At 43.5% G+C, this 59,241-nt stretch overlaps 1 protein-coding gene across 1 annotated transcript; it reads right to left on the bottom strand.

Moving 5' to 3' along the window:
* Nucleotides 1-8,295: 8,295 nt before the first annotated feature.
* On the bottom strand, nucleotides 8,296-29,226 carry PPP1CC (protein phosphatase 1 catalytic subunit gamma). The gene is made up of 8 exons (XM_045534833.1): nucleotides 28,901-29,226; nucleotides 18,028-18,159; nucleotides 16,802-17,032; nucleotides 12,567-12,671; nucleotides 11,429-11,652; nucleotides 11,085-11,219; nucleotides 9,590-9,650; nucleotides 8,296-8,689 (listed from the first exon to the last, which is right to left on the bottom strand). Exons 1-8 carry the CDS (start codon nucleotides 28,953-28,955, stop codon nucleotides 8,619-8,621), a joined length of 1,014 nt encoding a protein of 337 aa, XP_045390789.1. The 5' UTR covers nucleotides 28,956-29,226; the 3' UTR covers nucleotides 8,296-8,618.
* Nucleotides 29,227-59,241: the final 30,015 nt, after the last annotated feature.

Genomic DNA, 59,241 nt, shown 5'->3' with positions numbered 1-59,241 from the left:
GGCCTCTAGATTCTTAAGTGCGCCCAGTCCTTTTACATTTGGGTTCAGTCAAAAGGCCGCAGGTTCCCCACCCCTGGATCAGGGCTCCTGCCCTCACGTGCGCCTCTGCTGGGTTTGGGCTGCTGCTGGGCGCCCATTTCACGCGCTCTCTTCCTGTCTGGGGGACGCCCGTGGTGGGGGCCAAGCCTGGGTCTGCGCCTGCCCCCGTCCCACGGTCCTCCCTGCTGTCCAGCCGGTGCCCCGTCTGCCCGCCAGCCTCGGCTGGTCTGTGTCGTTTGCACCCAGGAAGCCCAGGCCAGGAGCTGGGGCAGAGGGACAGAGAAGACAGGTCCCTGCTGGTCAGGGGCCACCCGCACTGCAGGAGGCAGCTCCCTCTCTCGGCCTGTGACACGCCAGCTCCACCTGCTCCTCTGTCGCCTTCCGCCTTGACTGGAAGCTCCCTGAGGCCCTCCCAGCAGATGCCGTGTGGCGCTTCCTGCACAGCCCGCAGAACTGTGTGATTAGGGATCTTGAGAAGGAAGATTATTCTAGATTATCTGAGTGGGCCCTGGAGGGTCAGAGCCAGAGAAGATGTGACGATGGGAGCAGACGTCACGGAGAGACTGGCTGGCTGCCCGGTGGGCTTAGCTGCACCATGTCCTCCAGCCTGTCCCACAATTGTCTGCAGCCACGTGACTGAACTGTGGTGACACTATCTCTGACCAGAAAGTGAACCAAGAAAGAGGAACGCATACAATTCGGAAATCAGGGAATTCAAAACAAGAAAAATGAAGGGAGTTCCTGAGATTGTGGTGAGAGGAAATCCTAGGATAGCCATGGCACGGAGGGCCAGCCGTGGCCACCAGTCCAGAGTAAGACTAGGTTTTGTCAAGAGCGATTTTATTGACATGTGGATGAAGCTTGTTATTAGGTTTAATAAGTATTTTTTAAAAAAAGACTAGATAAATTAAAAAGAAAAAAATAAGAAATATAGAAGAAATAAAAAGTTTGTTTAGAAGAAAGTATTAATAGTAAATGACTGCCAGGCGCCGGTGGCTCACGCCTGTTATCCTAGCACTCTGGGAGGCCGAGGCAGGAGGATTGTTTGAGCTCAGGAGTTCGAGACCAGCCTGAGCAAGAGCGAGACCCCGTTTCTACTAAAAATAAAAATTAGCCGGGCGCAGTGGCACAAGCCTGAGCCCAGGAGTTTGAGACCAGCCTGGGCAACATAGTGAAACTCCCTCTCTACAAAAAATAAAAAACTTAGCTGGCCATGGGCATGGTGCCACACAGCTGTAGTCCCAGCTACTCAGGAAGCTGAGGTGGGAGGATCGCTTCAGCCCAGGAGTTGGAGGTTACAGTGAGCTATGATCGCACCATTGCATTCCAGCCTGGGTGACAGAGTGAGACCCTGTCTCTGAAAAAAAGAAAAAAAAAAATCACAAAACACACACAGAAACAACCATGAGAACCAGTAGAAACAATAAATGATAGAAACAAATTCACAAAGACTTCTGATATGGGAATAATCAGATGGAATATAAAATAACCATGTTTATTGTATTTAGAGAAATAAAACAGATTTTAAAAGTTTAAAAAGGATTAGAAGACCAAGAAGAATGACCAAGCAGATTCTGAAAAACAAAAACAAAAAACCCCAACAGAACTTGAAATTAAACTGTAGGAATTAACAGTGGATGGGTTAGATAGATTAAGCACAGCTGAAGAGGAAATTAGTAAAGTAGAAGACAGAGCTGAAGAGATTATCACGAATGCAGATCACAGAGACAGAGATGGAAAAAAACCAGAGGTTAAAGTGAAATGGAAGACAGAAGGAGGTCTAACGCACATCTCATTGTAAATCCCAAAGGAGAGCGAATGGAAAGAACAAAGACAGCAACTTTTTTTTCTTTCAGAAAACTACCTGCAGCAGATAGTAACTGCTAACATTAATAATGCAGATTAAAATTGCTAGGGCAATAACTAAAAGAACAGTCATAAAGAATATAACTTCAAACAAGTAGAAAAAGTGGAAGAAAAAAACAACAAGAATGGAGGGGGAATCCCCTCCCTTCCATCCGGAAGAACTCTACAACAGGAATTTAGCAAGACTACATGGATAAGTCTGTAAAATAAATAAATAAATAAACAAATAAATAAATAAATAAATGTTGAAGGAAACCATTCACAGAATACACAAAGGCCAGGTGCTCACACCTGTAATTTCAGTACTTTTGGAGGCCAAGGCAGGAGGAGAGTTTGAAGGTAGGAGTTTGAGACCAGCCTGAGCAACAGAGCAAGACCCCATTTCTACAAAAAATTTTTAAAAAAAAATTTAGCTGGGTGGGGTGACATGCACCTGTAGTCCCAGCTACTCAGGAGGCTGGAATACACATTTTTAAATGGCTGAGGTGGCAGGATCGCTTGAGCCCACGAGTTTGAGATTGCAGTGAGTTATGATGGCACCACTGCACTCCAGCCTGGGCGACAGAGTGAGACTCTGTCTCTTTTTTAAAAACACACACACACACACACACACACATACACACACACACACACAGTGCAATTCTCTATGAAGTTCTAAAAGTTAAAAAATCGGCAAAATTTAACAATATATCGTTTAGGGATACAGACACAATAAAGCAAGGAAATGATTAATCTCAAATTCAAGATAATGGTTAACTCTGGAAGGAGAGAGATGAGTATGTAACTGGGAGGTACACACAGGGAGGGGGTCCTAAGATATCAGTAATATTCTACTTCTTAACCCAGCTGATGGGTACGAGGGTGTTTTATGTATTCTTTAGTATTAAGATACTTCACCAGACACTAAAAATACAGTCAAATGCCACACACAGACTTTTCATTCCACAATGAACTGCTCTATATGATGGTGGTCCTGTAACAGAACACCATGCTTTTACTGTAGTTTTTCTATATTTAGGCGCACCACACTCACCATTGTGTTCCAGTTGCCCACAGTATTCAGCACAGTGACGTGCTGTACACATCTGTGGCCTGGGAGCAGCAGGCTGCCCCACGTAGCTAGGTGTGTGCAGGCCACGCCATCTACATTTGTGTGGGTGCACTCTGTGACGTTCGCGCAGGGACGTAGCTGCCTAATGACGCATTTTTCAGAACGTATCCCTGTCATCGACATGTAACTTCATATAGTATATAAAACATATAACATAAAATGACAACACACCTTATAAATAGATACACACATATTGAAAGATACTTAAATTACACGCAAACACACACCACACCAAGAAACAAAAAAAGTGGCACTAGAACCCCCTCAATAAAAAACCCTGTTCTCCTAAAGGTTATTTTGTTCAAATCTGCAAAGTGCTTTCCTAATCTACTGTGTCTGTTTCTGCAATGCTAAGAAATAAGAACGAGGCAAATAACTCTGAAAGCGGTTACTTGACTTTCTACCTGGAGAACACTTGAATTTCTTAGCTATGTGGATTTCAGACAAGGCATCACAGGCTGGGCAGGCTCTCCTCGCAGGCTGTACTGGTATCTTAGCAACGCCGTCTACACACACAGGCCTGTCCGTAGCAGCCAATATTTCTCTTGGAGCAGTGGTTTCAATCCTTGGTGGCTGGCGGGGGACAAGCAGCCCCCAGCTCCTGCTTCTAACAGCTGTTCTGATTTTATTCATTTTACACAGGAGGCCTTTGGTATGATTTTGTTTGAAGGGTTCCACCTGTCAAGGAATTTTGAACAGCATTGTCTGCGAGGAAGTCTAGCTTTCTGAAGTTGGGAAGAGAATGCAGATCACCCTTCTCAACACTTTCATTCTATAAATGCGAAAAACAGAGGTTGAGGTTTTGAATTAAAAGATTATGGATTTTTAAAATAACCTTATAAAACATATCATTTGTGGTGACCAAAATGCACACCCAGTAAGCAATTTGCACTGCAGTAAATCTTAAGATTGCCTGCTTTGTCTGCTGTCTTTACCTTAGTCCATCATCATCATCAGAAATACCCAATGGCCCTAGAACAGCAAGAGGAACATGGAGCAGATCTGAAACCAATCTAAGCCAAACTGATGAGCTAAATCCAGCCAACCCCCTGATCCACGCTGAACTCGTGTATCTGATCAGACTCCTGACTGGGGGATTGTTCTAGTCTATGATCTGTCAACTCCAGCTCTCTCCTAATCTGAAGGGTAAGCATTAACCAGAGAAGGAAGATATATGGTGTTTGTGGGTGGGTAATCAAAGCTTGGGGAAAGCAGTGATTTCACTTCAGTAATAGGTAATCTGGCTCCTCTAGAGGCTCATGCAGTTGGTACATGGGCACATTCCAGCAGATGGTAAATTAACTTCTGCCACCCTCAGCAAGAACATCCTTTATCCCACCCAATCTCTCTGCCACACCTTCCTCACTTGCCAAGGAAAGGTCAAGCAGCCAGTCTGTCTGAGAACGTAACGACTGGTTTGTTGTTCTCTTGTTCAGCAGCCCTGAACAACTGGTGTGTGGGCTGGTCCTCAGGGAGACACGGTATTTGATACCCTGCACTAACGGGACGGCTAGAAGAAAAGAGCAGTGTGCATTTTTAAATGGCATTTTAGAATTTTTCCTAGAGTTGCAGCAAATGCACATCTTGGCTGAATGGGTATTAAAATCAGTGTTTGGTCATAGCTAAATGTCACTGTTAGAGAACTGGTTGTTTGGGACACAAGGATGAATTTGAAATTCTATCAAAAAAAACTTAAGTGCTATCATTTAATTCTCAGAATTGTCAGAGTTTGGTTAGGCACAGTGGCTCAGGCCTGTAATCCCAGCACTTTGGGAGGCTCAGAGAGGAGGACTGCTTTGGGCCAGGAGTTCAAGACCAGCCTGGGCAACAAAGGAAAATCCTGTCTCTACAAAAATAAAAATGAAAGAATTAGCCAGGTAGGGTGCGCCTACTTGTAGTCCCAGCTACTCGAGAGGCTGAGGCAGGAGGATTGCTTCAGCCCAGGAGTTCGAGGTTGCAGTGAGCTATGATGCCACTGCACTCCAGCCCGAGGGAGAGTGGGGACCCTGACTTAAAAAAACAAAAAAAAATTTTTTTGAGTCTGATGTTCAGCTGCCATACTTTCTCAACACCCTCAGTCACTTTATTGCTCCTGTTATCTGTACGCTTGCAATATTCAATAGATGCTTCATTTTTTGTCTAAGAGCAAGTTGCCTTTTGGCTGGCCCCTGCCACCAAAGCGGGTGTTCTGTTTCATCCCAATAGTAAGGTAATGACTTATGTCTTCCTCCTCAATTCCTAGAGTTAAAAACATCTGGTTGATGACAATGATTTAATTTTACACAATCCCTCAACCTCAAGCTCTGGACAGTGCTTCATGCTTTCTGAAGCACTCAAGATTGTTGCCACACTGATTCTATTTCAGTGTTTTGCATGCCATGTATTTTTAAATTCTTGGAAACTTTTGTTACTGCAAGAGTATAAAGTGAAATTATCTTTTTCCCTAATTGCTGCAAATTTGAGTTTTTGGTTACAAAATTATTTATATGGTTACTTGAGATGATTTAATTCTATATTTATACTTCAGGTAACTGACAAAATTCACATATACATAATTCTCACAAATAAAAAGCTTACCTGTGTTGTTCAGATTATTTGTAATAAATCCAAACGCCAAGCCTGTTGGAGTTACTGAAACCAAAGCTCGGGGCAGCTGTCATATTCTAGTTTAGGCTGATGTGTGTATCTGATTTGCAGAACTGAAAAAACTTTTTCATCAAAACCATCCCTGCAGATTCGAGCTAGATGATCTGTAAGGTTGAATGAACTTTGGATCTTTTTCTTAAAATGGGAAAATGGGCATATTGCACTTGAAACCTATTTTAACCTACTTTTTGGAAGGCACTCTTCAATGTCTTCTATATACCAAACATCAGCAAAACATTCCTTCTCTGTCCCCACAGATCCCCAGTTTTGTCCCCTCTACTACTAAATTTATGTGATACTTGGATTATGAGATCCTTGTCTCTGTGGGTCAGTTTCACCACACGTTCAGTCTGCAACTGCCGAAACAAACCTACCATTGTTCACGCACTTCCTTGCAACAGCTCAATGGTTCCTTGGGTACCATGACACTCACTTGCCTTAGCTTGGTAGCTTATCTTGTACCCTCACCCCTCAGCAAACCGAATTCCCTTTCAAACTCCCAGTATGGCCCCACACTGGGAAGCAGGTGATGTATCTTCTTTTCCATCAGCCTAAACCCTGTGCCTTCTTTGTAGTTCAGCAATCAATCACTTGTTCCCTCCTAGTCCTCGTGTTCCATATTCTATTTGTGTGTTACCTGAGAACTCTCCAGCCTTAAATCAAGGTGCTTCAAGAACAAGGACATTATGTTAGCATCTGTGCTGACACTGCATTAGATGTGGGCAGACCTGGTCTGTGTACCAAATCAGCGATTTCCATGGATGGCTTTCAACTGTATCCTACAGGCTATTTGGCAACATAAGGATAGCCATCACCTGTCTTCATGTTTTTTTTTTTTTTTTTTGAGACAGAGTCTTGCTTTGTTGCCCAGGCTAGAATGAGTGCCGTGGCATCAGCCTAGCTCACAGCAACCTCAGACTCCTTGGCTTAAGCAATCCTACTGCCTCAGCCTCCCAAGTAGCTGGGACTACAGGCATGCGCCACTATGCCCGGCTAATTTTTTCTATATAGATTTTTAGTTGGCCATATAATTTCTTTCTATTTTTAGTAGAGACGGGGTCTCACTCTTGCTCAGGCTGGTCTCGAACTCCTGACCTCGAGCGACCCACCCGCCTGGCCTCCCAGAGTGCTAGGATTACAGGTGTGAGCCACCGTGCCCGGCCTGTCTTCATGGTTTTGTATTGGTGCTGTCACTTTGAAATCAGGAATAATTTAAAAAAAAAAAAAGACTTGAAACTACAATTTAAAATATCACACTAATATTTACAACAACCTTGTTTCCTAGTTATTTCTTTTCCATTTGTTGAAAACATCTATAGTGGTGTTCTGTATGCATAAGTGCTCACAGATCCTTAGCTATCTGTGGCTCAGTATCAGGTCATGAGACTAGAAACAAAAGGCAGGTGCCACTTTGAACTCAGCTAACTGAGATGTTCAAAGACATGAAACAACCGAGATTATAAGGCAAAAAATAGTGAACAATTATTGAATAGCATTATGAGCCAAGCATCTTCTAAGCATATGACATCATGTCCCTCAAGATCCAGCACATGAGGCAGCTACTACTATGCGTTTACATAGTGAGCGACACTTTGGCTCAGCATTCAAGTCACTCACTCAAATCACACAGCCAGGAAAGAAGCCAGGACTTGGACCAAGTGTAACCACTAGGTTACAAAGGCACACAGCTCAAATTCTGTTGTCACAGACTGATTTGAAATTATTTAAGTCTCTCCTAAGGATGTCATGCCCTAAAACCAAAGACTGACTTTGTTCTCTCCTTAACCTATACCATGTGCCTATGTTCCTTAAAAGAATTTTAAGCTAGATACCACACCCCAATGATGGTAGAAACTAAGTAAAGTGGCCCAATTTCACAACTTTACAGCTTTTTGAAATCCTAGAAGTGACAATTCATAATGTTCAGGACATAGACTAAAAATGTGTGGAACTTTCCTTTCACAAAATCAACTTTTGCTTATATTTTCCTTCCTATAGTCAAAGAGGTCCAGGAAAGTATTATGTAAAATGGCCCAAGTTTGGATTTGTCAAAGAATGTGGAGCAGCAAGGTCATGAGGTCCGATCTCCCCAACAGTGGACCAGAGGCCTCAGGACAGAGCCTGTTGGCAGACGGGAGGTTGGACCCCTTGCTCTTGTTGTCCAAACAGTTCCTCACCAGGAGGTTCCCTGCCATTACCCTAAGGGGAAACCCGTTTGTAATAGGAAAAAAAATGCTTTTCAAAGTACCCATTTTTAGCATACTTTTGGGAAATTAATATGCATTCAACACACTTGTAACAAAACATGAGACAACACTGTGTTCGTATGAATTAGGGAAGGGGGAAGAGATCAAAGCACTGCAAGAAAATGTAGGTGGCTGCGTCAGAATAATACAGTAAGTCACTTGTGAATTTACTCCCAAGTTCAAGTGAACCTAGACAATAAGAAAATTATGGATATAGATTAAGTCCCATCTCCCCGAACAGTAGAGGAGGATAGTTCAATCTCATCACTCTATTACAGACACTTAGTTATATCCAGGTTAGAACTCAAAGAACATGAGCATCTATATTAAAATCCATCTTTGGAAAACAGACTATCTGAAGGAAGACAAATCCAAAATGAAACTATGTGGTTTCCAGAGCAATTTATTCATTAAAATCTACTCAATATGCCATCAACAGTTCTCCTGTGTGTATTGTGCTGATAAATAGACACTCAGAGGATTTAACAAGTACGTCATTTAATAAGTCTGAATGCATTTTCACCACATGGTATTGTACACGGTAATCTGTTGACACAGATTTCTTTTTAACAGATCTTAGTTTAAAAAAGTCATAGATAACTGTGAGTTCTGTATAAACCGGTGGATAGTAAGTTAGTTCCTTTGTTTTGACTTACAAGCCTCAACTTCACCGCAGAATAAAGAATGTAGGCCAAAGAAAGCATAATCGGTCACTCGTATAGAACAGTATTGTTTCTATAATTTGAAGCTTTCTGAATTGACGAGTTCAGGCCTGATGTAACTGTAAAAAGATTACTTAATGAATAGACTATATGGAAATTGTACAAAATGTTATTAACTTTAATCATTAATAGCTTAAACAGCACTATATTACTAACTGCTATTCAAAATCAAGACCTGTTTTTGAATCCCCAGGAAGGCAGCGTGTACACAACCACGCCACCTTGTACTCGGGGGTGTGTCAGCACATATTTCAACAGAAACTTTGGCTTTAGGAAAGAGTCACAAACATTTAAAAGAATGGCTTTAATTGTCATTTTAAGTATACGGCAGGGGAAAAGTGTGCTTTAATTAAATATACATCATACCAGTGATGCTGGCAAGGTTGAAAGTTATTCCTAATGTTGATAGCTATAAAACCTAGTTTGTACATGACAAGACAATGAAAGGAAAAAGCAATCCCTTTGAAACAAGATTTTAAAATAAAAAATGTTCACAGTGGTTTGTATCAACAGTATGCATTTTATGACAAAAACATGTACAGATTCAGAGCACCCTAGGGCTCTCTTTATATCCTAAAGAAAATGAGCACTTACGTTATTATGCGTTGTACTGAATTAAAAAAAGATCAATTGTACACTTACCCCTTAGACAGAATAAACTATCTTGGGATGTACAGCTATAACACCATCATTAAAATTGTTTGCAAAAGGAATAGGGAATTAAAAAACAAAACACTTATTTTTTTTGGAGTGGAGAATCTTTCATTTGCTGTTATAACCAGCAAATGCCATTCACTAAATCAAAAATGGAAGGAAGGGCCCCACAAACACAGATATATCTGAGCAAGCTGACCAGTACACATTACAGTCTTAAAAATGAAGGTTATATACTATGTTACAAGTCCCAACTAGGCAGTGTCAAAATGACATCTATTTCTTTGCTTGCTTTGTGATCATACCCCTTGGAGGTGTTACAGGTCTCGTGGCATTCGGCTTCTTTTTCTCTGCAGGCTTTAGAATCTGAAGATTCAAAAGACAGTGCATTTTAGGAAATATACTCAACCCAAAATCTTAAGAGTCCTTAAATCTCATTCAAATCTCTTGTTCAGAAATGTTTGACTATTTAAGATTGCCTCAAACAACTACGACAGCCCCACTAGCATATTATCACAAACCAAGCTGACATTTAAACATCTGGTAATCAATGCTATGATGAACAGATAACATCTATGATCAGGACAAATTATTTTGCCTCTGAGTAAAATGACAATTTTCTGAAGTCTACACCTGGTAGTATTTTCTGACACAAAGGGGGCAAGTTCTTTAGAAGTGTTAGTCTCTAACCCCCAGGGGATCCTTGTACAATCTCTGGAAGCTGCAAGTTCTCCCTGATAATTGGTAAAAGAATTGTTTTAATTCATTTAACTGATGACAGCAACATGATTTCAATAGTTGCATTTATGTTTATGACTGGGCTGGGTTGAAGTTTCACAGTTTATCATAATAAGCAAACGATAAAAAGATCGAGGCAGACTCTATGTGTAAATAATGCTTTTGTGCTGAGCGAAGGTCAAATGATGTCATGGTACATCAACAAATGTTTTGTGGAAATTAGACTAAAGAGCAGAACTAAGTAATCACATAGCACTGTGGTCCCCAACCCCCGGGCTGCAGAGCTCCACAGCTGTCATGCCCCCACCCCCTTTCCTTGGAAAAATTGTCTTCCATGAAACTGGTCCTTGGAACCAAAAGGTTGGAGACTGCAGACATAGCACACCTGGCAGGTGGCAATTAGTACTATTTTCCCATCCAAGTGGTGATTTAATCTTAGCCAAACATTACATTGACATTATGGTTTTAGGTTTACAGTAAATGAGCCCTTAGCAGCATAAGAAGCCAATATATTACTTCGTTTTTACCTACTTAAGTAATGCAAAAACAGTTCAACACTGGAAGACAGGTCCCATGATAATTTTACTCCTTTAAGAGGGATCCACACATTATTCAACTAAGACAAACACTAGTTAAGGGAACATAAAAATTTAGCCCACTCAACATGAACAGTAAATAGAAACTAGCAATTTTTTTTTTTTTTTTTTTTTTTGAGACAGAGTCTCACTCTGTTGCCCAGGCTAGAATGCCCTGGCGCCAGCCTAGCTCACAGCAACCTCAAACTCCTAGGCTCAGGTGATCCTGCTGCCTCAGCCTCCTGAGTAGCTGGGACCACAGGGGCACACCACCATGCCCAGCTAATTTTTCCAATTTTAGTAGAGACAGGGGTCTCACTCTTGCTCAGGCTGGTCTTGAACTCCTGAGCGCAAGCTGTCCTCCCGCCTCAGCCTCCTAGAGTGCAAGTATACAGGTGTGAGCCACCGTGACTGGCCTGCAATTTCTTTTTTCAATCAGAAAAATCCAAATATAATAAAAGGAAATAATGTTGAAAGCATGCTCTACCTGAAAAGAACACATTAGTGTTTCATCCACACTCATCATGGCACCTGCATTGTCAAATTCTCCACAATAATTGGGTGCAGAAAACAGAGTGACCAACTGTCTCTTTGCAAAAAATTCATATCCATCTTCAACCACCTTGAAAGAGAAAATTTTTTCAGGATAAGTAGGTGTAAACTTTAGGTGAGTAAAACCACTCTTCAATTTCCTGCTGAGCCTGCTATCCTGTAGGTTCTTTCCAAAGACACTTTGTATAAATAAGCAATACCTACCCACCAAAATCAACAAGGAGAATCTGTGCTCACACACATGCTCTTAAGTGTACATGTAAAATTCAAAATCAATACCTGATGGGCTCTACAAATAAGATCCAAATCATGCTTATGGAGAAATTTTGCAACCACTTCTGCACCAAATGTGAAGGACACTCCTCTGTCATTTTCACCCCAGCCTAAGACATCTTTATCGGGGTCAGACCACAAAAGATCACAAAGAAGACCTTGATCTGGTACATCAGTTGGTCGCATAATTCGCCGAATCTGCTCCATAGATTGAAGATCTGGTGATAAACCTATCAAACGAGAAAAAAATTCAAGAAAGAACTTTTAAAAGGATATTATCACTTTAACAGTTCCATTTGTCTACAGAGACTCAATGACTGACATGAAAGCTTAAATTAAATCTACGGCTATGTTTTATTTAGTTTTGGTTGGAAAAAAACAACAACACAATACAGAACCCTGTATTAAAATCCAGTGATTTTAAAAACTATTCCCCTGCATGTCTCCCCAGCTGATGGGACTAATGAGCAACGTACATACTAGGTATCACTGTTGAACGTTTGTAATGTCAAGGCACATGCTCAGGTGTGAGATGGCTCTCTAGGAAACCTGTGCTGTCCACAGACCATCAAGTCTATCAGACCAGCTCAGATATAGTCTAATCATTGTCATCTGAGTTGAAAACTCTACCAAAACCTATGTAAGTACAGGACGGCAGAGACAGGCTCTTCGATGGCTGCCTAACTTCTGACCACACATGAAAAGAAATTCTCTCTGCATGTACTGTTTAATTACATTAAACAAAGCATAGTCTCTGAGTAAAGCAAAGTAACTTAAAATCCAAGTCAGAAAAGGTTCTGAGAGGATCAAAAATAGATCAAGGAAAAATCTGTTCACATTTTCAGTGTTCTAGAGGATCTATGGCACAGCAAATTAACTGCTATTCATTTTATAGTTAAAAATACTTTCTGTTCTATTTTCAAATCAAACTGATACACAGTCCAGAATTCCCTGTAACAAATCAAATGCTTACATCAGACTTCTGTCCAAATGATCCTGGCTGTGTCAGAGTGAACAGTGATGTAACAAATCAACAAAGGAGTTACCTGACAGAAGTCATCACCCAGTGATAACTCTTAAATGTCAAAGTATTCAGTTTTTAGAAGGAATCAAAAATTATTTGGAACAAAATCAGCCCACATACCTCCATGACAGCAGAATATTTTCTCATCCACGATGGCTGCTATCGGTAAACAGTTAAAACAGTCTGTGAAAGTTTTCCATAGTTTAATGTTGTATCTTCTTTTACCTGTGAAAATTTTAGGATAGTTAAAAAGAGATTATTATTCTGTAAGTTGATTCTCTCAGGATAATTTCCTCCAAAGCAAAGTTCTGATTACCTTTTAAAATACATGAAACTATGCTTTTATTAAGAATCTCTTGGAGGGGGTTGAGAATTGGATATACACGACACCTGGACATGTCTGATCTATAAGCAATGATTACATTTTCACATAAAATATTTTAAAATTCCACACAAGTATAAAATTAGAATTCCAGATGTGATAGTAACTAAGGGCTACCATCAAATTCCACCAGTTATTTGGTAGCACCAACTCTGTTTGAAATCTAGTCTGTTTTGTCCATCTCCCCCTACAGACAGCTCCTGTTTCTAAAGGTAATTACGAACAACTCACACATGAGCAATTCCCGCCTTCCTTCTGAGAGTTAACATCCATCCCATCTTCCCCCTCAATAACCTACTGATAGCGGGTAACTCCCAAGCCCTAAATGCTCTAGCAGGAGGCACAATGATTATAGGGATACAGACTGCTTCTTGCAAGCACCACGGGGTATCTGCACAAATTCTAAATGCTTCCCATAGGACCGACATTACAGTGCAGTCACGCTCCCTCCCCAGCACATGCTCCATGCTTTCTGGAGTCAGTACGACTGACACAAGCATGCCTTTAAGCACTGTTTCTACATGAAAATTGTGTTTCCAGTTATAAACCTACTCATAAACCGTGGAAGAACAAATCTGTCTGAATTGATTTAAGGACTGTCCCATGGACAGCCCAGCTGTTCAGGTGCCTTTGTCTCCTGTACCTTACCACACACTAAAGCACAATCTTTATTCCTAAACCAAGAGTTTCTCCTTATTCTCTTTTTCTTTCTTATCCTAGGGACTAGAGGGATGTCTAAAGGCTTAAACCTGGACCTCTCCTTTGAGAGTTATTAATAGAACCACACCTTCCACCCCTACAGTGCAAATCCAGCAGGGTAAAAGGTTTAGCACAGGATTAGAAATGTAATGCAAATCCAGCAAACATCTGACTTCTCTCTCTGCAGAAGAGCTATTTTTTTTTTCTCCTGATAGTTTCTGGTTTCTCAATGACTAGGTCTAACTCTGACCATGGTTCACTTTGTTTTGCATTTCTTTGGAGGCCACTAATTATTCCCTCTGTCCCATATAGTATTTCATTGGAGGATTCTGGAAGCTTATTAACAAATTCTTCCCTAAAAAAGGCTGAAGGGGAACCCGCACACAATCACCACCTCCAATTTCCAATAGAGATAATAATAATGGTACAGGTTAAGTGTCCCTAATCTGAAATGCCCCCAAATTTGAAACTCTTTGAGTGCTGACAGGATGCTCAAGGAAATGCTCATTGGAGCATTTTGGATTTCAGATGAGGGATGCTTAACCAGTAATATAATGCAAACATTCCAAAAATCAACAGGGGCCAAGCTGCCTTAACCCTCATTTATGAAGTGATTTCATTCTGCTTCTATTATTTTTTATGTTTATTTTTTTTTGAGACAGGGTCTCTAGCTCTGTTGGCAGGGCCAGAGCGCAGTGGTATGTTCATAGCTCACTGCAACCTCAAACTCCTGGGCTTAAGTGATCTTCCTGGCTCAGTCTCTAGAGTAGCTGGGATCACAGGCACACGCCACCACATCTGGCTAATTTTTTTGTAGACATGAGATCTCATTACATTGCCCAGGCTGGTCTGAAAACTCCTAGGATCAACCAATCCTCACGCCTTGGTCTCCCAAAGTGCTGGGATCACAGGAGTGATGGGATCACAGGTGTGCGCCACTGTGCCTGGCCCTGTCTCCATTTTCTACTGAAGGCTGTTGCTGAGCAAATCGTCCAATGGCTTCCTTGGAGACTTTTCCTTTCCCACATGCTGCATTTGCCATTACTAATCCTGTTCCTTTCTGAAGTCAGCTTGACTCCTTGATTCTTTTAGTCACGTAACATATGCCAGTTTCTCTTGCTGATTCCTTTACTGTTTTTGTTGGTTCCTCCATCAAAAAACAGTTTTTTCCCTCCTGTTGCCTCTTGGCATCTTAACCAAGTATAGGGACACTGTTTTCTCTTCTCTCTTTCCTCCCTAAGGCCACTTCAAACCCAGGAAGAGCTGGCTCCTGCAAGGTTTAGCCTGGGTAATCACCTAGGTCCCTTCAAGCTTCCAAATCCTAGAAGTCTGAGCCAGAACCTGTAATGCAGTTTCAGATACTACACATCAGACAGCTCTGGTGTCAGAAAAGGATTAAACACGCATGTTTTACCCAACAACATACCCCATCTGTCCAGCATCACATTCATAAAGTTAAAAAAAAAAAAAAAAGGAAAAGAAATGGTAGTACTTATTATACTTGGGAAATAAGGAGTGGTTTTAAAATTCTATGAAAATCTACATTTGAATTAAACTTTTCATTTTAATAAAATTATCAATTTTTAAAAAAGAATGCCTGCAAGCTGTCAACTGAAAGCTACCTATGTCAAGGGCACTTTTATGCCCACAAGTAGACTGAACGGCGAATCATACCTTCCTGATAAGAGAGGGGAAGCTTGAGCAAGTTGATAAATGTGCTTCGATGACCAAACAGAAGTCAAAATTGGTATCAACCAACACTGACCTTTCTAAATAATTTTTAAAGGCCTCTGCATTAAATAGAAACTGAAACTGATGTAGCCAATATTGTTACATTAGGATATACCTCACACAAGATCAGTGGGATTTGAACCTCATCAGTGAAAACATGGAAATAGCTGCTGAGCTCACAGCTATGTAAAAGGAAACCTTTCTTAACCCAAAAGTAATGTCTGTAACAAATGCCCAAAATACAATGTTACAAAAGTCCCTGCCTCTGGTACCTAAGGAGTAGTAACTGCTTTACTAGGACTTCTTTGATACAGACTCAGTTGTTCCAGTCAGTCCAGAACTCACCAGATTTCTCTCCCTGATAACCCCTCCCACCTCATCTTCTTATCAGCTGGGATCTCAAGGCCACAGACCACACAAACATTCATTTGTGGAAAGGGCTGGGGTAGAAGGGCTAAGTCTATGAACATGTAACCACTCTAGGACCACTTCGAACAAATGAGCTAGCTCAACACACCTCTGTGAAAAAAGAGACCGTAGGTTACAACCGGAGGCTGGGGGAGGGCCACAGTAACAATCCTTACCTCATCATAATATCAGCAAGTGTTGAGTATCTGAAATGTCTTAACCACCCCTCCACTCTGAACCTGAACCCTCTCCTAGCAAAAATGATGAGCACAAAAGCAGGTGGAGGCAAGTATTCAAAACTTTTTGACATTTTATGGTTACTTAAAACAGTAAGAAACCCTCTACCAAACTGATTTTCAAAGCTTTAAGAATTTTGTTTCCTTCAACAATCAACTCACTCAAACAAAGTTCACCTTCAACTAAACAATCCAAAAGGGGTCCCCAAAAGCGTAAAATATTGCAAAAATAAAAATTATATATATTTTTTACAGGTTTTCTCTGTTCAGCATATTTTAGGAAAGTAACTGCCATTTTCCCTGGGTGCATATGTGCCAAAAGGAGAAAAACTACAATAATTTCAAAAACTATTTATATACTGCAAGATTCCATTTATACGAAATGTCTAGAAAAGGCAAAACTATAAACACAGAAAGTAGATTAGTGGTTGCCTGAGGGCTGTGGTGATAGTTACACAAGTCTATAAATTTACTATAAATCCACTGAATTGTACACTTTAAATAGATGAATTTTATGGAATGAAATTATATCTTAATAAAGTTGTTAAAAACAAACTCTATGTGGACAGGTTCTCAAGAGTTGTACTAAGAATTAAATTATCTGTGAATACTCACAAAGACTATCTTAAAGAACCACTTCTGTAATCATTACTTCCTAATCTGACCATCACATGATAAAAGAATCTAGAACATTCATTATGTAATATTATAGTGGCAGCATTATTTTTCCACCCAAGAAAGAAAAAACTAAGATAAAAGCAAACTAATGAAATAGAAAACATGAGAGATAACATATTACCTAAGCTCTCACAAATTCTAACAGAAGTATGTGATGGCTCAGTTGATGATAAAAGTATGTTAATCTAAATAACTCTTCCTTAAATGTAGAAAGTACTTACATTCATCATAAAATCCATAAATTCTATTGATGCTGGCACATTCATGGTTCCCTCTGAGAAGAAAAAAATTCTCGGGATATTTGATTTTGTAGGCCAGTAAGAGGCAGATAGTCTCCAATGACTGCTTCCCCCTGTCCACATAGTCCCCAAGAAACAGGTAGTTGCTTTCTGGCGGGAAACCTCCATATTCAAAAAGTCGAAGCAAATCATAGTATTGCCCATGGATGTCACCTAGAAGCAATAATTTTGTTACACAGTGTTTCCATACTTAGAGCTTAACCCACTAACAAACCTTTGGGAAGACATTCTTTAAATATTCATTACACAATGGCATTGACCTCTAGTAATGAGTTTAATTTGACAGCCAACACTAAGTAATCTGTAATCTTGCATCATATGTAGTTCATTTGAGCCTAATAAAAATTTTAAGTGTGTGTATGTCCAGAACCTCACACAAAATTCAACTAATTAAGAATTTATTGTGTGGAAAGGAGTGTTATGTCTAGGAAGGCCTCTTGCCAAGTAACTTGGTTTTCCTTCCAGGTTGGCTGATCAGTATCAGATCGCTGACAGCTCCGTCTCTGGGTACTGTGTCAGCAGAACTGCTGTACTTTTAGTGAGCCTTGGCCCCACCGAAACAAAAGCAGACACTCTACACCCATCAGTGCTTTCAGCTTTCAATTTCTCCCTGCCAGATAATGCCCAAGAGCATTTTACCTTAAAAAACATGCACACAAAGTTTTATGTGTAGTCAAATATGAAGAATATATCATTACTCAAATGAATAAAGTATAATTTTTATATTATATTGAGTTTAAACATAGATTTCTGCTTCTATTATATAAAAAACAGAACCATAAACCAGCATCACGGAAGTTCTATTTTTAGAAATAACGAAGTGTTGCTTTAAGCTTAAACACAAGCCCATGTATTCAGTAGCTCAGACCTTATCTTAGCTCTCTCTCCATTCTTCATCTCATTTTTTCCTCTGCAATGTTTACACGCCTTCAGTGAAATAACTTTTTAAAAACTGAAGTACATTTAAGTAAACTAAGTCCATTGGAGGTATTTATTCTAAAGCCACTATTTAACTTAATTTTAAGTAATTCCAGGTTATTCATAAATAGGAAATGATTCTGCTAGCTAATACAAGTTCATCAACATATCCTCAACTCAGTTAATCACACTGTAATAACCAAAGATAATTTAGTGTGCCCGAAACTTACCACATATTTTGAGTGGTGCTTCAAGTTCTAGTAGGATAGGCTGACTGAGAAAGATCTCACGAGACTTTAAGCACAGTCCTCTGATTTCATTCTCTTGTAGCTGGACATTCTTACCAGGCTTGGACCCTCTCACTGCAGGGGGGAAAAACCCCAGTTATTCCAACAAAGCCAAAATACAATTTAATATTCAAGGTTTAGACAAAGAGGGGATAAAAACATGGTTTAACTAGCTTTCTGACTGGCTTCATTTTCAGGACACTTGTAAAGAATGTGGTTTTTTAATGGTGAATTAAAATCTTAGGACAGCACTTCAGAGATTATTTAAGTGCATCTTCTATACCAAATTAAGACTTCATAGTATCCAGAGCAAGGGGCCATCCTGTCTGCCATCCTGGTGCTGTTAGAAAGTCTTCCTTTCACTATCTAGCTCCCCAACGAAGACAGCTCCAGGTCTCAGTCCACACCCAAGCCACACAAAGAGGCCTTGTCACAACAGCCCACCCACCAGGACTTATTGCCTCTAGCCTTCTCTTCTCCAGCTTTATAAATGAATGACTATGTGCAGAGCAGGAGACTTCAAAGAGTTTGTCCTGAGAACTGCTAGTTTTACACTGTGGTCGTAGGGATACTCAGAAGCCTCCCCCATCAGTGTTTACAGGACCATGAGCATCTATCTCCTCAAGGGTCTCTGATTTACCTACGAAAAAAGCATTTGTGTTCATAATCATGCTTGTACAGCGCAAAGGAAGTCAGCCCATGCTCTATGAAACACAGTATCCTGGTAATCTGAACAGATAAAAATCAATGGGAGAAAGAAATCATTGCACAGCATGGGACATTCTGATCTCCAAAGTGCTCATCTACACAGCACTCAGAGTTCTAGACTGACTGTTGAAGTGGAAGGCTTAGTAACATAACAATTCATTTATCAGCAGGTAGGTAGTAGTGGAAATCAAAAAATTTTGTTTTAGTTCCAGTTGTAACAGATTAGAGAATCATTAATACAGAGTAAATAGCACTGAATTGCTAAATGTACCTTAATTTTACAGTTACCAAGTGGCCCCTTCATGAAACTGGCAATCCAGCAAAATTGCTTGCCAGCAGAGTCTGTGCCGAATGTGGGACCTGATTATCCATAAGGTGCCTGAGTCCAAGTCTTTATACTTGTTTTGAACAAAAGACTGATGAGATGGCATTCTCTGAATTAAGACTGATGTAAAAACATAGGACCAGACTAAATATAGACCTCAAGGTTCCATCTTCCCACCAATACACCTAGCATCAAGTGATTTAGTGTTAACAAGACTACGAAATCCATCAGATTACATAAATGTTGCTAATTTAAATTTTATTGGTTTTGGAGGCTTTGTGTGTATTCAAATTATAAAATCATCTGGCCTAATAACTAAATAAGAGCAAGAAGTTTAACTGGCTTGTATCTAGCTTTGTTCTATAAATACCTAAGTAACCGTATCACACGGCAATAAAAATTACTCAAAAAACTGATATATTTGTTGGGAGTCTTTTCTCATTAAAAGGGTTGTGTCTAAGTTTGAGAACTATTGCCCTAGGTAAAGTCATCTTCAGCCTGAAATGGCCACTGAAATTCTGAATTCTCTAAAGAAACAAGTTTTGAACAGAAATGGAACTGTGTGTAAAGGAATATTTTTTTCAATGAAAAATATTAAGAAAGATGACAGAAGACAAGGGACAAACTCTTGAAGCATACAATGAAGTGAAAATTATTAAGAGATAAGGCTGGACTGGGAGCCATCCAGGAGACCCAAGATTCTGGACTAATTCTATACTTTGGGAAAATCACTTCACTACTTTGGCCTTCAAAACATATAACTGAACTAAAAGATTGGCAAAGTCTCTTTCTGATCAAAATGTTATGAAACAAGAAGCAATAAAAGGGAAAGCATAGTAATGATAACCTTTCATAGAAGATATGAAGCAGATGAATATGTAATACAACACCAACTGAGCAATAAAAAACGTTTTTTTCTAGAAGAACCACAATAATTTTCTTTTTCTCTCTAGACACCAATACACAGTAGAAACACTCCCAGTGGCAAAATGGTGGGATCCCTGCTTCACTGGCCAGAAAACCCCAATCATTAGTGATTTCACCACAAGTTAGCAAAAAAACTTGGAAGACTGCCCAGCAGGAAACTTTTATTTTTGGCTAGAAGGGAACTCCTAGAAGCTTCTGGTTTCAACCTGAATTTTTTTTTTCCAGCAGAGTTCCACACTTGTGAATGAATAGTCCCTTCTAAGTCTTTCAGGAGAATACTTCTGCAATAATTGTCTTACATACATATGAATGGCAGGCTTATTTTATTATATGAATGCTAATGTATTAAAGCAATGCCATCAGATTAAATCAATGTTGCCAACATAAATCTTGGCTTTAGAAGCTTCCTACTACCACCTTTAGACATAGTTTACGAGAGTTTAAATTCTCTCGTTCTATTTTTCACTTTGTCCTCTGAGTGGGTGCGTTCAGAGATTAGTAAAAAGCAACACTACTAACAACTTAAAAATTACTCTGAATGTGAAGATCAGATGCATTTTTTTCCAGAACAAATAAAGATTTATTTATACTTGAAGAATGGTGCTCATCAAAAACATCAACATTTGGTCTCAAAGCTTCTTAAATCCCCTACATTTAGCTCAAGGAAAAAAAATTGTAAAAACAGAAACTGCCAAAACCATCTTCCATCAATTGGCGTACAGCTGCTCATGCTTCAGGCCTCTGCTCACACACTTCACCCTGGAACAGCCTCTCTCATCTCTCTCCCCTCACAAGCCTGCTCCATGCCTCCTGAAATGCTCTAACAATGTCCACTCCTCACCACACCCTGTACTTTGAATTACACTTGCCAGTTTGCTTCTGCTTGTTCATCTGGGCCCCTGGTAGAATGTAAACTGAGGACCACAGAAGTCTTGCTCTGCAGTGCCCATGAGCCATGGCCAGTATACAGCAGGTACTCAAAATTTGTTGCATGAATGAAGTCTGGATAAATCTTTAAGTACTGTTGACTTGTGGCATTAGAATGAAACACTCCTGAGTAAACACTTTGGATTAATAAAAAACCTGTTTCTGTGCTTTAAAATTACAAACCAATGGTGCCATTTTTCTACCAGGCTTTACTGGAATATTTTTCCAATTGTGAAAATTTAGGATTGTTCTCAAATTTCACATTGAAGATAACTGTCTAGCAGTTAGAAGATAAAAGATTTCAAAATGGGTTGACAGTCCAAGTGAACACTAGGTATTTCTTAACAGTTGTCCTACCAGCCAACAGCATTAAAATCAACTTCATTATTTTTAATGTCTATCAAACAGAATTATTTATTTGTTGTAGCTAATATTTACTAAGCATTTACATCTGCTGGACACCGTGCTAAGGGGGCTTTACACTGTCATTTAATCCTCTCAACAATCCTATGACATTAGGTACTATCAACTCCCATTTTACAGGACAGTTCAGGGACTTGGTCCAAGGTCACACAGCTTACAAGGAGGAGGACACCAGGCTCCAACTCTAGGTCTAGTACTTCCACCATATCACCCTCCCATTTAGGAATTTGTTCTACATTAAACTTCCAAACCAAAGGAGTTTTTAGCAGGATAAATTACCAAAACCCAAATATATAGTCATTGCTCCGTAAGAAAAATTCAATATGGAATATAAAATCATAACACATCCTTATGCACAGGAGGCATTAAATAAGAACTAAATTATAGGAAGCTGTTAGACTATCAACATTTACCATGCTTCAAATATCCAAAAAAATCACTGCTAAACACCTACAGTGCACCAGACCTGTGTTAAACGCTAGGAATACCCTAAAACAACAGAATGGGCAAGAATCTTGTCTTTTTCCTTATGAAGCTTACATCTTAGTGTAGGTAATGGAAAATTAAGACAAACCAGGTAATTGCAAATTGTTATTATATAAACACTATGAGCAGAAGAACTATCCCTCCATAAAAATTATAAAACTAGAAGTTCACCTTAAGGATAGTATTTTCAAAACTATTTAAAAAAAACCCAAAGGCATATATGTCTACATTTTAGTGCTATTAGCTACAAAGAAAAATACAAACAGTGTAGCTCTGCTCAATAAACATCAGTCAATTCTTACCTTGAAGTTTAAAGCTCTCATTGTGCTCTGTGCTCAACAGGAGAAACTTACACAAAAGAGACCCTACGTGGGAAATTCAAGGGTCGTCACCCCATGATCTTTCTAAGTAGCAGTTCAAATAGTTAATATAAAATTATTTCAGGCCGTGCGCGGAGGCTCACGCCTGTAATCCTAGCACTCTGGGAGGCTTGAGGCAGGTGGATCATTTGAGCTCAGGAGTTAGAGACCAGCCTGAGCAAGAGTGAGATCCCATCTCTATTAAAAAATAGAAAGAAATTAGCTGGACAACTAAAAATATATAGAAAAAAATTAGCCGGGCATGGTGGTGCATGCCTGTAGTCCCAGCTACTTGGGAGGCTGAGGCAGAAGGATTATTGCTCGAGCCCAGGAGTTTAAGGTTGCTGTGAGCTAGGCTGACGCCACGGCACAATAGCCAGGGTGACAGAGTGGGACTCTGCCTCAAAAAAAAAAAAAAAAAAAAAAAAAAAAAAAAAAAAAAAAAATTCAGCCAGGTGCAGTGGCTCACACCTGTAATCCCAGTGCCAAGGCAGGAAGATGGCTTAAGGCCAGGAGTTCAAGACCAGCCCAGGTAACACAGCGAGACCCTGTCTCAAAAAACAAAAACAAAAACAACCCCCCCCCCAAACCTAACATGCACCTGTAGTACCCGCTATTTAGGAGGCTGAGGCAATGGGCTCACTTGAGCCCAGGAGTTTGAGGTTTCAATGAGCTATGACTGTGCCACTGCACTCCAGCCTGGGTAACAGAGCAAGACCTTGTCTCAGAGAGAAAAAAAAAAAAACCATCAAAATGTCAGCTGAAGTATAGAGTCGAAAGAATTGAAAACAGGAACTCAGATAGTTGTACATGAATGTTGACAGCAGCACTATTCACAACAGGAGAAAGGTAGAAATAACTCAAATGCCCATCAATGGATGAAGAGATAAACAAAATGTGGTCTATCCACACAATGGGATATCAGCTATAAAAAATGAAGGACTGATACATGCTAAGTGAAATAAGCCAGTCATAAAAGGACAAATATCATATGATTCCACTTGTATAAAATATCCTGAATAGGCTTGGCGCGGTGGCTCACACCCGTAATCCCAGAGCTTTGGGAGGCTGAAGGGGAGAATTCCTTGAGGCCAGGAGTTGGAGACCAGCCTACGCAACAGAGCAAGACCCTGTCTCTACAAAAAAAAAAAAAAAAAGCCAGGTGTGATGGTGCATGCCTGTAGTCCCAGCTACTCAAGAGGACTGCTTAAGCCTGGCTGCAGTGAGCTATGATCACACCACTGCGACACAGCCTGGGGAACAGGGTGAGACCCTGTCTCCAAAAAAATAAAATAATTTCAACAATCGAATGCCAATAAATTCTTATTCCAATGAATAAGAATTCTATTCCCCAGATGGAGTGCTTCTCAGAAACCCAAGTGCTAGGTACTACATGGAAATAAAATCATTAAGCACTGTGAACATATAAAGGTTCATGATCAATACATTAAAATATCAACTTAGATATAAAATGTGACTTTTTAGTAAAAGCATTTATCTGGCTACAGAGTCAGAAAAATGCATTATGTTCAGCAAAGGCTGTTTTTGTGGAAACATATCTAATCTATCTAGTAAATCAATAACATGACCACATCATAAAAACTTCCTCACAGTTTAATCAAAAACTGATAAAAATTCAAAATTATAAAAGAACTTAACCGGTTACTACTTACAACACCAGCTTATCCTCATAAGCAACACTAACTTCTGACAGCCTGGCAACAAGCAAAGCAGAGATGAAAACTATGGAAGGAAATTTAAGATGAACTTGAGATGATTTATGAAGAATAAAAAAATATTTTCCTGTCACATAAAGGCCCCTTAACTGTTGAAAGAAAATCATATTAAAGAAATAGCACACACCAAAAAAAAGCCTCAGCTGAATAAAATAAAGCTTTAGAACCTAAAAGAGGCAGAACCGGTATAAAAATAAGTCAACAGAGATTTTGCTGTTTTAAGATAATCCTATTAAAGTAGGTGGTAATCTTAAGAATATGCCACATCATATTTATTTCAGTGAAGCAATAACCTCATGATATTTGACAGATTTAGGAAATTAAGACCTTGAATCAAAACAAAACAAAACACCAATAAATATTTGCAACATTAAACTTTCCCACAAACAACTCAGTTCTTTTCTGCAAAAAATATAAACCAGAAAAATGTTATCAAGAATCCTTCAGTTTCTTTGCAAAGTCACCAGCTGGAAGACTTACACTTTCTGGCCATCTTAATTGTTTCCACACCATACTCTCCCCAATCTTGACTTTTCTAACTGCTGGGGTTATACTTCAGGCATTTAGAGGTGACACCAATTTTCTCAGGACAGCTAGTCAGGATGTAGCTGCCAAATACTGCCCACTGTTCTCAATAAAGTATCTTGAGTTTTTTACACTTGAGTCCACTGAACAATGTTTAACTTTCCACCGTCTAAGAACACATTCTGATACAATACCACTGAGCAGACTGCACATCTGACCCTACATTTTATGAATTTTCATTTCCTGTAAGCCTTACTATCAGTGACCCCCACTCCCCTCCAGATGAAAAATGCCCATAAACCCCAGTGTAGTGGAGAAACTGGAGAGAGATTTCAGATAAATCATCAAGATCCATAAATAAATCATCTGTTCTTCATGTTTTAGATACAGAGGTCTGATCCTGAAATATAAAAATTTGTCCTACATATCCATAAGATCCAAGGAAATAAAATCTTTATTCCCCTTGAATAAGACTGTCCGGTTTCCTCATCCACAAAGCAATTCACACCCAGAATACTATCTCCCTCACATTTCAATCTTTAAGGTCTACTAATAGCCCCAACTACAAATTAAGTGAAATGGTTAAGTCCATATATTATCAATCATTTCCCTGCTTCAGGATCAGTAATTCTCACCTAGTCAAATGGACTGACTGGCACATGATTTTGCATAACAGGTCACAGATTTATAACAGGAACATAGTTTCAAATACAAAATCATCTCGCCAACTTCTACAGAGGACTTACTGCTGGGGCTACTAATGCTCAGCCCAGCCCACCTCCATTCCCCGAGTTTTGAGGCGAGTCCAGGCTTCTGCTCCTAGGTGTCACCCTCCCCCACAGCACAACAGAACGACGTACACAATTCTGTTAGATTTCACTGCTGCCTCCTGCTACAGACAAGCAAGGGGGCACCGTGGGCACAACAGATAATCCTTTTTGATGCTGTGGTTTAAAAAAGGACTCATGAAAGCTGCAGATCATCTGTCTCCAACATAACTTCCCTGCCTTGCCTAGTAGGAAGGGAAGGGGGCATACAACTGACATGATGGAAGGGCTCCCAACAGAGTTCTTATTAATTAGGGAATTAGAAACTCACAATTTGGATGTTATTGTTAAAACTATCTGCTACGTAAAAAATAATTACAGATGTTCATTAGAAAAGATTGCTTTTGTTTTCTTTGGTCAGCATCTTAAGAACTCTGCCCCTCCCTTTTTAGCGTTGTATTTGCCCTTTATTATCTTTAGGACCAGATACGGCTTTTTAAACACTAGAATATGGACATGTTTCCTATTACAACAAAAAGCTGAATGTGTGGGTTATTTAAACTATCCTAGAGTTTGAGAATGTCTAAACACTATCTACAGAACAATCCTTATACATCATCAGAGGATTAAACTGGTAAACACTTTCTGTGAGCCAGGGCAGAAGTCATATTAATATTTAAATCACTAAAGCAGACAATTAGGCAGAGCCTGACAAGGTCTTGCAGTTTGACAATGGTCTCTTTCAGAGTGAAGAGCTTCTTGCAAACCAGGATGTGCATTAAGATTAAGTTACAATCACTTGCATTGCAAGAAAAATGCTAGCCACCCTTGCTCCTTGAAGGAGGTCATTTACAAAAGCACCCCAAATCTCACTTTTCTCCAACACAGTAGAGAATCAGACCAAATCATCAGCTGGTTTACTTTCTCTCTAAATCACATTTTCTATGTAGTTATTTAAATAATTAATAGCAGTTATGCTAAGCAGTAACAACTTTAAGGTTTTATCAGCAGCAAGGCAGAGCCTGGATAAAAGCTTCCAAGGTGGCTTACAGAGGTGATGCCTGCCTTACTAAAAAATACTCAGAGTTTAGAGAAGAAAAGAACCGCAAAGCTGCAGTGATCTAAGATCTAAACCAACATGCTGTTTTTCTCAAATAAGACTTCACTTCTGAGTTACCTTTCTAGTACTATTACTGAGCCACTTCTCAACTAGCTCACACAGCCCTCAAGCTTAAAAGACCAATCCTTAACACGTAAAAATGTCTGAAAGGTCATATTCCCTCCACTTTCAGATATACTTAAATCTTAAAATTTTTAGGAAAAAAGGGTTTGGGGACATTACAGAAAGCACAACATTTTTTAATCAAAATCCTCTAACTCAGATGTAGACATATCCTCAATGGATCATCTTCAACTGTTTCTCTGCTGACATCCATGACAGAAAAAGGAATTTCAAGTATGTTGTGCAACTAGACTATTCATTCCGCAGGCATTAAAATGCACTGCTTTATTATATTAATTTCAGCAAAAAATGATATATTAAAAAAATCTGGTTTTCAAGTGCAACATAACATGCAATGAGGGCTGGGTGTGGTGGCTCACACCTGCAATCCTAGCATTTGGGGAGGCCAAGGAAAGAAGAGGATCGCTTAAGCCCAGGAGTTTGAGGTTGCAGGGAGCTATGATGATGCCACTGCACCCTAGCCTGGGCAACAGAGCAACTCTGCCTCAAAACAATAGAAAAAGAAGAAGATAAACCACTGATCTCATTTTAGATGAATTAAATTTACCAGGCAAATTTCTTTGCATGATTTTAAAGATTAAAATTAACAGAATCTGTTATGTTAATACAGAGACAGTTATGGGAAAACCAGAACTTAAATTAACAAGACATAAATGCTCTTAAAATTCTAATCCATACAAATTCCAATTTTTCCTGTTTTCTCGGAGAAATAAAGCCCACTCTGGTCTAGCCACACACATTCCTGCAAAGATGTGCAGAATTTAAAAATTTAGAAAGATATCTGATAAAAAGTTCCTCTTATTCCAAACTAATCAGTTTCTCACCAACTGCTTGCTGCCTCATATAAAGAACTGTATTAACTAGTATGAAAAGTATGCCAAGCACTAAATGACAAGATTTTCACCCTACAAATGGCAGCGACATTTCAAGAGCATTTCAGGGGTCCTTAATGACATTTAGTGGGGTTTTCTTTTAATAAAGCATAAAAGGAAAGAATACACAGATTAAAGATGAGATATTTTCAGGAGTCTCATTTTAATACCTTACTTTAAAAGGTCTGCAAATTCTAACACCAGAGCTCTCGAACACTCCATCACTCATAGCATTTATATTCCAACAATGTTTTCAGAGGACAGCAGAAAGGCAAAAGCAGTTAAAACACAGCCAAATTCACATCAAATGCCCAAATCAAACAGGGGATTTGACTGAATTCTTCCAAAGTTTCGGATGAGACATTAGCATCCGGACATGCTCTTGAATCTGAGAGCAGTTCAATTCAGCTTCCCTCTTCAAAATCTGAACCTCATCCCTCTCCCACATCAACATGAATCAATTGCCAGGCACCTCACATGGCTTAGGTGAGCCAAAATTAAAGCTTTATTTTAACCTTTGCTTAACCACGGAACACTTCCCTCCTTCATAGGGTGACAGTGGAATGTAGCCAGTTCTAGCTCCTGGCTACCTGGGTTTGAAACCTGACTGTCACTAACTGTGTGACCTTGGTCAAATGACTTCACCTTTTAGTTCCTTCTGTAAAACAAGAAAAAATAATAGCACCTATATTGCAAGGTTGTTGGGAGAGCCGAACAAAATCTGTGGTAAGTGCTCAAATAATGCCTAACACACAGTAAGTGCTTTAAAAGCGTTAGCTATTATTATTATAGTAAAAATTTGATGAACGCAAAGCGCTTAACATGAGATAACGATACCGTCATCATCGCCGGTTTCATGTTGGGATGCATGTTCAGGGCAACAGCGCAGAGACGTCTCCAATATTAGGACAACTTAAAAGGACTTGAGGGCAAGAGAAGATAGGTTCTCACATCTCTTAAGATGCGAACGTTCGTCACCAATTAACAAGAAATCCATCCCCCCGACCCCAGAACCACGAAAATAAAAAAAGCAAGCAGGAAAAGCAGCCCCGAAACCCGGTGGAACCCATACCCCCATCAAACTGCTTTCCGAGAGGCCCAGTAGCACAAACTCCATCTCGCAGAGAAAAGTGCGGCACACGCCGTCCAGGAGGTCGCACTGGGGCCCCCAACCTTCTCTCTCCAAAGAGTGGTCCAGTTTGCGGGGGACAAGTGGATAGAGGCGGGAAACGTGGGGGTGGGGAGCGGAGTTTTCAAATTCCACGGCCAAGAGGAAAAGCTGCTACATCCCCGCGCGATGAATGAGAGGAGCCAGGACAGTCGGCGGGTGGCGCCAAGTTCGGGACCCCGGGCCGGCCTCCCTCCGGCTGCAGCCCTCAGCCGGCGGGCCAACTCGCGGGGCTCGGTCCCCGCGGCGCTGCAAGCCCAACCGGCCTCCCAACTCCCCTCCCTCGAACCCCCAGGGCCGCCTGCCGCCCGCGGGCCCGGGCCCCCGAGCCTGCCCGCCGCCCCCCTCACCTTCCAGCAGCCGTTGAATGATGCTGTCGATGTTGAGTTTATCTATATCCGCCATCGCCTTCCCACTGCCGACCCTCCCGCAGCGGCGCCGCCGCCGGCTAGCGCCCGGGACTCACGCCTCCTTTCCCACGCCACGAGCAGGGGCGGTGGTGGCGGCGGTGGCAGCAGCCGCGGCGGGTTCCCCCCCAGCCGCCCCGCTCCCTGCTTCCTCCTTCTCTCCCCACTGGAACCACGAGAAGAACAAAATGGCCGCCGACTCCTTAGCCAGCCTCGGGCGGCGCACGGATGCGCGCGGGGAGTGCGGCGGCCCGACCGGGACTTCTTTATGGGCCATAGGGCGCGAGGGAGGGGGCGGGGCCAGGGCGAGGGAGGGGGCGGGGCCAAAGCTTGGGGAGGGGGAGGAGACGGTTGAGCGTAACTGCGTCCGCGCGCGGGATCCTTCCGCCAAACGGGTCGAGTAAGTAGGTCCCCCGGCCGGAGTGTGAGTTGCAAAGTTGCACGTGGGAACTGCAGCCGGGGGAGTAAATGCAGCTGAGCACTCCGAGGATTACAACCTCCGCCGGATCCTGTGCATTGAGGCCAGATGTTTACAGACCTGGCCATGTGGGAGCCCATCTAGGGATTTCGGGGGTCCTGGAATTTACACCTTAAAATAAATACGGGGTTGGAGGAGAAGAGGGAGAATAATAAAGAGAAGTAGGTTGATTTATTTTGGATTCAGATATGCTGGGACTCGGGAGACGAGGAAGGTTTATTTGGTGACTAAAAAGAAAAAAAAAACTCTCTTCCAGATAGGTCAAAGTGATGTTATGCATTGTTGACTGGTGAGAATATTAGTGTATTTGCGTATATTTTTTGTGCACTTCTGTAACTCTACCTTTGGGGAGAAATATGCATCCTCAAAACAAATTTCATCATCTCTACCTTTGGGTTATGTTTCTTGAACTCAGAAGTTATATAATCTTCGGAGCGGTTACCCTGATTCCAGCCAGGGCGAAGTTGAACGAGCGCGTGCAGCAGAGAAAAAGAAGTTGCAGATTTCTCGCGTCCGAGCCCGAGCCCCGGGCGGGAAGAGAAGACAGAGTTTACGCGGGCGGGCCCCGGGTTCTACAGACACCCCGAGAAACTTTGGCGCATTCCCCTCCGGCTTCCCTGCCTCCCCAAGTGCACGTCTTTCCAGGGGGTCCCCAAAACTGTGCCACCTCTGGGAGCTGCGCGTCACCTTTAGCTGGGTTTGGAAGTGCAGCCCACACTGTGCAAACACATCTGCTCTCTTTTCTGACCTTTCCATTTATCTGTTTCTTCCTGCAGCGCTTTACAGTTTGCAAAGCGCTTCACCTCCCCAGAGAAATTCATTTTGTTTTCCAGGGCCCGCAGGACGCACGAATTCCCATCTCCGGATGCCATCCAGCTGAGCGCCCGCTCTCTGGTGCCGGCTCGCTGCTGGCACCGGGCCGCTGAGGCTCAGGGATCAGCCTCTATCTAGCTCTGCCTTGCCCAGCCACCAACTCAATCTCCCATGCTACGGCTCTGTCCACCAGAAGTCACACGAGTGCCTTTGGTCAGACCAAGGCACTGAGCCCAGGTGGTGACATTCCGAGGCAGTGCCCAGCGCTGCTGGGAACATCTGGCTGTTCAGGTCAGAATGGCTCTCGCTGGAGTCCACGAGACCTTGGGCTCCTCCAGAGCAGATTGCATCATCGAAATGGCATTTAGAGCAGAAATATGAAAGACAGTGATTCATTTGGCAGACAAATATTTATGGAGCACCTACTCTGTGCCAGGCATTGTTGCAGGCCAGGAAGCAAGAGTGAGCAAGACAGACGAGGCTTTTCTCTGTGAAGAGTCATTTAGTAAGCCGGGTGGACAATAAACAAAGATGCAAAGAAATACCAGCTTCTGCTAAGAGAAGTGGAGAGAAAAAAAAAATACTACCGCCTTCATTTTCTTAGTATGTGCCAAAAATTATCTCATTGAATCCCCAAGACAGTCCTAGGAATGATGTACTATTCCTGTCACCCCCATTTTACAGATGAAGAAAGTGAGGCAGAGATAGGCTGGGCTGTTTGCTGAAGGTCACATAGTAAGTTACAGAGCCAGGGCTGGAACTCAGGACAGCCAGAAACCACAGCCCTTGTTCATGTTCAATAAATCCCACAGTGAATCCCTGGCACAACCACAACCCTGGCACGTACTGAGCACAGGATCAATGTGGAACCCAATGGAATGATCTAAATGTGTCTCTACCCACAATGGGAGTGCCATGATTTTCCATACACAAAGTGGCAGGTGTGTTGACCTCTGTTGACATCGTCAGGGCTGGAAGAGGACTTCAGACTGATCTGGGACACAGGGAGAGCCTCTGTCCCCCGGCTGTTCTCCACTGGGCAACTCCCCTCCAGAGTGCAATTTTGCTGGCACATCATACGAGATTACCTGGCTCCGAGCCTGAGAGTGGCAGAGCACACAGGAGTGGGCCTCAGCCGCACCCAGGAACCAGCCAACAGCTCTTGAAGGAAAGAACTCATTGCCTGTTGGCCTTCCCTGTCATTATCAAACTAGTGGCTTCCCTAAGGACCAGCAGATTTTGCCAGAAAGGCTACTGCCTAATAGCTGGAGTGTCCCTTCCCCTCCCTAAGCCCCAGTCTGACTGTAAAATGAGGAGAGTGGATTAAAATGTACTTTTCAAATGTGCTGTCTTCATGGCTCCACAGAGCTTTCTTGGGGGGCTGCTGAAGATCTTGGGGAACCGATGATTATAAGAGAGGGGTGGTGGCTAAAATATTTGAAACCCAATAGTATCTCTAAGGATACTTAGGCGTTGAGGGGGATCCCAGCACCTAAAGCGACCAGGCTGATAATATGCAAGAATTCGGCTGGCTGGGTGGGGCTGTGGCTAACTGAGCCCAAGTTCCCTCTGAGGGGATGACTGCATCCCGGCTCCAGTCTACTGGTGCCATGTGGGAAACTTGGGTCCTATGTGGCCAGATCCTTAGTTTTCAGTAGAACTTATGGATTTCCATGTGAAATGTTCCAGTTTTACAAAATTGATCATGACACTCAAATTGTTCTAAAACATAGTGTGAAGCAGACAAGGCATGTCTGTGGGCTACATTTGGCCCTGGGCCAACAATTTGGAACTCTGTTCTAGAAGGTTGGAGACGCACTCTTTCCCTTCCCTCCCCCCAATTTAATGAGCATTGGGATTATTGTTAAATAATTGGAAGAAGTGTTTGTGATGAGGTTTGCCCAAAAATCTGGCCCTCCCTGGACACTATAAAGGTTTTATACAAAGTAGGGAACCATGGGGAAAAAATATGGGTGAAAGCTCTTTGACAAAGTCTGCAGCACTGAAATGTGTCTTGTGGTACGACCAGCAGACACTGGTATTCTTTTTGGCAAATGTTTCTCGAGGCCTCACTTTGTGTCAGGCACTGTGGGGACACAACAATGAATAAACCAGACATAGTCCCTGTGCTCGTGGAGCTCCCAGACCAGCAGAGGAGACAGACAGGAACAGAGAAACCAATCGAAGGGGATAATTTCCGAGGGTGGTGAGTTTTATGAGAAAATGAGAAGAAGTCATGTAACCACATAAGAGAACTCTGAGGATTGACATTTGAGTCAAGATCTAAAGCATAAGGAAGAACAAGTCATGGAGAGAACTATTAATACATAGGGGAAGATCATTCCCAGCAAAGGAAACAGCAAGTGCAAAGGCCCTGAGGCAGGAACAATCTTCCAGTTTTGGCAGGACTGCAGTGTGAGGGGTGGGGGAAGAGTATTAGGAGGGGAGGTTGGAGAAGTGGGCAGAGGCCAGACCACTCAGGGACTTATGGACCATGAAAAACATTTGGATTTCATTCTAAGCCTTGTGGGAAGTCACTGTAGGATTTTAGGTAGAGGAGTAATGTGATCTGATTTCATTTTTTAAAATAAGCTTTTTATTTTGCAACAACTTTAGATTTACTGAGAAGTAGCCGACATGGTAAAACAGTTCCCACGTGCCTTTCACTCAGTTTCCCCTTCGTGTTAATGTCAACAGCCATGCCATTGCTCCTAATTTTTCTTAACACTTAAATCATAAAGAAATGGTAGATCATAAAATATCATATAATATCATTACCTAGAGAGCATCTTCTCCTAAATAAGTTCTGATTGCGTTTTGGGGGAGGGAGGATGGGATCTTGCATATCACCCAGGCTGGTGTCCTGCAGCCTCAGCCTCCCGAGTAGCTGAGACTACCAGAGTGCACCACCACACCCAGCTCTGATTGCATTTTTAAAAGACCCTTTGGGCCTGGTGCGGTGGCTCACACCTGTAATCCTAGCACTATAGGAGGCCGAGGTGGGAGGATCACTTGAAGTCAGGAGTTCCAGACCAGCCTGAGCAACAGCAAGACCCCATCTCTACCAAAAATGGAAAAAATTAGCCAGGTATGGTGGCACATGCCTATAGTCCCAGCTACTCGGCAGATGAGGCAGGAGGATCACTTGAGCCCAGGAGTTTGAAGTTGCAGTGAGCTATGATGACGCCACAGCACTCTAGTCCAGGCAACAGAGCAAGACACCATCTCAAAAAATAAAAAAATTAATACATAATAATAAAAATTAATAAAGGATCCCTTTGGTGTCTGTGAGGAGAATGGACTATAGGCCAGCAGGAGGGGAAGCTGGGAGACCAGGGGACAGGCTATTGAAAATGTGACTTATCTACAAAATGGGGATGACATCACCCATCTCAGAAGGCTGTTGTCAGAATGTACCTTCCAGTGTACTTAGGGAGCCACTAGGAATAATGACAACAGTGACAATGATGATAATAATCATAGCTAGCATTTATTGAGTGCTTACTATGTGCCATTCCCTGTGCTCATGGCCTTTCATGCATGATCGTATCTAACCTTTACAGGAGTGAAGTTTAGGAGTTAGGTGTAGAGAGGGGAAATCATTTGTAACCCAGCTAGCGGGGGACAGAGCCAGGACTTGAACCCAGGGAATCTGACGTCACACCTCTTACCTCCAAACCAAGGAGGTGTGTTCTTGGGATTGCGGCAGCAAATTCTTTGGGATGGACCCAGGAGCCTTCTCCGAGGAGGGGGATTTGGATAGGCCATTCAAAGTCTCTTGAGCCAGGCTTGGCCCTCACGGAGTCTGCAGTGACACTGGTGTGTCTGTCTTTCAGAAGGCCCCAAGTATTCACCTGGACTTAACCAACAGAGAAATTAGGGTGATTATCGCTTTGCTAAATGTTCCTCAGTATCACAAAATGACTCACTCTGTGATTGGGAAGGCGGCAAGCTGTCCCGGTGTCTGGGAGGGGGATTGCACTGCCATTTGGAACTAACTCTGGCAAAGGGAGGCTCACTTTATAGCAGCGAGGGTTCTCAAACTGTGTGCTATTGACGTTTTGGGCCAGACCATTCCCTGCTGTACGGGGGCCGTCCTGTGCGTTATAGAGCATTTAGCAGCATTCCTGATCGCCACCCCCTAGATGCCGTAGCACCCCCTTCCAGTCATGGCAATACCGCAAAATGTCCCTCAGGGGCCAAAATACTTTCCCTACCCGGGTCGAGAACCACTGCTTTAGAGCATTTGGGGCCAGTAGCAAGGTGGTTTTGCAATTATTCTGTTTTCCTGTCACTCTTAACTCTGTGTGTTAAGTGCTTTGCTAAACACTACTAATGTTTGACCACTAATACTAATAGCCATTGTTTATTCAGTGTTTACCATGTACTAGGCTTTGACCTAGCACCTGCCTTACATAATCTTCTGGCTTTGCTCCAACTTAACACACAGGGCAAGTCACGATCCCCACTTTATAGATGGAGAAACCAGGAGTCAGAGAGGTTAGGTGATGCGGGCGGAGACACAGAGCTAAGAAGATGCAGAGCCTGGATATGAGCCTGAATTTGAACCCATGTTCGTCTGACTCCAGAGGCCACGCTCTCTGGCCATTCTGCTGTGCTGGGCCTCTGAAGCCAGTGATGTTAGAAGATCCAGGAGGAAAAATATTTTATAAACAGTAAAGAGCTGTTGAAGTATCAAGTAGGAGAAGCCTCATGGAGGAGACTTGTTCTGGATTGTTCTTGGAAAAGCCAAGTTCTAGTGCAGAGTCCACACGCAACTCACTGTGTGGCCTTGGGCAAGTTACTTACCTGACTTAGTAGGTGAAACATGCTCAACAAGCCCGACCTCACCTTCCCTGCAATGGGCGAGTGATACCAGCGAGGCTCAGTGCTGGGAACTTCGCATACACACATGCTCTTGTTTCGTTTCATCCCCAATAACTCTAGGAAGCACGAGCTCCCCCCACCTCATTTTTAGAAATTGAGGTGAAATTCACATAAAAGTAACCATTTTGAAGTGTACAATTCAGTGGCATTTAGTGCGTTCACAGTGTTAAACAAACGTCACCTCTATCTAGTTTCAAAACCTTTTCATCACCCCAAATGGAAATCCATGCCCACTAGCCATCACCCCCCTTCCTCCCAACTTCTGGCAACTGCCAATCTGTTTCCTGTGTCTCTGTGTTTGTTTCTTCTGGACATTTCATATAAGTAGAATCGTACAATATATGAACTTTTGTGTCTGGCTTTTAGTGTAGTGTTTTTTTAAAAGGCTTACCAACATTGTAGCAAGTTTCAGGACTTCATTGATTTTCAAGGCTGAATCATACTCCTTCATATGATAGACCACATTTTGTTTATCCATTCATCTGTTGATGGACATTTGGGTTGTCACAACCCTTTTTTTTTTTTTTTCACTTGAGGGACCTAAGACCCAGGAAAGTTCAATGACTTCGGCAAGATCAGAGAATAAACGAGTTAGCAACTCTGAATTTTAAACTACAAAGACCACACTTTTGCCTGGTTTACCTGTATTAGAAATTCCCTCACCCTAGTTGATGATGAAAAAAATTTAGTGAACTATTTAAAGCTTAGAGCAAAGTACCCGCATAGATGTTCCCATCTCACTCCAGAGTTAACAAATGCTAGCATGTGGCCATATTTAACTTAGATTTTTTTTTTTTTTTTAGGTAACAAAGAAAACGAAGCATTATGATTGAAACTCAAGCATTATTATTGAATTCTTTCTCTGTCCCACTCACTTCCCCTTCCCCTCCCCTGAGGTAGCAGCCAGCCAGCCCAAGATTGTTGCGTAGGTGACTATGTTTCCACTAAGCTACAGCAGTGTATAAACAAATTACCAGTCGACAAGGAAGAAATTCAACAACCTTAACCCCCAGGGGCAGATGCAATGGGTTTTTATAAAGCCAGATGTATTCAGTTTCAAAGACAGTCTTTGATTCTGAGAGCAGGACTTTGCGACTTTATTTATATTAAAACGTCCTTCCAAATATGAAATGGTGGTAATAGTGACAGATCGCTATTTTTTAAATGTCCTATTCGGCAAAAGAAAAAAATCCAATCATGAGAGGATGGAAAAATAACTTGTGGCATGTTTAGGCAGCGGTGGAAATGAATGAAATTTGTGGCATGTTTAGGCAATGACGGGAATGAATGAAACTGAGTGACATGTATCAACACAGAGCCATCTCCAAGCTAATGTCAAGTCAGCCAAAGACAGCTGGGGGAAGGATTAGGATTGTGTGATGCTACTTATAGAAAAGTTTAATGCGGCAAAACACTATTACATATTTAGGGCAGTGTTTTTCAAGCTTTTTTGGGACCACGATGTGCTATAAGAAAGATATTTTACATCCCAACTCAATACACATATACGCAGATGTAAAAGTTGAACCAAAAATTCACAAGACAATGCTTACCTTGCTACATGTAACACACTCTGATCATTTTTTAAATCCTATCCTCACTTTTGTAGAGATGGGGTCTCACTATGTTGCCCAGGCTGGACTTGAACTCCAGGCCTCAAGCAATCCTCCCACCTCAATAACCCAAAGTGCTGGGCTTACAAGCATGAGCCACTGTGCCTGCTTCTTGCTTGAGGCCAGGAGTTTGAGACCAGCCTGGACAACATAGCAAGACCCCATCACTATAAAAAATTAAAAATTAGCCAGGCATGGTGGTGTGTGCCTGCAGTCCCAGCTACTCAGGAGGCTGAGGCGGGAGGATTGCTTGAGCCTGGGAGTTCAAGGCTACAGTGAGCTATGATTGAGCCACTGCACTCCAGCCTGGGTAACAGAGAGAGACCCTGTCTCTAAAAAAAAAGATTCAGTCATTTATGTTGTGTGTCAGTAGTCCATTCCCTTTTATTTCTTAGTATCTATCATACGGGTAGATAAGAATATGTTCATCTATTTACCCATTGGGAGGCATTTGGGTTATTTCCAGTTTTTAGATTATCATTTTTGTGCCTGAGATGGTTTATCAAAAAATAAACACACAATTTGAGATGGTTTAAAAAAAAAAAAAAGAAAAAGAAAAGGGAAAGAGAAACCCAAAAAGGCAAAAATAATAATAAATACATCCTGTGACAGCATGTCCCCCTCCATTACTCTGGCAATTTTCCTGGTGTCAAACCCCCAAGTCAAGGCTTCCTTGCCAGCGCTCTGGAAAACCACCGATGCTGTCCGCAGCGGAATCAACGAGATCGGCCACTGGGCAGAGAAACCAGTGGTCCTTGGGGACTATTCTTGGTTTCTGCAATGACCTGGCCTTTTCTCCTAGGAAATATTGATCACAATAAAGAGGCTGTTGGCTTGGCTTAGAAAGTCTTTGGGTCTCGGATTTGTGTGGCCTGGAACGTCCAGCTCCAGCTCCCCTGCTGAGCATCCGAGCTGCACGTTGATGGTTTCTGGAATAGGTTCTTTCCACCAGCACTGCCATCTGCCCACACACTGGCCTTCACCCAGCCCATGGCAAGCTCCAGCCACATTTCAGGGCCCTCCAGAGCCAAGAACAGGCTTCCAGGGCCTGCTCAGAGCAAATTATCTTTCCTGCTTATGAAGGTTCAAGCCTCATCTCCTCCTTATACTCTTGAGATTAGAGTAAAATCATGGCCTTAGACTAGGCGGGAAACTAAGGCTGACCCTGGGGAGGCCAGAAAGGTTTCAAGTGGGCCCAGAGCAGCCGAGCCTGAGCTGCTGGCTGCCCTCTCTCTGCGTTGACCCCAAAAGCCCATTCCCTGCTACTTCCTAGCCATGTCTGGCTGCATTTGCCTTGCTGGGTGCATGCCTGCTACCTGGACTCAGACTACTCTATCAAACGCCAGCTCTGTTCCCTTAGTGGCTGGGTGGCTTTGGGCAAGTGACCTGACATCTCTGAGCCTCAGTTTTGTCATCTGTGAAGATAGCACAGGATCCAGAAACTTAATATATGGGGGTACTTTGCATCGTACTGGACACAAAGTATGGGGATGGTGTTTTCCAAAATGGGCCATGACAGTATTTCTGGTCCCACATGCTCTTCTAGAACCTTAAAACTCCCAAGAGATGGACTCTATGGTCCCTCCACTTGTCTGCGGGACTGTGGCTACGATGGAAGCGATGCTATGTGGCTTTGGGGACTTGGTCTCAGAAGGTCATGTAGCTTCCATCTGGCTCTCTCTTCTCCTGGGACACTTGCTCTTGGAACCCTGCCCCTGTGCTGGGAGGAAGCCAAGGCCACATGAAGAGAGTCTGTGTAGGTGTTCTGGCCACAGCCCCAGGTGAGGTCCCAGGTGACAGACAGCATCAACCGGTGGACTTGTGAGTGAAAATTTTTCAGATGATTCTAGCACCCGGGTGATCCTTTGAGCCCCCAGCAGATGCTGGGTAGAGCAGATGAGCTGTCCGCAGAGTCCCACCCAAACTGCAGATGGGTGAGCTAAATAAATGTCATTGCTTTAAGCCATGACATCTCTGGTGTTTTGTAATACAGAAGAGACAACCAGGGCACACAAAGGCCACAACAAACCGTGGTGTATCACTTGATGTCTCTCTTCTGCTCACGCTCCACACTCCCCATCCATCAGCAAATCCAAACGCAATCCAAATCCAGCCCCCTCAAGTCCCAGCCACCTCATCCCTTGCTGGCAGGACTAAGGCAAACTGTTTCCACTCTTGCCCTCCTACCGTCTCTTCTCCACCCGACAGTCCAGAGCGATCTCTGAGAAACAGAAATATAATGTCACTCCCTGTTCGAAAGCTCCGATGGCCTCTTGTCAACTTGGAATAAAATCCAAACCCCTGCCTGTGTCCTATAAACAGTGCTGTGCTGGTACGTCAGCACTCCAAGAAGGAGAAAAATATGCCCGCCTTGATTTGTAGCTTTTGCCAACTTTCTGGTGTTAATACTCCCACTGTGGTTGGTTTCCAGCTACCGAGGCACCATCATCCAGCTCTTGGGAGTCAGTAGGAGCTGCCTCCTAGACAGAAGTGCTCTTCCCCTTCATTTAGGTCTCTGCTCAACTGTCACCCTGCCAGAGAAGCCTTCCCTGACCACCTGTCTGAAATGCCCCTCTTTTTGTTTTTTGGGTTTTTTTAGAGATGGAGTCTTGCTCTTGCTCAGGCTGGTCTTTGGGTCGCCTCTCCTCACCTCCCCACTGGGGAGGCCACTTCTAGCTTTTCACCTTCAGAAATCCTGGGTTCAAGTGATCCTTCCACCTCAGTGTCCTGAGTGGCTGGGATTACAGGCATGAGCCACCACACCTGGCTAATAATTGGCACTTTAAAAGGGGGTGAAATCAATAATTCTCAGGGTCTCTGGACACTGTCTTACAGGCTGAGAACACAGGTTCTTTCCCCTTTTCTGTTCTAGCTTCTCAGCGTATTTGCTGCCTTATGGCCACAAGATAGCTGACATAGCTCCAGACATCACAGAAAATTCCAACAATGTTCACTTGGAGGCATTTTAAAACACACTTTTTTTTTTTTTTTGGATTTTCTATTCCTATATTGAGAGTCAGGCTCTTCCAGCAAGGGAGAACATGGGTAGAAGAGATATTGGGAATGGCTGTTGTGTGGGCAACCAACCAACATGGTCTCTCACAACAGCACTGGCTCTACTGCTTTTTAGCTATACGACTTGAGAATCTCTGAACCTCAATTTCTTTCTCTGTAAATTGGAATTATAGTGTCACCTACTTTGGTCGGGGATGGGAAATTGAATTCGATATGGGAATTCACTCAGAGGGCTGAGAGTTTGCCTGGCAACAGCAAGAGTTTAGTAAATATTATTTGTTATGGTGACTATGTTGTGCTTAGCATGATAAAGTGAAATTCAGTGCCACATAATGTAAGAGCAGTGGACTTTGAGCCAAAAGCTTCCATGTAATTATTAGATTATCCATTAATTAGGTCAGTCACTCTGGAGACATTCAACTTCTCAGCCTCAGTTTTCCCTATCTGTAAAATAGGGGTAAGTTCCAAATGAGGTTTTGTTTTTTTTTTATATATATATATTTATGATAGTTCCTATTCAGGACTCTTTATTTTTCTATTCAAAAAATATTTATTGAGCACCTGCTCTGTGCCAAGCACTCTTTTGGGCAGTAAGTAAAACAGAAACTACCTGCCTCTAGCCCTGCAAAAAAAGAAAAAGAAAAAGAAATAAAAAAATCACTGCCCTTATGCAGCAGTGGGGGGAGGTAGGGGACATAAAATAAAAATGATAAACTGTATAGAATGTTATATGGTGATATCATGAGGGAAGGGGAACAGAAGATTGGGACTGTTATTTACAAGAACCAGGAAATCCGACTTCAAGTAGCTTTATCAAAAATGTTAATTAACTGATTAATGAGAGTAAAATGTGAATGCATAATGGGCGACATTCAGGTATGGCTTGATCCAGGAGCTCAAATTATGCCACCAGGGCTGGTCTCTGTGTGTCTCTCTCCTCCCCTCACTGAGTTCAGCTTCCTTCTGGCTAACTCCACTCTCTCAATCCGATCGTCTGCCGGCAGCTCCTACCCTCCCTCTCTCAGAACCCCAAGACCGGCAGAGAAGGGAGGGAGCTTCACCTCCCCAGCAGGCGGGACAAAAGTCACAGGCCTGGCTCAGTGGTCCAACCTGAACATGCAATCACTGTGGCCAGGGGCGTGTGGGACTCTGATTGGCCAGACCAGAGTCACATGACCACACTGGGCACCGGAAGTCAAATTGCCCCCCAGGCCAAATGAACCAGTAGTGGGGGCAGGGGGTGTCCTGAGGACAATCGAGGTGTTGTGACTTAAAGAAAGGTGATAGATGGGGCGTAGTGACACAGAGTAGGTGGTCAGTGTAGAGTCGCTGGACTTGAAGGAAGTGGCTGGCCTCCTTTCTCCCGGTTCTAACCTGGCTGCCTTTGGCTGCGTCAGAAAATTATTTCTGAAAAATTTTGGCAGTTCTGGCCTGGTGTTTCCTGCCAAAGAAACACATCCAGCAGGATTAAAGGTCCAGCTGCTTCAAATGAATGTGCAGCCGGGCAGGGAGACGGGCAGGTCTGTCAGGGGCAGACGGGGTGGCCGGGCCCTCAGGGCAAAGACAGCACCTGGTGTTGGAGCAGCTCACACGGTCCTGTCTTTAGCGGCCTCAGGCATGACCCGACTTGGATGGATGTCTCTGAATCACGTCTTTAGCGAAAGCAGGAGCTTCCCAGGCTAGAGCAGAGCCAGGGTTGAGGGCTGTGACAGGAGACAGAGATAAGGGACATAGCAGGCCAGCAGCACCCTGCAGAGTCATCCTAGATGCTGTCTCCTTTTTGCAAAACTTGAGAACTGCCCTCTGCAACCCCCAGAAAACACAATTTTCCATCATGCCATGTCCAGAGCATAAAAAAAATAATAAGATAAGAAGGATGTACACCATAGAATTAATGTGGGCTGTACATTAACACAACAGAAACTCAAGCACATATTGCTTTGTTTTTCTCTCACATTAAAATAAGTTCATCAGAGGCAGCTCAGAGCTTGTGTGGGAGATTCATAAAGTCATCAGGGACCAAGGTTTTTTTTAACTTTCTCCTCTGTCTTCTTTTGTATTTGCTTACATTCTCAAGGTTGCTGGAAAGTTTTCATAGCCCACTCTAGAGAGGAACCACAAAGTCACCAAGCAGAGGGGATGCATGTGTGATTCTATTAAGGGATGGATGGGAGATTTCCAGTCCACGGCAAAGACCAAGACAGAGTGCTAACCTTTCTTTTTAATAGCGCTCACTTCCCATCGTAGTGCCTTGCATCTTGCAGGTGTGCAATAAATATTGCTGACTGAACTATATCTTCCCGGCTGCTCCAAGACGGCAGCAACTTCCTGCTTGTGTGGAAAACCAAAGATGCAACAATCGGATCTCTGATTTATTGCACATTTGACTTCAAGGCGGGCACAGTGCTTAGAGAAACACCCTGTATGCATCTTTTCATTTTATTTAAAACATTTTAAATTGTGGCTAAACATCTTATTTAATAATTATTTTATTTCATTTTACTTTATTTTATTTTTTGTTTGAGGCAAGGTCTTGCTCTGTTGCCCAGAGCTGGAGTGCAGTGATTGCCATCATGGCTCACTGCAACCGAACTCCTAGCCTCAAGTGATCCTCCTGCCTCAGCCTCCTGAGTAGCTGGGACTACAGCATGCATCTCTTTGCCTGGCTAATTTTTCTATTTTTTGTAGAGATGGGGTCTTGCTACATTGCCCATGCTGGTCTCAAACTCCTGACTTCAAGTGATCCTCCCATGGTGGCCTCCCAAAGTGCTGGGATTACAGGCATGAGCCACCATGCCCAGCCTTAATAATGATTTTAAACATTAGGGACTTGAAGCCTAGAGAGGGTAAGTGACTTGCCCAAGGTCACATAGTAAATGGTGGATTGGGGACTTGAACCTTCATCTGCCTGACTCAAAAGGCCCTTTTCTTAAATATTAGGTGATCTGACTTCCTTGATTCTCAAAAAACTACCAGGATGGTGCACTATGATGTTCACTGCAATGTCATCAGAGGTAACACTTATGGGAGGCTTATTTTGTGCCCAAGTCTGTTTTCAACATTGTACCCGTGTAGTCCCCACAGACAGTCCTGTGAAGTTAGCACTGTAATTATCCCAGGGAAGCAGAGTTGCAAGCAAGCAAGGGTCCCACGAGGGGACACACTGTGTGAGACGCCCCGGCGGCAGACGTTCCAGGGAAAACAAGAAGGTTGTTCAATTATCCAGCTGTTCTGTCTGAATATGTTGCACATCTGGTGGCCTGGAAATCTCTGGGTGACCTTTCACTTTCTATTCACTGTCTTGCGGTGTGCACCCGACCTCAGGGCTCTAGAGGAGGGAAAAAGGAGGAAAAAAGAGAAACGGGGGTGGATTGGAAGCAAGGGGTTGGGGGGAGGGAAAAAAGCAGATTGAGAGAGAGAGAGAGAGAGAGAGGAAGGGGGAGAGGGAGAAGAAATTCAAATAGGGAGACAAAGAGAAATTGATACTGAGAGTGATAGAGGAATACAAAGAGACAGAAAGATAGAGAAATTCATACACAGGCTGGGCGTGGTGGCTCACGCCTGTAATCCTAGAACTCTGGGAGGCCGAGGTGGGAGGATTGCTTGAACTCAGGAGTTCAAAACCAGCCTGGGCAAGAGCGAGACCCTATCTCTATTAAAATTAGAAAAAAAAATTAGCTGGACAACTAAACATAGAAAAAATTAGCCAGGCGTGGGGGTGCGTGCCTGTAGTCCCAGCTACTGGGGAGGCCGAGGCAGGAGGATCGCTTGAGCCCAGGAGTTTGAGGTTGCTGTGAGTGAGGCTGACACCACGGCACTCTAGCTGGGGCAACAGAGTGAGACTTTGTCTCAAAAAAAAAAGAGAGAGAGAGAGAAATTCATACACAGAGACACAAACATAGAAAAAGAAAGACGAGGCAGACTCACATAGAAAAAGTCGGTCGGATGCAAGATACAGCATAAGAGAGAGATGTAGACAAAGGTTGAGATCGAGAGACCCACACACAGAGACTGAGACAAAGAAACCCGGACACACACACACACATTCCCAGAGAGAGACTCACTGGAAGTGCTGGGCTGCCGCCGAACCCCCCCCCCACCCCCCGGCTCCCTGGGAAAGAGAGACAGAGAAAGAGACAGAGAGACTGAGACTGAGAGAGACACACACATACGGAGATATCAGGAGAAAAAGATAAAGAAATAGAGAGAAACAGAGCAAGAAAAAGGCATAGAAACAGACCCGCTCAGAGATGGGAAACAAACCATCCAAAGGAAAAAAGCCATTGGGATTCTTTGTTCTGCCAAAAATCCTGGGATTCAAAGTGTGTTAGGCCTTAATGCAAAACATCAATCTCTTCAGAGGAAAGAGTGGGCTTTAAAAATGTTTTTAATATAAGTAATTGCTTCCCAAACGGGAAATTATTTTATTCGTTTTTTTTTTTCTTTTTATAACATCAGAACTTTCTGAGCAGCACCAAAAACACTACTCGAGGGTTGTTTATCCACTTTCTACAAACATCGAACGTTAGCGGAAACAGGAGAAGAAAGTTTCCGATCAAGAATGAGGCCTCTTGATGAATGTTGTGGGGTGCAGAGCAGGCTGCCTTGTAGAAAGTGCTAGAACAAGGAAGGAAATCCCCTTGCACCTTCTGTGCCCACAGTGATTAGTAGTGGCTGCCCGGGGTGCTGAGTGAGGAGTTCTGAGGACACACGTGGGGGAAAGAGTGCTGGGATCCATCACTGATGTCTGCCGTGGTCTGGGAGGGACCATCGTGGCGGGTTTGACATATCTTTGCCCTTCCTGTACCAGAATCTAGAACCTGCCGGAAACATCCACACAGTCTGGGATAAGAGTGTCAATGCAGCTCCACACACCATAAGAGTAAATATATAAGTTTGAAAAGTGGGAGATCCAGTTATTTCCGTGGCCTGGCCTGCGCTCTTGCTCTGTCCCCTGGGATTTGCCCGGCAGTCCAGGGAGCTGGGCTGCTCCCTGGGCCGGGTTGCCCCCGACATCCTGAGTGCTGGCTGCATACGCAGAGCAGGGCAGGGCAGTGCTGGGTCCAGGCCTGGGATTCCTGGGCCGCAGGGCCCAGACTGTGGAATCCAATTGCGGTGACTGGACCTGCAGGAAGGTGCCATGGGGACCTACCCAGGCGATTAAACTCAGGCTACCCAGGCGATTAAACTCAGGATTTCCAGGCAGTACCGAATGATACTCCCTGAATACAGGTGAGAAGCCAGCTTTAAATTGAAGGAGGCACTTTCCCCTCAGTGCACAGCTCAATGTCTGGCACATAGTAGGTGCTCAGTAAATATATGTTTTAAAAAAAGAATCCTTCAAATACATTTCTTTGTACGTGAGCTCATTTGAGTCAATGTCAGGTCCTGCAACCCATCGATTCCCCCCAAAGGTGAGGGACCAGGGAGTGCTGATAGGACAGGGGTGCTGGTTTTATTTCATACAGGTGGCCAGGAGAGAACTCACTGGCAAAGTGACATTTGAGCAAAGATGGAGGGACGTGAGGGAGTGAGCCGTGGGGATATCTGGGGGAATGACGTTCCAGGCAGAGGGAACAGCCACTGCAAAGGCCCTGAGGCAGGATGGGGCCTGGCGTGTTTTAAGGATGGCAGGGAGGGCGAGTGTGGCTGGAACGACGTGAGTGAAAGCGGAGCAGCAGGTTATTATGTGGTCAGAGGGGGCTGAGGCTCACTCCCCCAGGGCCTGGTGGCCATGTCAAGGACTTCGGTTTTTATTCTGAGTGAGACAGGTCGTCAGAGGGTTCAGAGCTGCTGGAAGAGGATCCTTCTGGCCGCTGGGTTGAGAACAGGACAGGCAGGGGCAGGGCACCAATGATGGGACCACTGCCTTGCCCAGATGAGAAGTGATGGACCAGTGACTCGGAGATAGGAGGAGTGGTCAGACTCTGGATATACAATAGTGCCCCTTGTCCACAGTTGGAAAATACTCAATGGAAAATCCTCCAAGAAAACAATTTGTAAGTTTTAAATCGCACGCCGTTCTGAGCAACATGATGAATTTTGCCTGTCTAGCTCTATCCTGCCTGGGACATGAATCCTCCTTTTGTCCAGCACTGTTTATGCCACTCGCCCGTGAGTCACCTAGGAGCCATCTCAGTTAGCAGAGCAAGAAAACATAGCACATATAAGGTTCGGTCCTATCTGTGGTTTCAGGCATCCATTGGGGGTCTTGGAACATACCCCCTGCGGATCAGGGGGACCACAGTATGTTGCAGCCAGAGATGACAGAATTTGCCAATGAATTAGGTGTGGGTGCCAGAGAACAAGACAGTCAAGTCTGATCCAAAGTTTTGGCTGAGCAGTTGGCAGGGTGGCGTTGTGGCTATTTCCCAGGTCTGGGAAAGGCAGTGGGCGTGGCTGGTTTAGGGCAACTGACCACTTCAACGTGAGAAATGGATTCGGGCCGGATGGCGGGATCCAGCCACACAGGTGCTGCATCAGGCATGCACCACTACCGGGCCTTTCTGTTTGCTCCTCTCGGGCTTTCTGGCTTCTCATCTACATTTTGGTTCTCCCTCTTCTCTCTGCAAATAGGTTTTCTCTGATTATTTTCTCAGCCTGCCTTGGGCTGAAAACGCCCAGCCCTTCCCTGATTCTGCCCACTGTTTGGCCAGCGAGTGCCTCCGTGTCTTAGTTTATGCCCTAGAAACAGCGATTTGCAAATTGTGTGTCAAAGCACCCTTGGGCTCCCCCACAAACTCACAGGGACACCATAAGATATTTACATGTTCCGGGCAAATACAGTGAAAGTTCACGTCTCTCGGATACCTCCCAAACTACCAGCCCAAGGCGGTTTAGTTTCAGCGTTAGATCGCACTACATCCCTTTCCATGATGTCATATATTTGCAAGCTGGGTTTTCTGTGGTTGCTGTAATGAAAAGCAATTACGACCCGAAAATTAACTCGGAACAGGAAATGAGGTGGTGTCCAATCTGATTCCAAGGTTTGAGAATTTGTGCAGTGCCCAACAAGTACACACATCCCATCTGACAGCAATTGTGGTTAAGAATGAAAGAAGAGTATTTTTTTTCTTTTAATTTATCTTTTCAAATGGCTGCTAAGTTGTTAGGCCATAACAACTTTACTACTTAACAAATGGAACGGTTAGGTATTTCTTTTGGCCGAAGGGCACCGTGAAAAAAACAAAATCCCTGAAATTCTAAGGACACCATGACACCATAAACTGCGAAAGTTTGGAGAGACTCTGATTGGTTCCTGGCCAGCCAATGGGTTGACAGGCTTTGGCCCACCTGGTCTAGAGGCACAGTCCGGAGGGGAGAGTGTGGGTGGGCAGGTCAGCAAATCAATGCGTTTATTTTCATTAAAAATGGCTCTTCCCTGAACCATAACCTCGACACCAACTCAAATGTTAACTGCAAAAACCTCCCTCTAAATCTTAACCTGAGCCCCGTTGGTGAGGGGAATTCTAGAATTCTAGAATTTGGCCATTTTTAAGATCCTTTAGGTGTCTGTCCCTAGTCTCTGTCACACCTGGCTGAGCAAACATTGTGGCCTTTCCATTTTTCAGATGCTCAGCAATCGTGTCCGCATGCTGAGTTTGGGACTCCCCAAGATTATGGCTTTTGTGGGGGCAGGTAGTGGCCCCCACAAGGAAGCAGGGGTTGCCAGTATTTTGCCTTTTCCCAACATCCCTCGCAGTTGACCAATCCCCTGCACCCACCGAGGATTTTGACGCGGGAGTGGGCAGAGAAGCAGGGACAAGGAGACATTTGGGGTGGGGATGGAGGGCGGGCTTCCCGGGACAGCAGTAGCAGTCAGCGGGCTGGCAGGGCTATGAGGAGGCGCCGGGGTTCTCAGCAGCCTGGTTCCAGGCAGGTGTGTGGCTGTGGTCCCCAGTGTGTGCCTGCCCTCTGTGCCCTCCTGGCAATCATGGGAGCTCACGGCTCTCCTGTGAGAAATTCCTTTTCTGCCAATTTAGCCAGAGTCTGCATTCGTGTCTGGAGTTGCTACTATGAACCCTGAACTGATTCTGAAACCCACCTTGTTCATTTATTGGTTGGAAAAAACAAGCCTATGAAATATATCATACCTACAAAGTATATGTGTCTATTTAAAAAAGGGCTAATAAAACAAATATCCATGTCTCATGCCAACCAGGCCGTGAAATAGAACCTTATTGCTGTCAACCAGGTAGGGTGATCCTATGTTCGGGTTGGCCTGGGGCAGTTTGGTTTGCACCTATTTTCTGCCATGATTGTTACTAGCAACCCCTATTTCATCTGCAAAAGTGTGCCAGTGAGATGATAAAATATATGGTCCCTTTACCCCGAAGCCCCCTGAGTGCCCCCCCCATTTTAGCCCCTTCCTTACACGTAACCACTATCTGGAAGTTTACTTTAATAATTTCCCCTTTTTCTTCATAGTTTAAACACCAAAACAATGTATTTAGTTTTATTAACACCTGTTTTCCAATTTTACCTAAATGGAATCGTATCGTTCACGCTATTTTGTGACTTGCTTCTCCTACCTAATGCCAGGAATGTGAGGTTCATGTTTGTTGTTGCAAACCGCTATAGTTTATTGCTATCCCCACCATATAATATTCCATTATGTGAAGAGCCCACAGTTTACCCCTTCTCCTGGGGGTGAATATGTGACTTGTTTCCAGGTTTTGTCACTATAAACAGTGCTGTGAGGAATGTTCTTGGACGTGTCTCCTGGCAGACACGGCTGAGCTCTTCTCCAGGGCTTACCCCAGGGGAATCGCAGGCTCATCATTATGCACGTGATCCACTTCATAATCTGGTTTTGCCAAACTGCTTTTCGGAAAAGAGGTAGCAATGGTGTTAGTTTCCTGGGGCTGCTGTAATGAATTGCCACACACTTGGTGGCTCCAAAAAACAGAAATGTTTTCTCTCGCTCTTTTGGAAGCCAAAAGTCTAGAATTAGCATCCCCGGGTGGAATTCCAGGTACGAGCAGGGCCATACTCTCTTCTTAACTTAATCACATATTTTGCCGAGTAAAGTACTATTCACAGATTCTGGGACTAAGGCCTGATTAATTTGGGGGGTATTTTTCCAACATTCCACCAGTAATGGATACACCTACCTGTTGCTCCTCATCCTCACCAATACTTGAAATTGTCTGGCTTTTACCTCTTTGCCAGATTAGAAAATGTGTTCATTTTTCTTTACTGATGCCTCTTCTGTGCCTGGCCTGGTGCTAAGCATGGGGACGCAGAAATGAGTCCAACATGATTCTTAACCTCGGGGAGTTCACGGATGGATGGGCAAGATGGACACAAGTCAAATGCTGTGACAGAGTCGATTTTGGGGTATTTCTGGAGCACTTGACCCAGCCTGGGCAGGTCAAGGAGGGCTTCCTGGAAGAGGTGATACTTCAGTTGAAACTTAAAGACGAAGTTAGGTAGGGAGGAGGAATTGAGGACGTAGGAGTGAGTGTTTTGAAAAGAGAGACCAGCAAAGGCAAAGGCCTGGAGGTCTGAGACAGCCTGATGCATCTGAGAAATGACAAGTAGCTTAATGTGGTTGGAACGCAGGGTGGAGTGGTTGAAGAAGGAAAGGCTTTCTTTGTGTGATCCGCCAAAGAGTCATAAATAAAATATGAATTCAAAGCATATATATTTCAAAAGGATTTGTACTTGAGTGCTTGTAAAATATTCAGATATGTTACACATTGGAAATCAACCCCCCCCCATAATCCCAGCTGTCCCAGAAGATGATCTTTAAGCATATTTTGGGGTATATCCTTTTTCTCTTTAAAAAAATTAAGATATCACTATGTACAGGAAAATGTCTGATTCTTAAGTACAAATTGATGAATTTTTACCCATGCTGACACCCATGTTTACATAATCACCACTAAGATCAAGAGGTAGGGCCAGCAAATTTGGGGTCTTTCTAGATTTTCTATTTATAGACCAGTAATCATGTGCGTATCCATGTTGATACTGATATATACATGGATCTATACCTGCATACGCTCATATGCAATACAATTTTATGTAATTATCTTATTTTTCAAAAATGAGATCATCCTTGACATAATATTCCGCACTTTTCCATATCAGTACATAAAGATCAAAGACGGGTAAGATCCCATTCGTTCACGCATGTATTAATCTACTCATTCAATCAACGAATACTTCTTTTGAGCTTATCCAATATGCTCAGCTGTGTGTCACCGAAAGGATTTAAACAGAGGCGCACTGTAACCTGCTCTCCTTTTCAGAGAGATCATTCTGGAAGAAGTGTGCCATCCCTCACCTTCTTTAGTGGAAGAGGAGGGATAAACCAACCAGTCCCCGAAGGTGGGTGGCAGCTGCATTTTCCTCTCTTTGTTTTCTTTTCAAGTTTTAAGTATTTCTTTTTGAATAGGTGTGACATGCAAGTGATTCATCCTTCAAAAGGGATGGAAGGGCATTTTAGTGAAAAGTCTTCCTTCCATCCATCCGCCAGCCACTCATTTCCGCTCTGGGGACGCAGCCGCTGTGACGCTTCTTACACATCCTCCCGGAGATGGCGGTGGTTTACACGAGCAAACGCACGTACCATTTTAAAATTCGTCTTTTCCGACTTCACAACGTATCTTAGAGCCCACTCGTATCGGTGCGTAAAGAGCATCCTCATTATTTTTTTGCCACTGCAGAGTATTCCGCTGAATGGAAGGACAGCCTCCGTTTCAAACCTACCCGGCAGCCTGGTGTCTTAGTCTCTGCCAGACGACTCTCTGTCCTGCCCAGGGCACGCACAGGTGGGCTGGGGACAGGCAGGCTCTGAGGGGTGGCCACGTTCCCTGCCCTGCCCGGGGAGTCTCGGGGCGAGAGATGGAGGCACTTGTGTGCCCGCCTTCCCGGTTATTTGCCACTGCGAGACATCCTGTGTCCCGAGGCTGTTCCCACACTGTCATTTCAGGAAGCTGCCCTGGCTTGTTTCTGGTCCTTTTCTCCCTTGTTCCTGTGGCCAAGCGGGTCACCAGCTGGCCTCCGGGTCCCCCGCCCGAACGACATCCGTTCTCAGTCTCCCCCACATGCAGGCTTGCAGCTGTCCCACAGCTGTGCCAGAGCCCCCAGGCCTGTGCCCACACTTTCCGGGGTCACCGTTAGCCATGGGACAAAGGTACATTTAATGAGTACCTACCGTGTGCCAGGCTGTCTGGTAGCCTTTTTTGCTTTTTTTTTTTTTCCACGAGTAACTGTTTAATTCTCAAAACAATCCTGCCAAGTAGGTATTGTTCCCATTTTATGGGTGAGGAAACAGGTTCAGAGAGGGGAATGTCAGAGCTGGGTGACGGTGAAGGCTGGATTTGAACCCACTGATGCCAGAAGTCTTGGTGCCCTGAGTCACTAAGCAGTGAGCCTCAATAAGTACTCGCAGATTGAACAGATGAGTGAATTTGAGAGATATTTCCTGAGCAAGTCCCTTATGTCAGGCGCTGGTCTGGGGACAGCCTTCTCGGAGCTGAAATTCCAATGCGGAAGACAATCTAAACAAACAAGCAAGCAAACAAAAATGAGGTAGTGATAAGATCTGTGGGGGAAATGTGATAAGATGAGGTAGCAGCCAGTGGCTGGGTGGGAGAGGGGTGGGTGGGACAACTTTAGATAGGGATGGGGTCTCTAAAAGGTGACTTTTGGACTGAGATCTAAATGGCAAACAAACAAACAAACAAACAGGAGGGAGCTACACAAATAGGTGAGAAGATGGAGAGGATTCCAGGCAGCAGGAACAGCACATGCAAAGGCCCTGGGGTCAGATCAAGCTTGGTGTGTGGAGGGAGGGGAAAGAATGCCACCGTGGCTAGCGCGGAGTAACAGGGGAGAGCGAAGTTCGAGATGCAGGCAGGGGCCAGATCAAGCAGGTGCATGTCAGCTGCACACAAACTTGGAGAGTTTAAGCAGGGGAACAATATGTTCTCAGGTTGCTGTGTGGAATAGACTGTAGCGGGACAAGAGAGGAAGCAGGGAGCGTAGTGAGGAGGTTACTGCATAGCCCTGGACCAAGGTGGGAGCCGTGGAGACAGAGAGAAGGAAACAGATCGGGGAGCTGTTTCAAAGAAGCCAGAAAGCTTCGCTGGTGTGTGACAGCCGGGTGATGGCAGCAAGAGAAGAATCAAGGACAACTGGTTGGTTTCTGGCTTGAGCAACTGCGTGGGTGGCGACGGAGCTGTTGAGGTGGGGAGGAGGGGGGTGGGGTGGGCTCCATTCTGGACGTGGGGAACTTGCTGTGGCCATGGCACATCCCAGGGGACACTTCAGTTAGCAGCTGGATAGTGGGACAGGGGCTCAAGAGAGAAGGCAGGACAGGAGATTGATGAATCATCCTATAGACAATATTTAAAGCCACGAGACTGGCTGAGACAGAAGAGTGGTGAAGATGCATGTCACTCAGGGTGGAGGACTGGCTTCCAGAATAGTGACCCGGGAAGTCCAGCCGCTCAGCCTCATACCCAACCCTGAGGGGCCCTGAGGAACCCTAGCTGGGGTTGCTGTGGTGTCCTGGAAGCTGGATGTTGGACCTCAGGATCTTTGACCTTCTTCTCTAATGCCCTCATTCTGAAAGCCCTCAGATGGTCATTATCTGGATTTGCTGTTTACCTACCACCTTCCTCAAAAGAATGTCAGAAGCCTGGCTGGGGTACCCTGGGAGCTGCTCTTGTCCCCTGAGGGCCTTTGCCAGAATGCAGGCCAGGAAACTGGGACAGCAGGTATGTCATTCAAGGTCACAAGGGCTAGGGCGGAGCTGCCTCGAGAATCGGGGAGGACAATCCCTCTTCCACCCACATTCACGTGGGTTTGGTTTCTCCCCAGGCTTTTGTTGTGCCAAGTGGAATATGAAAACAAAAAGATGGCTGGACATGGTGGCTCACGCCTGTCATCCTAGCTCTCTGGGAGGCCGAGGTGGGAGGATCGCTTGAACTCAGGAGTTTGAGGTTGCAGTGAGCTATTGTGACGCCACTGCTCTCAACCCAGGTGACTGAGCGAGACTCTGTCTCAAAAAAAAAAAGTAGAGCTTGAGGACAGAGACATTTAATACAGAAGTTTAATAACATTTGGTTGGTGATATGTGAAGTGATACCATCCTTGGTCTCCACGCTGTTGTAAACCATTGCTTTGGGAGTTCTGAGGCAGAACAGTGTGCTGAAACCAATCCCTGGAAGGTTCTGGAGTGTGAACTACATATGGGTTATGTTGGGATGCTTCCTGCTCCAGACTGGAGCTCCGGGTTGGGGAATACAGGAGTCACTTCTGTGTCCCCAGTAACCAGCACACGATGTGAACAGAGTAGAGGGTCAGGAATCGTTTGTGGAATGAATGAATGAGTGAACAGAGGAGTAGGTGAGTGAATGAGTGAAGTATAAGGAAGGTTGTACATGGGAAATAGAGGGAAGAAAAGCAGGTGACACAAACCAGGTAGACAAAAAGGAAAATCTCTGACAGTGCTAAGTTTTGGTAGCCAGTCCCCAGCCCCCGACAATTCTTGCCTCCTGATATTGACACTAGTATTCGTTTTCTACCGGTATGTAGCAAATTACCGTAATGTAGCAGCTTAAAACAATACCTGTTTATTCTCACAGTTTCTTTTTCTTTTCTTTTTTTTTAGTGGAGACGGGTCTTGCTGTTTTTTATTTGTTTTTTCTTTTTTGCACAATTTAGGAGGAGTGAAGGGGTCTTGCTCTTGCTGAGGCTGGTCTTGAACTTCTGACCTCAAGCGATCCTCCCGCCTCGGCCTCCCAGAGTGCTAGGATTACAGGCGTGAGCCACTGCGCCCGGCCCTATTCTCATAGTTTCTACAGGTCAGAAGTTCTCTGCACAGGGTCTCACCAGGCTAAACCAAGATGTCAGTGGGGTTGCAATCTCATGTGAGGCTTGTCCTCTTCTAAGCATTGGAGACGTTATTTCCTTCTAGGTTGCTGGCAGATGTTATTTCTTATGGCTGTGTGATGGAGGTCCCCATTTTCTTCCTAGCTGTCAGCAGGGAAACAGTCATAGCTCCTAGAGGCTGTTCTCAAATCCCGGCCATGCGGCCCCTCCACAGGCGGTTCCCACACAGTTATTTGCTTCCTCGAGGCCAGCAGGAGAAATCGTTTTTGGCTTTGAATCTCTCTGACCTCTTTTAAGGGCTTTACTTGGTTAGGTCAGGCCACTGGGGGCATTTTCTCTTTTGATTAACTCACATTCAACTTATTAGGGACCTTAACCAAATCTATAAAATCTCTTTTTTGCTTTATAACATAACATAATCATGAGTGTGACATCTCATTAAATTCACAAATCCTACCACATTCAAGGGAAGGAGATTACACAGGGTATGGATACCAGGGGGTGGGATCTTGGGGGCTATCTTAAAATTCTGCCTCCCCTGGTGTAGCACCCTCCCGCATGAATAGGGCTGACCTGTGTCACCAGATGGATACTGCAGAAATGATGGTGTGTGACTTCCAACACTAGGTCATAAAAGACATCATGGCTTCTCCCTTGCTCTCTCTCTCTTAGATCACTTGCTCTGGGAGAATCCAGCCACCATGTTAGGATACTCAAGCAGCCCTGAAGAATCACAACCATACACACACAAAGGAAGAATTTATTACAAAACACATGGGGGCCTCTGTCACTCAGAGTCTGTCACCCGGAGCCTGGTACTCAGAGCTGTCATAGCACAACCTGGAACCCAAAACAGCCACTCTCAGGACTAATGCCATTCAGACCGCAGGGAAAAGCTTCTCCACATCCCTTAGACTGTGTCCTCAAAATGACAACTGTGTCCTAATGCAGTGAAGGTTCACGGGTTGGGCTGCTGCCAACACTGGAGATGGATGTTCTTGTAGGGCAGGGATAATCAGAGAGTTAGAAGCACTTAGATAGGAACAAAGACCAGTGAATTAACTTGCCAGATCCTTCCTCTCGGATAGCACAAATGCATAAGGAAGCTGAGGCTTTCAGTCTGACAGCCTGTAAGGAATTGGACCCAGAACAACCATGTGACCTTGGAAACAAATCCTTCCCCACTTGAGTCTCTGATGAGACCCCAGCCCTGGCTGACACCTTGTTTGCAGCCTTGTGAGACCCTGAAGCAGAGAACCCAGCTGAGCCATAGAGGGATTCCTGACCACAGAAACTGTGAGATAGTAAATCTGTGTCATTTTAAGCTGTTAAATTTATGATAATTTGTTACACAGCAATATATATGTAACTAACACGGCAACAGAGGATCATTTTGAAATATTAAACAATTCATATTACTCTTAAATTTGAGTATATGTAGATCTGGATGTAAAATGCATGAAGTGGGATATATTTCTTTACATTGACCACTAGACACTGAACTCTGGTATTGTTAGTCCTTGTATTTTTAAATATTTCTTAAGATTTAATTAAATTTTAAAATTAAACTAATATTTATAGCTTTACTTAAATAAATTGTTTTAAAAGGTTATTTTGATTTTACCATTTGTATTTTGCCTTTTGATTTTAAAAGATAATTTCAATTGAATAAATAATTTAATTTTAACAGAAACAGTTAATAGCATATTTTAGGAGAAAAACAACTTTTAAAAGCATAAAATAATCTTAGTTAATGTTTTATATTTCCTTTAATTCACATTTTTAGTGAAAATATATTCAAATTTTGCATACTTTGAGCTGATTATGATTATGTTTTATTTTTTATTCCTTTAGATCATCAGTGTCAATAGAAGGCAAATTATGTAAAAATCTTGATTATAACAACATAAGTGATTTTGCTAAAATGAAGGCAAGAAAAAGAAATCCTATGAATAAATACACAATAATTTGTTAATATGTATGTCTCTAAAATTACAGATTTCGACATCACTGGCCCATCAATAAAACACCCAGACATTCACAGTCATAATTTAATTTACTCATCTTTGATATTTTGCCAATTTCAGACATATAAAAGCTATAGCTGTATACATAGTTTTTTTCACTTTGTTGTGATGAAGATATACGTGTTAAAAGAGGATGTTAGAACATATTTTATTTGAAAATTTGTGAGTTTGATTTATGCCAGGAAGATATTTAGACACATGGGCTGGGAACCTCCATTTGTTCTCTCATCTGGAGCCCTGCGGAGGTCGGGGCAGGCTGGCCCAAGCTCTCACAGGGCTCTTGTGCCCGTGTGACCCGTCTTGCTTCCATCCTGCGTCAAACCCAGATGAGAAGCCCAGCCTCGTCACTATCTTTGAGAGGAAATCTGCTCACACTCGGCATTTAGTATGCGTAGCAATTTTGCTGAAGATTTGAAGGGTTATGGAGACGGATCACAAATTGCACAACCCTCCACTGTATTTATGGCCCCACTAGTCTCCCATTTCTCTCCAGAGACACCGGGGAAGGCTTCCTAGGAGGGATGACTAGGAGAGGCGACATTTGACTAGATCTTGAAGGCTGAGGATGAGTCAGGAACAAGATAGTGGCAGGTAAAAACATTCCAGCTGGAGGCAACAGCACGGCAGGTGAGGAAACATCTGGTATAGTTGAAAAAACGCACATTGTTGGCCGGGCTGGAGTGGAAGACATGAGCTGGGGATGAAGCTTGAGTGTTCCACAGGCCCACGAAGCTCAGTTAGAACCACTTTTCCAGAATTACTTTCTCTATATATGGTCCTGGGTTTGCATCAGCCACAGGAGAAATTCGTGTGAGATTTGGAAGGTGGGAAGGAAACTGAGTCATACTGTTTATGCTCTGAAGGTCAATGCAAAGCCCCAGGCCCTGTGGGCACAGTTGCCATAGTCCCTCAGTTGTCCTTGTGGCTCCAAGTTCATTCTCAAGGTTCTTATTTGTCCTGGCTCTTGTTCATGTCCAGCCTCCTGCTTGACAACTGATCTAAGTAACCCAGAGACAATGTCAGCGAAGAGACTCCTCTACCAGCTCCTACAACTGTGTGAGGTCTAAGCCCTGCAACAAATCCCTTCTCCTCTGATGCCCACAGCGGTTCTCTGATTGAACCTTGAGCGACACAGCCAGGATCATAAAGACCTTTGCTTTCTCCACTGAGGAGTTTGGGCTTCATCTTATAGACCAGTTTTTTCTCAGATTTCAGTCATTTGAGGACTACTGTGGCAGAAGTAATGCTAAATGCTCACAACCGACCCTTCTTCCTGGGCGTATGGCTTTAGTTCCAGCCTCCCTTGCAGCTAAGTGGAACCATGTGATGAAGTTCTAGCCAATGGAACACGGGCTGAAGTGAAGTATGCGTGTCTAGGCCTGGCCCCCAAATCCTTCCATGCGACACTGCCGTCTCTTTCTCACTGCTCTCGCTGGCCAGCTGAATGCATTTATAGAAGGTTCCATGGGGGACTCCAAAGCCTGGGGGGCGGTTCAGAGCCTCTAGCTGGAAGGAGCCTGTGTTCCCGAATGACTCTCAGGAACAGAGGCCTCCACTGACTTGCGCTGGGCTGTGACTTGAGAAATAGAACTTTATTACGTAAAGCCAGTGAGTGTGGAATTGTTTGCCAGAGTGGGTGGCCAACCCCAGTGATAACAACCACCTTCACGGTTTTAGCCATAACCTTTCATCATCTGTACCATAACTGATTCAATCACTTTTTTAAAAAATCAATTCACTTTTTATAGCCTTAATTTATTTTAAAAGAAAATTTTGTATCACTACCCACAAATGGAGAAGCAGTGTACTCATGCTAGCGTGAAGGCAATGGTAAAAAATAAAAAAAAAATGAAAATCAAACACTGATATGATATTCTTACTGTATCTTGTTCCTGCTAAGAGCTCTCACTTTGAACCTCCTCTCACTTTGCTATGAAGGGGCATTAACAAGTGCTTTCTAGGTGTTAAAGACTGGATAGCTCCGAACTGAGACTTTCTCTGGAATGCTCTTGAACCACCGCATTATTACGATTATGTAATCACACCATACTTTATGAAACTATTAAGACATGAGGAAAAGAAAGCTGATGAATAATTTCTAAACATTTCTTATTATGGAAAAATCGGAACACACTCACTTAAATGTCGTGAGAATAGCATCATAAACTCCCATGTATGTGTTACCCAGCTTCAACAGCTACCAACCTTCTGCCATTCTTATTATATCTCCTACCCCTACACATACCCTACTTCCTTTTCTTGCTGGGATATCTTTTTTATTCTTATTTTTTAGAGACAAGGACTCACTGTTTTGCCCAGGCTGGCCTCAAACTCCTGGGCTCAAGTGATCCTCCCTCCTCAGCCTCCTGTGTAGCTGGGACTATAGTCTCGCTGGAATATCTTTAAATAAATTCCAGACATCATATAATTTCACCCACAAATACTTTAGTATGTTCTTCTAACAATAAGGGCATTAAAAATATTCACAGTATCATTATGATACTTAAAGAACTAACAATTTCTTATTACCATTTAGTATTCATTCTATGTTCAATTTGCCCTAATGACCACAAAAATGAGGTTTTACGGGTGCTTTGTTGAAGTCAGGATCCGAACGAAAGCACACATTGCATTTAGTTGATAGGTACTTAGTCTCCTCTATTAGCTGAATTGGTGAATTCGTTGCCAAAAATGGTCTCTGCCTCCTTGCCCTTGGTAAGGTGTTGAGAGGTGGAGGCTATTTCCAACCTCTGAGGCTGGGCTGGATCATGTGACTTGCTTGGACCAATAGGATGCTGCAGGAGTGAAGCTGGATGATTTCTGGGTCCAGGCCTTGATGTGTCTTGTGGAATTCCACACGTTCTCTTGGACCCCGGCCTCAGCCACGAGAGCAAGCCCCAGCAGCCAGCTGTGGGGAGAAAGACCATGTGGAGGAGAGCTCTCCCAGGTGAGGCCATTCTAGACCAGTCCATGCCCTCCGACCAGCCAGCTGACCCAGGAGTGTACGCAAGTCCAGCACAGATCAACTGAACTTGGCCCAGACCAAAAGAGCCATAGCCTCGTGTGTAGTCATAAATTGTTATTTTTAAATCACTACTCTCCAGTGTAGTTTATTACAGTTTTATTGTGGCAAATAGATAATCGATACACGTCAGCAAAATTTTTGCTCTTTTTAAAATGTCACTTACTTGCTGAAGACCATGGGTCTTGGTCCTTTAGTTTCCGACATTCTAGATTTTTGCTAATTACATCCCATGTGCGATTTATTGTTAGCACTATTCCTTGCAAACTGGTAGTTAACCTGCAGGCTGGGTTGGATGCACATTGGATTGTTGGCAAGAATATTTTACAGGGCTACTTCCTACATCATAGCAGGAAGCACACGGTGTCTGTTTATCCCGCCTGGAGTGATGTTAAATTTGGTCAATGGGTTCAGCGAATAATTTTAAACAAGGTTGGGATACCCAGGGGAGACTTCTTGGAGGAGTCAGGCTTGGGTTGGACCTCTTTGAAAGACTGGGGGGATTTAAATAAGTGGAGAGAAGGAGCAAACATTCCAAGTGAGGAGGGAGGGATGGGCAGCATGAGTCAGAGAGTGTTCTG

This window comes from Lemur catta, chromosome 21 (genome assembly GCF_020740605.2).
Source record: "Lemur catta isolate mLemCat1 chromosome 21, mLemCat1.pri, whole genome shotgun sequence".
NCBI classification, from domain to species: Eukaryota; Metazoa; Chordata; class Mammalia; order Primates; family Lemuridae; genus Lemur; species Lemur catta.
This window is presented reverse-complemented; position numbering and strand designations above follow the sequence as displayed.

Coding starts and splice junctions, on each gene's coding strand:
- PPP1CC (XM_045534833.1), bottom strand. CDS start 28,955: ATGGCGGATATAGATAAACTCAACATCGACAGCATCATTCAACGGCTG. Junction 18,160..28,900: donor CATTCAACGGCTGCTGGAAG/GTGAGGGGGGCG, acceptor TCCCCCCTGCAG/TGAGAGGGTCCAAGCCTGGT. Junction 11,653..12,566: donor AATATTCTGCTGTCATGGAG/GTATGTGGGCTG, acceptor CTCGTTTGATAG/GTTTATCACCAGATCTTCAA.